This window comes from Watersipora subatra, chromosome 8 (genome assembly GCF_963576615.1).
Source record: "Watersipora subatra chromosome 8, tzWatSuba1.1, whole genome shotgun sequence".
NCBI classification, from domain to species: domain Eukaryota; kingdom Metazoa; phylum Bryozoa; class Gymnolaemata; order Cheilostomatida; family Watersiporidae; genus Watersipora; species Watersipora subatra.
Genome location: NC_088715.1, coordinates 33,887,359 through 33,959,447, shown reverse-complemented (window position 1 = coordinate 33,959,447; position 72,089 = coordinate 33,887,359). Strand labels below are relative to the sequence as shown.

The 72,089-nt window shown below is 33.4% G+C and overlaps 1 protein-coding gene across 1 annotated transcript; it reads right to left on the bottom strand.

Annotated features, from left to right (window-relative positions):
- Positions 1–21,284: 21,284 nt before the first annotated feature.
- LOC137401947 (uncharacterized) lies at positions 21,285–47,115 on the bottom strand. Its single transcript, XM_068088418.1, has 9 exons — positions 46,976–47,115; positions 42,131–42,444; positions 36,248–36,367; positions 32,447–32,537; positions 31,043–31,209; positions 27,572–27,679; positions 25,140–25,234; positions 23,561–23,712; positions 21,285–21,619 (listed from the first exon to the last, which is right to left on the bottom strand). Exons 1-9 carry the CDS (start codon positions 47,081–47,083, stop codon positions 21,380–21,382), a joined length of 1,395 nt encoding a protein of 464 aa, XP_067944519.1. The 5' UTR covers positions 47,084–47,115; the 3' UTR covers positions 21,285–21,379.
- Between the last annotated feature and the right edge of the window lie 24,974 nt (positions 47,116–72,089).

Here is a 72,089-nt window from a genome sequence, read left to right as displayed (position 1 = left end):
AACTTTTTCCTATCGATTTGCATGTAAATATTGAAGTAATTTCCGGCTTTCGCCGAACCAAATTCACTTCCTTGACCTGAAGGACCTGGTATTCAGTGAGCAAGAACAGGCTGAGATCCTGTTGCTGCTGGTTTATTTATCAGCTTCTCTAGATGCTGCCACTATGCATCTCTGGTGTAGCTTAGGGCTTTTAAAGATACTGCAAGAGTTCTGTAAGGGTGTTTAGTTCACCCTCCCTATTTGAATGAGGGCTTGGTGGTTTAGTTGCCGCCAGCCCGTACCATGCGGCAACTTTATAAGCATTATTTTAAACAAAACCTTATATAAAATTACTCATTCCAAGGATAAATTAAATCCAGTTGGCTTGATTCACTAAAGCATTGTATGTCATACTGTCTATCACTATTATCGGTGATAATTTTATTCAACATGTGTAAAATAAAACCACTTTTAGGAAAAGTCTATCAGCTTTCTCCCAGAACACCACTTCGTTATTGAAAATGGATAAATTACTTTCCAATGAGATTAACAGAAATGATTAAGTTGCCTGTTACGTACGCAAGCCTTCCACCAACAGAGAGACAAGATTCTACAGGTGGCATACTAGCAGATGCGCTGGCTTGGTTTCCACTAGTGCAGCCTGGACATCTATCAGCAGGTGTGTGACTAACTGATGTTGTACTTTTACTGCACTTCTTAGCGGCATCAACTGCAGATGCTTGTTGGAGCCTGCTAGAGCTACACCTTGATCTGGTAATAAAAATGTTTGTGGTTTTTCTCATTGCAAGATTTATATGTTTGACCGTAAGGGTGCTAACATACTAAAATCAGTAAAGGACTTGAAATTAATTTTTGAAATCATGAAATGCAGAATAAGAATAAAACCTTCAAGCATCGCGCAAACCACTAAGAAGTAATCAAAACAGTTATTTTAAAAGTAGAAGCCTTCAGGTAGTTAGTTAACAGATTTACTTGGAGCCAATTTTTCTGCTAATGAATAAGAAATTTAAATTATTAGAGCAAGAAATGCATACAAAAGCTCAAAAAATTACTGTCGTGGAGCATTGCATAACGACACATAAAAAAGTTGAAATTTAGTTTTTAATTTAACTTAATTTTACTTAAATCTATGATTCCAACTAGTCAATAAAAGACTTAGAAGTAGATCTGCAAAAAAAGCAAATGCAAGTTCATTTCATGCATTTCCCGTTTTCTTTTCAATATAAGGTCAGGGTTTTAGCGATTGGACAGTCCGTAAATCATGTAGAAACAACAAAAATTTTGAATCTTCAATGCGGCCATTTTATGTCAAAAAACTCATTCTTTTGTGAACATGGCAAAAGCACTCTTCCTTTTTACGTAAGATAAAATTAAAAAAAGTTACAAAACAAGGGTATTTAAAAAATTGGTTTACGAAAATGTAGATCAGATTAGTAGAAAGAAGGTCTGTAGAAAATTATGAAATGTGTAGAATGCTAGTTTTAACTCACGTTGTCATGGAAACAGAAGCTCTTTCTAGTGGCACCAGATGTCTGATAGGCTCGGGATCTCCTAATCTGACCTCTGAGAGCTGATTGCTAGCACAGTCGCCATAGTTTTTGACCTCTCTGTTTGCTTCATTTCCTGTAATACCATAGCATAGAGTATGAAGGTAATCATAGACGTAAGTAATACAAAGGGTTGGTTGGTACCAAAGAGATTTTTGTTAGTAACAGGCATTTAAAATAAACTTACACAGAATTTAGTAGAGTGTATTAAAAAGTATAAGTAATTTTTTATTATTTGCAATTGTTTTTGATGCTTGAAATGGTCTGTGTGCTTGAATATTTCAAAATTAAAATCAACAAAACTTTATTGCGATTAAAACACTTAACTCAAGCGAAAGTGCAATTATGATGCCTGTAGTTGTAAAGAGACCAACAGAACAGAGTCATGTAACACTGCAGCTGGAAAGAAATAGCCGATATCAACTATTATCACGATAACAATTAGTCACACCGATTTGCACATTTTTTTGAAGGGTTTCAACTATGATAAAGTTTTGTGAATTTTAACATTGAAACATCCTGGCAGCGAAATCACCTCAGACATAAAAAAGTCGCAAATGACCAAAAATTGCCGATAATATTTGATCAAATCTACTAAATATTTGTATTATAAATATAAATATTTATTATAAATATAAATATTATGTTTGCCATTAATGATATTATCAGATATCACAGGGTGGGAATTGATCAAAATTATAAGAGTACAGTAATGAATGCAGGTTGAATGGTTAAATTCTGCTGCAAAGGTTAAATTTAAAATGGCTGCACATTACTGCTCCATATAGCAGCATCGGAAGTAGCAAAGAACAGAGACAGCAACAGCGATACGAGGTCTTGTGACCAAATAATCAAATAGTCACTTATTAAAAGCCCTTTTATGTTAATCGAGTCTGAGTCAACCAGTAGAGTACTTGAGGCTAAGTCACTGTTTTCATTGCGCAGCTGATGTAGGTTTGGAGTTGTGCACACCTTGAGTTACCATGCAATAAGTATTAGAATGGAAATTCTCACTTTGTCGATTAATGTGGACGCTTTATTGCAAAAGATAATCATTTTCATGAGGTGCATTCGCAACTACTAAAGTTGAAATAGAAATGATTGGAGTGTGGAAAATGTTTAAAATGGAATAGCTTGATCAATATTTTTTAGCTAATCGTTCACCGAAGCCGTTTCCATCTTTCACACGCATGAAGCATTTGATAAAAATTTGCGAGTTGAGATGATGCAAATTTGCAAGTTGACCATGCCATGAAAACATTGTGATTGCTTAAAAAAGGTAGAACACTACATACCTATTTCTTTGTTGCATGACACTCGTGACTTGTCACTCCCAACAAATGGATTCAACTTGCTCGGATATCGAGAAACATCAAAGTTTGCTGGATTGGACTCTTCCTCTGTTACAAGATTTACTTGTGAGGGTGGATAACTCTCGGCATTAATTACTACTTCACGTTGTTCTTCATTACACAGCTGTTCGGTGCTTTCTGCTCGCTTATCGTCTTCTACTTCATTGCAGTCCTTTAATTGGTTGTTCTCCGATCTTTTAATTTCTAATTGGTTGGCATCCATTTCACTGCAGGCTTCTAATTTGCTGTCTTCTGGCTGAGCAGCTTGTAGCCGGTTACTTTCTATTTGTTCACAGTCTTCCAATTGGCTATCTTCTATTTGATTGTAGCCTTCCAATTGGTTGTCTTCTATTTGATTGCAGTCTTCTAATTGGTTGTCTTCTATTTGATTGCAGTCTTCCAATGGGTTGTGTTCTATTTGATCGCAGTCTTCCGATTGGCTGTCTTCTATTTGATTGCAGCCTTCCAATTGATTGTCTTCTATTTGATTGCAGTCTTCTAATTGGTTGTCATCTATTTGATTGCAGTCTTCCAATTGGTTGTGTTCTATTTGATCGCAGTCTTCCGATTGGTTGTCTTCTATTTGATTGCAGTCTTCCAATTGGTTGTCTTCTATTTGATCACAGTCTTCCAATTGGTTGTCTTCTATTTGATTACCGCTCTCTTTTGCTAGTTCTTTTTCTGCCAGGTTTACTTCTGATTGGAGGACCTCTCTCTCAACTGAACAATTTGGAATTGTGACATAGGAAGGTTGCACACTTGCGTCTTGGTTGGAATTCTTCGGGCAGACATCAAAAGTCATTTGAGATGGTTGAACGCTAGCATTTTTAACCTGTTGTGCTATAAACATATTAGATGGTTGAGTTCCAGAATCTTTCATCACACCTTTTTGATTGCTGTAGGATATTGACATTTGTGATGGCTGCACTTCAGCATCTTCTTTTGGTCTCTCTTCGCAAGAGTTAACTAGCATGCGGGAAGGTTGAATACCCATGTGAGACATTAGCATTTGTGACGGTTGTGCTGCCGCATCCTCCGTTGAAACTTTTTGGCAAACATTTCCTGAAATTCGAGAAGGTTGTGCATTGACATCTTGACCAGAAGGAGCGAGTGAAAGTTTTGACGGTTGTATTCCAGCATCTTCAGTTGTTGGTTCTCGGCAAACATTTATCATCATGCCAGATGGCTGTATAGCAGCCTCTTGCGTTGGAACATCTAAGCATTGGTTGAGATTTTGTTGGGAAGGCTGTGTTCCAGCTGTGGTGGTTTGTACATTCAATTTATTTATTTCTGTGGTAGATGGCTGTATGCTAGCATCTACTTTTGAGGGCAGTCTTATCATAGTCAGTGAAGGCTGTATACTTGCATCAATCGTATTTCTCCTCTGCATGCTGTTTATATCTAAAGCAAGTTCCTCAATCATTTCCTCTTCATAGCGGGATGGATTCCTTGCACTATCTGTTACTGGAATGTTTTCAACATTTCCCAGAGGCGCGCATGAACTGTTGAACACATCCTCTTCCGGAATACCAAAAGTTTGAAACTGAAAATCTCTAAGGTCTGCAAAAACCTAAAAATACATGATATTGGTTCACCTGTCCAATAGACTAAAAAAATGGACAATTCAATAGTCTAAAAGACCTAACAATTTTAATGAATTTCTCATGAAATAAAATATTATGCGAATCTCCCAGCAGCTCAATAACCTAAAATATTAGGTTAGTTTCTCAGTAGTTCAAGAACCTAAACGTATAGTCTCATCGCTCTGCAGTTAAGTATGAAAAATACTAGGTCAATATTTATCCAGTCCAAAGACCTAAATAAATGGATCAATTTATAAGCAGTTCAAAGAATTTAAATACAGCAGTTAAGACTTGAAATATGAAGCTGATACTTTCATCTTAATGCAATGTTTTATCAATTTTTCTGACTAAAATATTACCTTATGTATATTTTGATGATAATTTTTCAACTTTGGCATGCTAATCATGAGTCACTCTATAAAAATATTTATCTTATTTTATTCATAATTATATGAATGTTATCATCAACCAAAATATTAATACTTTTGCTATAAATTCAGAGGAGGTTCAAACCATAAAAATTAAATGTTACGTTTTAACGCCTGCCACATTTTTTCAGGCTGTAACAGAAATTTTCCGACAACTTGTATCACCACATATTATAGTCTAACTGATCTGTACTCTGATAATGTACTCCGGTTTATTGATAATTAATGTCTGTATAAAAGGTTTGCCTTTTGGACCTTTGAGCTAATAATTAGGTTGGTATTTCGGAGTTTTTTGAACATTAGAGAGCTTAAAATTGAACATAACCTGTGAATAGCTAGTTGTAAGGCAACTGGTGGTTCTATCACTGAACAGTTAAAAATCTTTATAACATTTTTAAATAACTATTCGACAAAAAAACTTTCATTTTTAAAATATTTAATTAGGAATCGGTTTTCCTAGCTAAGGCACAAGTAAAAATGGCCACTCTGCATCAAACCGTCACATATTTTCAATGTTTAGAAAATCAAAGCAAACAATTGTATGAATGCTAAATATTAAATTGGAGATGGTGAGCAAGTCACAAAAATATAAACAATCGACCACATTTAGTTACTTAACTGGGAGTTGTTTTCTTTTTATCTTTATTAGAAATTTAAACTGCTAACATATCACAGTCATATATCATTAAATTAATAAAATCTTCTAAATATGAAATTTAAAAAAAAAAAGTAAAAAAATGTATTTTCGTGTTTTGTAGGCAAATTGTATTTGCTAACCAAGGCTTCAGAATTTTGATTGCTTTTACAATTATTAGTCATTTATTTTATTAAATTTATTTAAAATAAAGAGAAAGAGCTAACGTTGCTTTCTTAGAACTGTACTGGATGACGCTAGTCGTACCCACCTGCTCTATCCTTAACCTTTCCTCATATATAAGGGCTCTGTTGAGATTTTTATTCATGTTAGTTTCACTTGCTGCCTCCTCTGGAGAGCAAACCTCTACACTTTCACCACCCACAGACTTGCCACCCACAGAATGTTTTTTTCTTGATCTTTCGATTGACTAAATGAAAACCATTCAGAACTTGTTGAATTTCTAAGGAGATAACTCACATCAGTTGACGCCTATATTACAGTTGAACCTACATGTATATTACAGTTGACACCTATATCATGATGAATTGACTGTGTAATGGTCTTTTTGTCCAAATTCAACATCACAATAGCAAAAAAAGTAGACAAGAAGTCAATATATGTTGCAGGTGCTAAAATATACAAATAGGAAGTTCATTTTTTAACCAAAATGCATTGTTTCGTTAAATTATTTTACTCACTAAAATGTTTCTTTGTAATTATTTCGGTAAAATTTGGTTACCAGGTATGTGGTATTCTCAAACCACTCTATTATCACTTATATTTTGCTTATTTGTTTAAAAAAATCCCTAAATAATAAATCAATGTTTTTGCTACCAGTTTATAAGTTTCTGGCAAAAAAGTTGAATGACCCTTTGTTAATGTATGCCAAATATTTTGCAGATTGAGCAAATTGCCAAATTTTACAGTCCGGATTTGGTTAAATTCGAAAAAATATCACTAACACAGATTTTAACATATTCAAACTGTAATTAATTTATTCATCATTTAACAATAAAATTCTGGAGAGAGGGAGAGAGAGAGGGAGAGAACATAAAGGTTAAAAACATGTCTGCCATCACCATAACGTTTTCTGAGAATCAAACAGCAACCTGTCTTTACAGGTAAAATGCTTTAGACTACTAGGCCATAATAATTGTTTAGATAAAACGTGATTCATGTTTCTTTGAACCTTTTGGTAAGAGGTGACAACTCCAAAGCACAACAAACTTTCTAAAATGTTTTTCATATTGCGGCCTATCTGTTTCGCTGCTCGTTGCTATTCAATTTTAAAACCCAGTAGCTATGTATCATACAAGATGCAAAATCAAACATTGCTATAATATGGCAAAAAGCAAAAACAATATTAAAAGAGAAAAACTAAATTTTTTTATAAACTCATCTTCATTGAAAGGTCTACATGAACTCACCAAAATTAATAACATCTAGAAAATTGTCACATTTGCTGTTACTCTTTTTGATAATTTATTGGTCAAAAAGCCAATTCACAGCAAAAAACATAAATCTTTTATTTTTTAAATTCCACTAGAGGCTGGTTGACTTATATAGCATAATCAGAAACATAATTATGTTGAAACTCCACCATTTTAAAAGAACTACATTGTCAACTTTACCCTTCTTGGAGAGCCGGGAGAAGTCTGACGTGGCAGTTGGTAAGCAGCCTGTCTTTCTCTGGCATCTTCGGCATTACTAGCTGAATGTCTTTGTAGCATCTGCAGTTTCTTCACTCTCTGATGATCTTCCAGCGTCCACTGCAACATCACTTTATTGTTTGCTTTAAATATTTATGAAAAACTATGAAATAGGTTATTTACCTTAAAAAGTTCCTCTAGGCCACTACATGAGCAATTTTTGAGTTATCTATTTTACAAATCTTCAGCATATTAACCAGTTCCAATGTGTCCTTGTATGTGTGCATGTTGGCTAATTTGCGTAAAGGCTGTGAAGTTTTTGCCCAATTTCATTCAGACCTCACCATACATATGCTGGATGCCTATTGGCAGGTTCTAAAATATTTGGTTTTAAAACTCTTTTTAGTTTTTTAAAACCAGCTTCTTAAGCACCCACCTGTGAGATATTGGATTAAAATGAAAGAACATTCAACATCGCTGGACCTAATGCCAGCATTATTAGCCTAATTCAAACAATCTTATCTAAACTGATTTTTGTTATTATGATTTATAATTAAGTGCGTTATTTATAAAATTCTGATATCTGCAAAACATATTTTTTGAACAGATTTTCTACATATTCTACATACTATACTCTAAATATTCTCTGGCTTTTAAGTAGCCAGTCAGCAGTTCTTAATCAATGAAAAAGTTTCACAAAACCACTAGTTGATTTTTTTGCCTTGACCAGCTACCAATTCTTTCAATAGATGTTGGCCAAAGGCAAGGAAACCGTTTTTACAAAAGAAGAATTTGCCTATCGATAACGTCTAAACTTTATGAAACTGTCATTTTATGAAAAAAATGAGTTAGGAAAACAACCTCTCTAGGGGGCTCTGTCACAGCTTCTCCTGAGTATGCTGCCATTCTGTTACCACGTCGCTTTGAGCTCCTTCTTCTCTTCCTCTTTACCAAGTTTTCTTGGGAATCCCACTACATAAAACCATTAGTTAGCAGAAATTGTGTTATTGAATACGAGACAAAAATTTTATTATTTTCAACTGCGTAAAACAATTTTTTTTATCTGACAGCAAAATCTATTTAAACTAAATTCACTTGCTAGTCTGTTAATCTTTAAGGGAAATATATAAAATTTTATCAATTCCAAAAAAGTTTACAACTATAGAATAGTATAAAATTTAGCTGCATTTAAATATTGGTATGAAATCAAAGCATTACGATGCGTTATAAAGAAGTTTCAACATTTTAAATGAAGAAAAATGGTACAAAATTCAACACTAGCTTCTGTTGGTTCTGGTAATGGTCAGCCAGCGACTAACATGTGCTGTCCTTTGTCTGAGTAGTACAGTCATAACTAAACAGAAAAACAAATCCTACAAAATTTTATATGCCTTGCTAGTTTAAATAAATTCCAATTGCTCGATTGCAAGTTTCATAAAAATAACTGAATATTTTTAGCAAGAGCATTAAACCTGACACTTTTAGCAGTATATAAAGTCATTCTATGCTTATTGAATGCTGAGAAACATTATAGTGGAGAAGCAGCCCAGAGCTATCTTTCACTCTTATTTATATAAATATGGAGAATAAAGTAAGATCAGATTCTTGGCCAGAATTTTATGCTGAGTTCAATGATACAGTTTCTACACCTATAACTGGTCACATTTTGAAGTTCTAGAACGATTTTTTTTGAGAGAGGACAACTCCTAAAATTTCGGAAATTCGTTATTTTTCCGTTTGAAATTACTGCTACGAGTCAGGTTTTCACATTTAAGAGTTAAAAAAGCATGGAGGATAAGGAGTGTGTCTTCCATTGTTTGGAAAAATTCTGGGGAAACCTTGGTTAGAGTCACAGCACAGCAGTGAAAAACTGCTCAGGGGTACACACAGAAGTGGACTGAGTTAGATGATGAACTTAACATAGTAATTGCAGCAAACATTCTTGAACATGAGTCACACGCAAACCTTGTCTGTCACTATGCATGCTACAAAAAATACTGCAATAAGTTACTCTTGGAAAGAGCTGATGCCAGACATACGAAGAGAAAATCAGCAAAGGATACTGTCAGCTCTGAAGAGGTGGGTACTGTGGTGTCCATCCATTTCACCACTGGGCACTGAATAATGTTGCTCCTCATTGTTTTTATTGCCATTGTGAGTTTGTGATACACATAAATTATATATTTATCATTAATAAATCTCTATGTTCATATTGTTTTACAAGTTTAGTAAGAGCAAAGCAATGTCATTTGTGCCCCATTTGTGTTAACTTATTTGAAAGTCTACATGGTGTTTGATGACCAGGCCTGCCAACCCAAGAGTGGGGCAGTGCGTGAGATTTGGTTTTGGGGCAATTGATGTGTCAATGATAGTATGTGTAAAATTGTGGAAATTGGGGCAAAAATCTCACGTATTTTCATTTTTTCTTTGGGGTGATTGCGTGAGTCTCACGCCCAATGCGTGAGAGTTGGCAGGTATGTTGGTGACTTCCGTCCATGTTATAGTCATGCACTGTTACAATGACTGATTATTTGTGTCATGGGTTTATTCTAGACAACCACAAAAAGAACAAGGTCATTTGGCACTGTTAGAGGAACTGGTCCTCTTTTACCTCAGTTGTACATCATATGTCAGAAGATAAATGGTTGAAGAAATCGGGAAAGAAAACTGTAAGAGATACGCTAGTCAAAGCACAAACCTTGACAGCAGGTGATGAATCAAGTCTTGTTACAAATAAGCTGCATAATTATGACGACCTACTCAGCCCTCTATTACTTCCAAAGTAACCAATCGACATAAATTTTTGGCATTCACTTTTTTATAGGATTGCTGATTGACTCCGCCAGAAGACGGCCAGATGGACAAAAGGTATTGGATTTAATTGGTCAGGACCCTGACTTAGTAGCTATGGAAGCGAGATACCACAGAGTATGTTTCAGGGAATTCACCCGCCAAGACACTAGGACAACACAGCCAGCCGTACAAAGGTAAGCCATTTTGTTTGTTTGCAATCAATCTAACTTGAACATATACTGTATATCTTATATTATCTTAGAATAAAGCTATCTAGCAATGGCACATTACCTTGCCAAATAGACTGATTACTCTGGGCTTTTTGTGGTCATTGGTGAAAGTTTTTCATTGCTTTTTATATTGATGCTTTCAGAGAATCAGATCCATACAATGAAACGTACCAAAAATACTTTATGCCATTCTTGAGTAAGGAGTGGAGCAGTGCACAGATCAAACAGGATCTTGATGTATACATAGCATTTTCTTCCAAGTGCAACAAGATCAGTTTTCAAATGGATGGGAAAACCAGTAACAAAAATATAGTGAGTCTAGCATCAGATCATGAGGAAGCTGACACAAGAATGATAGCACATATAATGTCCATCATGGAAGACAAAGGATCGAGCTGTACAGTGATGATAAAGTGTCAAGATACAGATGTGTTTATGATTTGTATATCTTTGGTACATGAGCTTCCATCAGATCAATTGTACTATTTCTGTGGGAAGAAAGAACGAATGCGATGCATACACATTGGAAATGTATCAGGTATTCTAACACCGCCCTACTGCCAGGCACTTCTAGGTCTACATACACTCAGCGGTTGTGATAGTATCAGCGCATTTCATTCAAAGAGAAAGAAATCCTTTCTGAATTTGCTCAATCAGAACCCTGAGTTCATCAACGTATTAAGCTCTTTGGGCTTAGAGTTTGAGGTATATGATGATACTCAGCACTCTATAGAGAAACTCATATGCAGAATTTATAATATTGACACAGCTGAAAAGGTCAAGGAAGCAAGATATTTGGTTTATTGCTCTCCCTCAAGGATTTCCCAAGCTAACCTTCCTCCAACCCAAGATGAATTGAGGCTGCATGTAATGAGAGCTGGTTACCAAGCAGCCATATGGCGTAGAGCTGTGCAGCCAACAATTGATCCTCTCCTACCCACTAATCATGGCTGGACTTTGTATAATGGAAATCTCAAAATCACATGGATGACACAGACCCAGCGCCTTCTGGTGTGATGAAAGACATGTTTTGTCGATGTAAGACAGGATATTCATCCAAATAAATGGTTATATAATATTGTATATATGTTAAACTCTATGCAACTTGGAAAGATATAAATATTAAATCTGAAATATGCTACAAATTCTGATCTTGATTGATGTATTGCAACCTCTTTGCTTTCCCCAAATGATAAACTGGCGAAATTTGAAATTATATCATTAAATTCCTGTATTACATAATACATTATGAAAATGTTGTGGCCAGTTGAGAGAATTGTCAATTACATCCTCGGAACAAGCTCCAAATTTTGGTCCAAAAACACATGGAATTGAGTGATATTCACAATTATATTTAATACATACTTCAAGTTATGCATATAACTTACATAATAATATTATGTAATATAAATTCAAATCCATGCGTTTTTGAAATCTCATTATATGATATTTGAAATCAGCTACAAATTTGGATCTAGTTTGATGTATCACAGTCCCGCTCTGTACTGGTCGAACTTGTAAATTATAAAAATTATATTATTAATTTATTGTATCACGTAATACATTATAATTAGTCTGGTGGCTAGTTTAGAAGTGTAGAAACTAGATATTCAGAATCAGCATAAAATTTTGGTCTAGAACATTATTTCAGCATATTGTCCATCCTAATATAAAATAAATCACTTTTTTTGAGCACTTTATGGTAGGCTGCTGCTCCACTATTAAACTTCATATAATTTCACATCTTTAGTAGCAAAAACAAGTTTTATGATTTAATAAGTGAAAACTGTAAAACTAGCTTTTAGGTATTAAAAAATTGTTTACGAAAATTGTTAAAACAAATAAAACCAATTGTAATGGGCCCACTGAAAAATAAACTAACCTCACAAAAAAGTTTTGCTTTATAAAAGTTTGTTACTTTAAAGGTTTGTTTCCATCGCAACTTATTTGAATAGTTTTTCTGTAGTATAAAGTTTGATCAAACCCAAAAAATTTAAAAGAAACTTTCGACATCAATAAGCAACTTTTGAATAAGCTAATTTGGGAAGTTGTTTACGAAAATTGTTAAAACAAATAAAACCAATTGTAATGGGCCCACTGAAAAATAAACTAACATCACAAAAAAGTTTTGCTTTATAAAAGTTTGTTACTTTAAAGGTTTGTTTCCATCGCAACTTATTTGAATAGTTTTTCTGTAGTATAAAGTTTGATCAAACCCAAAAAATTTAAAAGAAACTTTCGACATCAATAAGCAACTTTTGAATAAGCTAATTTGGGAAGTTGTTGCTACATTAAAACAAAAGGAGATAAATCTTAATTTAGCTTCTGCAAAATGTGTTATAATTTTGTATGCTCTGGTTTACTTACTGCTGACACTGGCTGAGCCTGGAGCTCATTCAAGTGTGTTTTGTTTTTATGAGCATTTTCTGCATCGTCTGATTTTACTGGTGACCATTTTATGTCTGGATTCGTGAGACTGTGGTGTCGAAGGTTCATCTGCAAAAATAATTTTGCTCCGAGCTTTGCAAGAATGTTAGTCAACATAAAAAACTAATACCCTATTGATATGGAACTTACTTTGTGATTCGCACACAGCCGATAGTTAAATTGTATATTCGTAGCTGTGAAAAGGTCAATTAAAGCCTCAAACAAGGAGGCATCGAATACAAGCATGGGATGTCTGGTTAAACAACATAGATAAACTAAGAAACTGATTGTTGGGCTTGTTTGACAAGCGAGCTGCCGCTGAAGCTACTTTTAGCTACAGGTGGCAGCATAGGCTAGCTTGTTGTTAGCCAGTTAGATGAGTGATAGGCTAACTTCTGAGTCAAATGGCAAGTTTTTAAGCAAGCGTGTAGGCATAGCTTTTTTGGAAAAAACTCATGTTTATATAAGAGAGTGACCAGTAGAGAATGTAATCACCTCTGAAGGGCTGAAAATTAAAGATGAGTTCAAGAATGAAAACAAGTCGGTAATTAGAATACTTAACAAAAACTACATACCTATCTATACGTATCTATACGTATCTATGCATCTATGCATCTATGCATCTATGCATAGATGCATCTATGCATCTATGTATCTACGTGTCTACGTATCTACGTGTCTTTGTATCTACGTATCTACGTATTTACGTATCTATGTATCTATGTATATATGTATCTATGCATCTATGCATCTATGTATCTATGTATCTATGTATCTATGTATCTATGTATCTATGTATCTATGTATTTATGCATCTATGCATCTAAGCATCTATGCATCTAAGCATCTTTGCCTCTATGCATCTATGTATCTATGTGTCTACGTATCTACGTATTTATGTATCTATGTATCTATGTATCTATGTATCTATGTATCTATGTATCTATGTATCTATGTATCTATGTATATATGTATCTATGTATCTATGTATCTATGTATCTATGTATCTATGTATTTATGCATCTTTGCATCTATGCATCTATGCATCTAAGCATCTATGCATCTATGCATCTAAGCATCTATGCATCTAAGCATCTATGCCTCTATGCATCTATGTATCTATGTATCTATGTATCTACGTATCTATGTATTTGCGTATCTATGTATCTATGCATCTATGTATCTATATATATATATATTTGAAAAATTATTGCGAAAAAAGTAAACTTTTAGTATTTGCGTTACAAATTTGTTTCATGCGAAGCACTCCTCAGACGCAATTTTACTAAAATGAAAAGCTTTACCGAATGTGCCAAAATATCAGAAATGGGCTCGCTGTGTTAATCATGTAATTTAGTGCTAAGTGTAACCGAGAAGATAACTCCTAGCATGTCTGCAATTAGAAATCAATTCATTTCTTTTATTTAATGTGCCTAAGTGTGGTTTGCATATTATGAAGTATTTTTCAAGTAAACATAATTTGCACCGTTTTGTTTTGTTTGTATATGGTTGTGCTTCGCACGAAACAAATTTGTAACGCAAATACTAAAAGTTTACTTTTTTCGCAATAATTTTTCAAATATTTCATACTCCACTAATAATCTCTTAGGTTTTTAGTGTAGAGTTCTCTTTTTATATGCTTTTGCACTTGCTTTTAGTTAATATATATATATATATATATATATATATATATATATATATATATATATATATATATATATATATATATATATATATATATATATATATATATATATATATATATATATATATATATATATATATATATATATATATATATATATATATATATATATATATATATGTATCTATATACATGTATCTACATCTCTCTATATCTGTCTATATACATGAACCTTAAAGTTTGGGAGTGTGCGTGTGCATGCGTGCTCATGCATGCGCGTTTGCGCGAATGTATGTGTTTGTGTGTGCAGGTGTGTGCATGTGTGTGTGTGTGCGTATGTACATACATGTGTATATCTGCAAATGCATGCGTGTGTGTACGTGCTTGTGCATGCGTGTGTGTGTGTGTGTGTGCGTGGTCGTGTGTGCGTGTGTGCGTGTGTGCGTGTGTGCGTGTGTGCGTGTGTGCGTGTATATATATATTATGACACAGTGTAGCAGAACAAAAAAGAAAGCATCATACTTTTTGGTTTCGCTTACAACCAGCCACACACACTGTGATCTAAACCTAATAATGACAATAGTCTTAATAATAAGAACAATGAAAACATTAATAATAAGAAAGATAGTATAATAATAATATAGATGAAAAGTGTAACGACGGTGGTAATAATAATAACTGCTATAATTTTTTGAGAAGTTTTGGTTTCAAACAAACTAACAATTTTTGTAAATAAGTAGGAAACCCAATAAAGCTAATAATATTAATAACAATAATAATAGCAACAAAAGACTTAATCTTTGTAAGAACAGCAGATTACCTCTGTTATAGGTAGTGGATGAACTGATCCATCAACAGGGTGCGGCACCGAAAGTCTGGTTGGTGTCACCGTGTTGGTATTGTGCAGACTCGGCCCAAAATCAAGTTCTGTTGGCATCGCCAAAGCTTGTATTGGCATCGCAGAGGATCTCCTCTTTTTTTCTGCCACTGTAATACCATGTTCTTTATCACTTCACATGTCCTCTTATTGCTTCAGCTCATGCCATTTACACCAAACTTTTTACGGCTCATGAAATATGAAAATATACCGAAAGCAAATAATGTTTTATTTTTCTTGTTTTTTGATAATGGAGTATAAGTATTTTGCTTACGGTATTAAAAACATAGTTTAAGTAGTTATTTAAAGTTAGTGACTGTCTATTGTGAGCTGTAAAGCTATAAATATTTTTGCTTGAGTACCGCTTGTATTACAGCTGCTTGAAATATTATTTCTTCAGAGTTTGAACCTTATTTGCTAATTTTAGCGGATCTTTTAAATTATCAGAAAACATTATAACGTTTAAGTTGAACGCATCTCATGATATAAAAACATTGATAATAGCCTTAGTTAGAGACGGCGTATCACAATAATTATTTTTGTAAGAAAATAATTATTGTTTTGTATTAATTCTTGTGTTGAAAACTGACAGCATAATCTAAACTTGAAATTTATTTAGAAACAACAATTTTGTTTTAATCAATGGAAACTGTCTAAATCAAAAAGTTAGTTGTTGCTAGTAATTTATCTAATCAAATATCACAATATTGACCAATTTTTTTCTGACTATGTAAAGTTAAGAATTGTCCTTTTCTTGAACCAGATCAGAATTTTAAAGTTAAATAAACATAATAGCTACTACTATTATCTGGAAATTTATTTATTAGTGAATTAAAACTTCAAATGTCAAATCAGCTACATTTATCGCACCTGATTGGTTGAAAAGTATTTCATAACAAACCATGTTTGAGTGCTTATTAATTATTTCATCTCATGCCCTCGTCTAAAACAAAAAAACGTCACCCTTTTTCCCTATTTGCGACTATAACTAGTAACATTTTTCTATGAAACTTGTATAAGTACATCTTTGCATAACACTGCATTCTTATTAATACTAAAAAAATAAAGAAATATGAATCAACCAAAAACAAAAAAATAAATTTATGAACTGTAATAAAAAAAGTTAAAGTTTATCTAAAAAGTTTATCTAAAGTCAAAAATACAATTAAACTTTAAACTTATCGATAAATATATTTTATAAGTAATGTTAAAGTTTAATTAAAACATAATATTTTATAGTTGAACCTTAAATTTATCTATAAAATACATCTACACAAAAATTTAAAGTTTAATTTTATTTTCAATTTTAGGTAAAAGTTTTAGATAACATATTATGTTAAATCATGAAATGAATGACCATGTCAAACCAAATGATATATAAACATAAATGAACTAAACTCAATTTTTACACCGCTCTTCAACATTAATTCAATAACGCTATACTAACAAAAAACTTTAGCCTGTTCTGTGCAAGCAAAAGCCCTACACAAGAGCAAATGTTCTTTGTCTACACTGTGACAAAGAGAGCACCACTCTCCTTAATTTAGTGGAGCTACAATTGCATTTATACTAGTACAATAAAAAAATTAAAATAAACTAAATACAAAGCATGTTCTCTGTGGTCAAACAAGGTCCTGGAAAGGGAGCTGCCCCCACTATTTGAGAAGCACTGCTATGCTTGGTCATGAAATTAGCTATGTAGGTTTCACCTTGACTATAGACTTAGAAATGATTGAGGCAGTTGGTAGAGCCTAAATTTACCAGGCAGAGGGTTTCAGGTTCAAATACTGCCCGATGTATCCCTTTTCCTCAGCCTACAGATGGGTCTTTAAACAAATGAATAAACATGGCTCTAATTCTAGTAAATATTGGCAGTTGTCTGTCTGTTTACTTTTTTATGGCCAAGCAATATTTGTTCTTTGATTGACACAATTATTCTGAGGTTTCAATAGGTAGCTGATTAGCTCAGTTGGGTGGAGTGTCTGTTTAAGAAGCTGAATGTCATGAGTTTGAGACTCATATTGACCACCATTTTAGTTGTCTTTTTAAATGCATGTACATAATATTTAGATCACAAAAAATTGGGCTCATTTCAAACAGCTGCTACTGTAACATACAAATGAATGAAAGCTTTGACATCTATTTGTCATGCTCTTTATAAATTCTAACAATTCAAAATTGGTTCAAGTCACGTTCTATTAAAGACAAGCCTGTGAGTCCTCTTAAACAAAATTCATATTAGAACAAATTTACTTTAAAAAGTGTAATCTGTCTGATGAGGACTACCTATATTAATAAATCAAATGTGTACAAATTATTAGACATGCTTACAGCGTTTTTTAAATTCTTAAACTTCAAATTTTATTCAAAAGTCACCTTTTATAATGATAATTCTTCAAGTAATCTTTAATGAATATCAAATGAAGCTAGTTTCAGATAGAAGGAATTATAATGGAATTACTCATCTGTACAACGAAAAACGCTTATTTCAGTAAATCAAATACATGTATATACCAGCTTGTATTAATATAATTTGTTTAAATTGCGCAAGTGTTTACAACAGATCTTTAACAAATAACTTAAAAAATTCTACAAAACATTAAAATGGGTTATATAAAACACATAAAGAATAAATTAACAATTGTTGATTATTGAAATAAAAATTAATAGGCATTAATATTGTTGCTGTACCTTCAAAGCCTGTGCATAGAAATATAGGCTTGACAACGACTAGATGCAGAGGGAGATAACTTACGCTAAATTAAACATGATAAAGATGACCTATAGGTAAATATGTTTAAAATTAATTTTAATATTCTTTCTTTTTTATTTTACCTGCAATGCATAACAATTTTACCTGCAATGCATAAAAATTTTTTGAATGCAATTTAGTAGACATTCCAAGGCCATTTGGGAGAACAATGGACAAAATTCCTATGCAACAAAGTTTTATTGTTTTACATACTGCCGCTGAAAAGCTTCTGGAAACTTTAGTATACAGCTTCAAGGGCTGGGTGGCATGTCAGGTGCTGAGGTTATATTAGAAGGGCTCAAATTCCAGCTAGCGTATAACTAAAACACCATCTGATGCAGCTTTTCAATGATGCACTGAAAACTTACTGCTTGCTCTGTGCTCATTCTGGTGTTTCAAGTATTCTGTATTGAAATCAGAACTTAGTCTTCTCAGAGACTTTCTAGGAATTATCTCCTCTTTTACAATATTTTGCTGCAGGGAAACAGGCTCTCTTGGTGCTGAACTGCATGCATTCCCTACCAACACAAAAATCATTAAAACCAACTGCACTACAGTATGAAGACAAGCAAATTGTCTCTTTGGATTGCGCCAGTGAAACTTCAATTACGACAAAAGTTTCCAATGAACATCTCACCATATTGTTAACAGGAACAGAAAATGCTACTCTAGAGATTAATGAAGCATGTTTCATTCTACTGGGTTGCTTTCGTATGTCATCAAAACACTTTCAATTGCTTAGTAAAGAAGCTATTACACATATGAATGTTATATGTGCATAAAGTCAAATGGTAAAATAAAAGTTGCTACGCGTAGATGCAAAATATGGAAAGTAAATTATATTGAAAAATAAAGGTCAGGCATTATACCTGGTAATAAGAACAAAGTGAGATAAACAGAGAATAAAAAGGAGAGGGAGAAAGAAAGAGGATGAAAAAGAGAGAAAAAGAGAGAGGTGATATGGAGAGAGAGAGAGATGCAGAGAGAGATAGAGAACAGAAAGAGAGAGAAAGAAAGATAAATAAAAGGAGAGAAAGAAAAGAACTAAGTAAATGTATTTAATAGATATTACCCATGGTTGAATCTTGTATTACTAACAAGTTGACTAAAACTCAGGAATGACAAATGAGAGCATTACATTCAACAATGGGAATGTCTACATGCAGTTTAGCAATGCCATCAATGTTTGACCTTTCAGGCCTGCACTGTTCTTACACTGACATTTTGCAGCTGTAAATATGCATTTCAATGCAACAATGAAAAGTTATGATGGAGAGATCGAGGAAAGCTATGAAATACAGATATGTATTTCATAGCTGTATAATGTAGAATAACACTTTGTGATAGTTGTGTGATGGTTTTATGCAAACTTCTGCCTTATCCACTGACAAATTTATTGCTAAATTTTAAAACATTTGTTTTAAACTAAGATATTTCAATAAAATGTTTTGTTCAATTTTATAGCTCACTTTTCAAAAGTCTTTTATAATCATCTGAAACTTGTATTTACAAAATGGTAGATTTAATTTATATTTGTACATTTTGAAATAAAGTTATTGCCAATAGAGTACATTTAATGTGTATATAATGTATATACTGCCAATTTATATTATATAAACTTTATATTATTATCAATAGATTTAAAAATATTATTACCAATATATATACACTATATAAAACAATAAATAATAATATACATATATATATTATCATTATTATCTATATATATAAATCTCAAAGTTTTGTGTATTTTCTGTTTTCTGTGATTCTGTACTTTGGTGTGTCCAAGATTTGAATAGTTATAGCAACTGAAATCTTATAACTAAAATCTCCCATCATGTTGGATTTGAACTCATGAAGATTGCAAATGCTGGTTTGCAATCCAATTCTCTAACCACGAGTCTACAGAGGCTCTTACAATTCACAACTCCTACTATATACTGTATACACCCTTTTCCTGATGCCAAACGCTAAATGACATATTAACTGATACTCTATGAACTCTATTAACTCAATGAAACCCGAGGCTTTTCCGTGTTTTCGTGAACTTTTATTTCTAGTTTTTTTTGTAAGGTTTTATCGCTAAATTGTTGCAAGGCTAATACTTTTTATGCGTACAGCTGTATTATTTCAATAGAAATATTTCTATTGAAATAAATAGCTATTATTTCAATAAAAATAATACTATTGCCACATGAGTAGGAAGAGCCTCTACATTCCCTCTCCATTTGGTCAGACAAAGACAGTACAATATCTCATTTTTACATTTGTATCAGTATCAAGAGGTACCAGTATCGTCGTATTCAAAATGTAGATGGATAGCTTCTGGTGGAACCGTAAATCTTTTTTATACACCCACTTCTATGCACAAATTGTTATTATTAATTCTCCATATTATCATTCCCAAATCATCTTTTATTGTAATCATAGCAAAACAGAACTAATTTAGCTATTGCTTGCATATATATATAAATTTATATGAATTTATATATATTTGTTTATATAATTATACGTATACATATATATAATTATATATATGTATGGATATCATATTTCATCCTATCATAGAGTTTCTGTTTTACAGCTAAAGTAAACCAAGAACCAAATTTGGTTTTTATTGTGCTTTTGGTACTTAATAAAACTTTCTTACACTTAACATAGGCAAGTATACAAAAATCCATAAGTTTAAGTTAAAATTTTGCTGGCATTAAAATATAATTTGGTTTACTCAACTATCCAAAAGGAAAACTGATTTTCAGTCGACTTCATTGATAACGAATATTTACATATTTGTACTCTGACATCCGCTACTAGCACGGCAGACCTAATTTTTAATATTACGATAGAAAAGTGGAGTGGGGAGCAGTTTGCCAAAAGCAGCTATTGCTTTGTGATCTAACATGCTGGTGCTGCCGACAAAAGGATGTGGTTGAATTTTCTGACAGGCATAAAATATTTCATTGCTTGCTCTACCACAGTAAAATGAACCTTGCGTAAAGTTTATTTAAAATCAGCATTGATTAAATAATCCTTTTATCCAAAAATCCTTTTATGGTGGTGTATTGCAAAATTATACGCAAGCTTATCCCATCGTCTGTTTCAGATCAAATAATCTAGAAAAACTTTCAGTTCCAAATACTTTGTATATGGAACTGGGTTGCAGGCAAACCGGTTGCTACAGCAACCGGGTTTGCCTGCATACCGTTTGCTATAGCTTAAATTTCCAAAGCATGGGCCACAAGCTGTTTTGTAATATTATACTACGTAATTTAATATTATATTATGTAATTTAGTATTATATTATGTTATTAAGTTATATTATTAAAATTGAGCAAAGCAAAATAAATGAAAAAAGTGACAGTGAACATTATGCAGTACTTCAAAATAAATAAATACAGTAATTACTAAAAGCTTTTGTAGTCATCTTCTCGTAGTAAAGACAACTCATAACAAAGCAGGTTAGGAGGCAGCCATATGCAGTGATACACTTTGGTTGTTATTTAATTCAGTTTTATTGAGTTTTATATAGCTTGGAATCTTCTGATCTGTCACAATCTTCACGGCTTTTTTTGCTCTCAGGCTTTTTGTGCTGAAGTTTCCTCTAAGGCTAGCACGTATTTGTTCGAGAGGTGGCAACCTCTCTGTTACCGACGATCGCCTAGATACATCTGAGATGTTTGAAACTGGCCGATGTGGGCTCTACAAAAAAGCAACAAGTGGTATGATAATACTAATAATACAGCGAATTAATAGCAATAAACGATAATAATACTTGTTTTGCAACGCTTGAAGATGTTCAGTATATGACAATAACCGCTGCTCGGTACGAGCCATATCATCTGCAGGGCATAAAAACTCTAAGCCATGCGGTGAGGGGACCAACTGCAGCCAAACACCACAAAATCTTCTCTTTGGCTGCATTTAGAAGCTACCATAATAATAATAATAATAATAACATCATGGGAGCTAATGTGCAAAACCATAAAAGATTTTGTAACAATCCTGTGGCAGTCCTCACAAAATCAGTTACGCTGTACCAATATGCGATTTAAAATGTTTTTTTATTTTTGAACGTTTCAGGTTTTCTGATCATTTTGTTTTACAACTGGAACACGTAAGTCTAATAATTTGTTTTTAAAACTAGACAGTAATTTAGTTGAAGCATCTCTTGTTTTCATTCTTTTGTCTAAATATATGTATACATAAGCTCATTAGTTGTGAGTCCTCCTTGTATTAGTTTTTTGTTTTTGCATGTTTTGTTTTTAGACACTGCATGAGATTATCTTTTATTGTTTATTTATTTTTGTGAACCATATTTGAAATTTTTTTTAATAAAAATAATTATAGACTCCTAATAAAAATATATACGTTATATATACAAGTATAGAAATTATATATTTGAAAGTACCATAATATGACAAGATATTAAATGTGAAAAACACTTGTCTGTTAGAGTAAATTGCTCGTTACAGCAAAATAAGTTTTAAAATCATGTTGTTTGTGTGTTATTCAACTTCTATGATGGTAAAATGTACTTTTTAATAATTTAAAGATAAGTTAAAGAATTAAAAAATAAGATTGAAAAATTAACTTATTTAGTATTCAATAAAACAAAACACTTGTAATAGTTGGTGTGAACAAAAATTTCTGCAAATAATTGGTGATTTTAAGAGTTGTCTTATTTTCATGGTTATTTTTAAAGACTAGCAGCTTAGAAAAGTTTTTTCTTACAAACTGAATATTTAAAATTGTATATAGTAAGGTTTACAGTATACAGTGCAATGTACATAAGCCTTATTACTGTGAACCTTTTTATATGAAAATGAACCCATATATAGTCACATCAGTTAAAGGTGTACTTACAAATTTGTAGATTGACCAAAAAGTAACGGTACTTTTCTATCATTTGCGATTGTTTCTTATGTTTGAGACGATTTAATGGCAAAAATGCTTCAAGATTAAAATTCATAAAATTTGATTGAGGTTAAAACACTTGGAAGAGAAATACCTGCAAAATGGCGCCACGAGTTGCTATCGTTGAGATGTTGATACCGACTATTGCAATCAAGTCGATACGTTACGCGTATCGACTTAAGGTATTACGTTACGCACTTTCAATATGTTTGAGCATTGTAGTTGCAAGACAGTTTTATCAATTTTAATCTTGAAACATTTTGACAGTTGGCTCACTTCAAACATAAAAAAGCTGCAAATGATAAAAATAATACCACCACCAAAATCCACTAAGATTTTGTGTAAATTCATTTTTAACCTTGACAATTGGCTAAACCAGATCACGCAACACCCCTATTTGTCTATTTCAATAAGGGTTAAAATTTGCTGTTAAAATTTGTTCTTTGCTGCAATTATGCTATAGAATTTACATTTTTTACAGGAGTGTGTTTGCTATTTTAACTTAGCCTGAGAAACTTGGTAGAAAAAATAAAGCATAATAAAAACAGTTTTTACTCAATTTTTTTCTGGGAACACAGTTAGAGTAAATATGCCTTTATAAACAAAGGTTTTGCATGAAATAACTTACTTAAAACTAAATTACCAGGATGCCATTCAGCTGCGCTCTGTAGTTTTGTCATCCGCTATCAAAAACATGCCAGTCACACACCTGGGACAATCACTCACCTGCGTGTATTGGGTACTTGATTTTAGTAGAGGACTCATGTATGATGGTGGTGTAAATTTATCCCCGGACACCGCAAACATCCGCCTGTTTGTGTCTTTCACTTGTTGGTCAGGACTAATTTTCTGTTTAGCCAGTTTATGAGCCACTGAACCTGAGGAGAGAAACAAATTTGTGGGAAACAAGTGTGAAGGGTAGCAGTCAATCCCCTAGCCGAGCAACTGCCAAGCCAATGGCTGGCAGAAAGACAGCTCAGCCCTGACAGACTGAAAGAAAGAAGGCCCGACCCTACCAAGCTGACCAGGGGGACTGACTTGCCAAAAGTGCAACTGGCTACCAGTCGACCGGCTACTGGCATCTCCGGTCACCGGAGAGGACCAGCCAGGCCCAAAGGTGGAAGGCGGGATAATGCCCGCCTTCTACTTCTACATCGCCCTGTTCAACCACGACAAGGTATTGTTGATTTTAAATTAAAAACATCCCGACAGTCAGATCATCTCAAACCTCAAAAACAGCCGTAAATGATAGAAAAATGCTGATTATTTCCAATAAAACTGTTTACAATTTTGTGAAATTTCATCTTCAAAATGCTTACCATAGAGCAAGGAGTTGTTTACTCATGTCAATAACCACCTAAACGCCTCTTCTCATTGCTTGTTCACGTCCTCACAAGAATTTTGCCAGATTCTTTAACCCTTTGACAGGGGAAACGACCAGAATGTCGTTTACCGGTTGCGTGGGGAAACGACATTTATGTCTATTTCGGTAGACGTTTATAAAGCTGTCGTCTAGTAACGTTAAACAAAGGATATGAACACTAGTAAGTTTTAAATATCATCAACAAGATATCAGTCGATGATTTACAATATGAAACGATTATCTGAGAGGCGTTGCTTTGTGCTAAAAGCTAAACAAATCGCGATTCCTTGGAAAAGATTAAAAGTTGGAAAAACCAGTCAACATCGGCTCGACTTTCAAAACGGTAAAATAAAAGATTATTTTATCCTGCGATCGTTAGTGATTTTTTGTCTGATCAGAATAAAATTAATTCAAATGATAGAAGTGATGTTAACTTTTTTGGACTTTTAATATACTTGGAATATTCAGAGAAAACGATCGTTATGGTGGCTCGCACGGCTACGTTATAGCGTTTGACTCTACCGAAAAAGATGCTTCCAAGCATTTCATACAGGGACAATTGCACATGGTTGTAATTTTTTTGAGTAGTAGATATGTGAATGAATGTATATGTACAAAAGATTTTGTTCGTTGAACTAAATTTAAGATTTGAGCTAGGCATGTTCATAAAATATCGATTTTTTTGAATTTTCGAAAATAAATTACACGAGTCTCGGTTGTTTTTGGGGGGGCTTATACCCGGTCAAAGGGTTAAAGAAACTTCAAACTTTGGTGGCAAAATATGCAGTTAAAAATGCTTTTTACTCTTTTCAAAATCTGCTGCTGTAAAATATGTAAAAATAAAAAATGGTTGTGATTCAACAATCATGTTAAAAACTAATCCCAAGTTTTTATAGCAATAATTTTTACTTTATACACATTGTAAATGTTATTTCAAAATACCTTTTTGAAGAGATCGTTGATCAAACCTCTTTTCTTTTGTACGACTGTCTCCAAGACCTCGCTCTATTTTTAAACTTCCAACATCTTCTGTGCTTCTGTAACAAAGGTTCTGCTTATTCGAATAAACTATTTTATCTTTCCTTATAAGGCAATATGTTAGATAGCTAAAGCGTTTATGGTGTGTACTAAGTCTTGTTTTTTAAAATCAATGATATATTCAGACTACTTCCATTGTTTGCTTTACCATCCTAACATTTTTTAGCATAAAAACTTATTTGTTTTAAGAAATTAAAAAATTTAATTAAAACATTTAAAAAATATTTTAATTAAATTATTAAATTAAAGGCTCATTAAAAAATTGCTTTTTGTTTTATTTTTACAATGTAGAACTTTAAAACAATTAATAAAGATTGATTATAAAAAGTTGCTAAAATTCTCATTTTGTTTCTTGTTTTTATCAAAAATTCAAAATTGTCACATTATACTGTTTATTTACTAGTTCGTAATAGATGAAAGCTTGTGAAAATATGCAGACAAATAGAAATATAAAACAAATAATAAAAACAGCCATAAAAACAAAAGAAATTGTATGTGTTGTATATATGGGCATCTCTCATGCGCCATACTGTCTTGTAGGATTATGGGCTAAGCACTGATCTGCTTTGAGAGGCCACACTTCAAATGGACCAAAATGATGCCACGTTTTTGCTTTTGGACACCACACACATATTGGAAAGCTTTCTTTTTCATTTATTGGGGAACTATAGTGCGTGTCTATATAACAATATGCATGTACATGTATGTACAGACTGTATATGCATGTACATGTATGTACAGACGGTATATGCAAACGAATTAAACATGTATGGACTTCTACAAAATGTATTAAATAAAAACCTCTTAGCACTTTGCATCTTTGAAAAACAAATCTGATTGTGACAGAAGCTTTCCCTAAAATGAAAAATATCATAAATGTCAGCAACAGCAGGTATCTGTCTAACAGGTATCTGTCATGCTATGATGAATCATTAGTTCAATGATAAGGCCCCGTAGCTCAAGCTTATTAGAGGTACAACAAGCTAACCAGTAGGAGGGTATTTTCCCATATTTTGACTTTTGAACTTATTTCGACCTCCTAATAGTTTTTTTAAAGGTTGACTTGCAACAAAATTCACATTACAGCTATTTGATATGAAAAGAATCACCATGTCTTACTCTGTTGTGTTGTAGGTGCAAAATATGTGGAAATGTGATTACACGCTCTTAAAAGCTCAAAAACGAACAGTTAATCGCAGCCACACGAGTCCGCCGTAGTTTGGATTCTCTTTCCAAAACGGCTCAAATGTGATGTAGCCGTGGTAGATGGTTTCTGTTTAAACTTTCCTGCAACCTTATTCGTCGAAATATTTTCAAAAATATACTTCACGCATTCAATAAAACCATGTCTATTTATCCATGTATTTTATCGTTATCGTAATGCTGTCACTTTCAGCAGTGATATCTTATAACTTACCGTAAAAATTTGTTTAATTCTTTCGCCTTAGCTTGAAGGAGTACATACCATTGTCTGATAATCATGACAAGCCTGTTGGTAACTTGTGATAATCAAAAAGCGCTGCAGAAATTATTTGCAAAGTATTAGATCACATGATCAGATTACGACTTGCCGATTAGACCAAACCGTAACAAAACTGAAAAGTAGCGAGCATCTATATTTGATATGGAATCTTCAGGAAAACCCGAATTGTTTGTCATAAATTAGTGCTACGATAAGTTTTATATTGAGCTTTTTATTGGCCTTTCAATTTACGTGAGAACATCACGTGACAAGACAATAAATAAATTCCATGATTACGTCAGAGAAATGAAGCGATTCCAATCTACGGCGGCTTTTCGTTTTTGAGCTTTTAAGAGCTTGTAATCACATTTCGCCATATTTGGCACCTACAACACAACAGAGTAAGACATGGTGAATCATTTGATAACCAATAATGTAATGTGAACTTTGTTGCAAGTCAACCTTTAAGAAGAAATGACCTCAAATTAACCATTTATGCTAAAACCTTTTTTAATCTGGGGAGTTGTCTGTTCGCTGTTTACTATTTAACAATATTTGTTTTACATTTATATGTAAGATTATTTATATTTATATAATCTTACAAGGACAAATTATATTTGCTATTTACATAAATTATTAAACTTCAAGTAATTTAAATAAGCTGCAACATTTCAAGAATGCCCTGATATGTTTATTTTAATATTCAGAAAGGTAATAAAAATAGATACCATATCAAATAAACTTTTATATTGACATCATTTGACGTCATTGTAATTTATTCTGGCACAATTCTTTAGCCACTACTTTTATAAAACCAAATTGATCTCATCTCACGCTCACTTGGTGTCTGTAGCATATTTGCAATTCTACCTACCTAATCCAGTACAAGTCATCTTGGATGTCTTTGTTTTGTTTGTCCATTACTATCTGTTTGTCCATGATGACTGCAGGCTTGGGTGGTAGATCACAGTGAGTCATTACACTAAAACAGTAATTTTAGAAACAAAGGTGAAAACATCACTAGTTGATTTAATTATGGAGCACATGCTACAGGGCAATCATATTTGTAAACAAAACTGAATAAAATTTAAAAATCAAATTTTGAAGGCAGCACTAAAGTTTAACAAAGGCTTTTTGAAAGTTCAATTTTGAAACAGCAAACAGTGCAGTTGTCTTCTCTTTACTTGAAAAACTGATGTATGATTTTTTATTGGCTTTACTAAATGGATGGTGATATAGTGTAGATGGTGGATAGTATATTAGCGTCAGGAATAGTCAACAATGTTTGTGGTATGTGTGAAAAGACATATGTCGACAATAAATTTTGCAAGTTTTCAAAGGCGCCGCTTGCAGCAGATAAAATTTATTTCACTCTTTTGTTTTATGGTTACTAGTACCGTGACAGTCCAGTAAACAAAAGAGATTGTTAGGTGTGATAATTACATGCACATTTATTCTGGAATGCTAAAGGGCTGTTGATTCATACAGTCGTTAGAGTGTCAATTTACCATGCCGAAAGTCGCGAGTTCAAGTCACACATGATGCAATTGTTTTTTAACCTTTACATTTTGCTTCAGACAGACGAACATAGATTTTATCATAGTAATGATTAGTACCCTAGCAGTCTTGCCTGCTGAAAAGGATCATCATGTGTAATAGCTATATGCGCAAGTATTTCATATCGCAACCAGGTGGCTGAGTGGTGCGGTTGGCTTCAAAGCCTAATAACCAAGTTTGATTCCACTGTACTACAGTATTTTTTCTTAATGTTCTTAGCGTGACTTTAGATAGACTGGCTAAAAACATACACAACTTTCATTATATTAAAAAGTTATTAAAATAATGACAAGTAAAATACAAAAATTGTCCAATTAGATTGAATAACTGTAAACTGGCCGCTAATTTGTGGCTGTGAGAAGTTGTGTAAAGCTTAAAGGAGCTAAATATACAATCAGCTCTAAAGAAAATAAATAGCGACACATGACAGATGCAAAACTTTATGACTGTCAAACTTTGATTGCCTCATCAATGGCTTTCGAAAACTCAAAGCTTTAGTTTCAAGAAAAAATATTTGCCTATGGAGTCAGACATACTACCAATTCTGCAGTAAAAGTTGCGCACCAACATCAAGTGATCACTGGAATAATTGCCTTAACTTGATGCAAGCGGTTTCTCACTGAGTAGTCCGAAGACCAAGTGCTGTGCATTCAAATCTGGAAGATTTTATTATGTTAATGTTCTGGCATACGCCACTGACTCTGGGAAGATGTGGGAAGATGGTGTTGATATGAACTATCAACTCTGGGAAGATGTGGGAAGGTAGTGTTGATATGAACTATCAACTCTGGGAAGATGTGGGAAGGTGGTGTTGATATGAATTATCAACTCTGGGAAGATGTGGGAAGATGGTGTTGATATGAGTTATCTACTCTAGGAAGATGTGGGAAGGTGGCGTTGATATGAATTATCAACTCTGGGAAGATGTGGGAAGGTGGTGTTGATATGAGTTATCTACTCTGGGAAGATGTGGGAAGGTGGTGTTGATATGAACTATCAACTCTGGGAAGATGTGGGAAGGTGGTGTTGATATGAACTATCAACTCTGGGAAGATGTGGGAAGATGGTGTTGATATGAGTTATCTACTCTAGGAAGATGTGGGAAGGTGGTGTTGATATGAATTATCAACTCTGGGAAGATGTGGGAAGGCGGTGTTGATATGAGTTATCTACTCTGGGAAGATGTGGGAAGGTGGTGTTGATATGAACTATCAACTCTGGGAAGATGTGGGAAGGTGGTGTTGATATGAACTATCAACTCTGGGAAGATGTGGGAAGGTGGTGTTGATATGAGTTATCTACTCTGGGAAGATGTGGGAAGGTGGTGTTGATATGAACTATCAACTCTGGGAAGATGTGGGAAGGTGGTGTTGATATGAGCTATTAACTCTGGGAAGATGTGGGAAGGTGGTGTTGATATGAATTATTTACTCTGCCATTAATCTTTACTATAATTGGTGGTGTGTCCGTTTGTCTGTCTGAAGCCTCACTAAGAACATTTAGACCACCACACAGCTATCAAACCCGGATATTCAGACCCCAAGCCAAACTTACAAGATAAACTGATTGTCTCTGATGCATGATCGACACCGGCTGCTCGGTTTTTTGCTTTTTTGCAATGATTCAAGTGTTGCTCTAGAGAAAGAGTTTATAAGAAATACACAAAACAATAAAAATAATACCATTTCCTTATCAGACCTTATTTTCTATTTTACGCTCTTTTGTATGAGATTTAGCGAGTTTACTATAACAATTATTTTATTCACTGCCGTCATTTCATTCATCGCGCTCACTTGTTTACTAAAGTCATTCATTCACCGTGGTCCTTTGTTCACCATTGTCACTTGTTTACTGCTGTCACTTGTTCACCATTGTCACTTGTTTACTGCGGTCACTTGTTGACCATTGACACTTGTTCACTGCTATTATTTAGACATTTAGTCAGCTACTATTTACAAATGCCTAATGATTTCACTAATCAAGCTCGAAAATCCTACTGGAAAACTTTGTTTTAGTCTTAAAAGTTGGGTTAAACTATTTTTCAAGCAACTATATTATAAAACTTGGCATATTATATTAAACCTTAAAACGCTCAATCAGTATGCTTCTATGCAATGATGCTAGAATGAAGATTCATATCAAAAGCACCTAGAGATGAACCGAAGTGTGCTACCAAACTAGGTTGGTCACTGAATTTTGTCTAATTTTGTCAATTAGAAAGGGTTTTGTGAACAGCAAAGAAAAACAAAGCAGTAAACGTTAATCTTATACTGCTAGTAGAAAGCAAAGCAATTATTGGGATGTCAGTGATTTCCAAGCAGGCAGCCTGTATGTGTTTAAAATGTAGGTTCCCAGAAAACAGGCAGGGAGGACATGTGGATAAAGTTTGGTTGAGAGAGGCTAAAGATTTTGTTTAATGCATAGACTTTACACAGCTTAACAGAAAGACAGACAAACATATGCCCTTATGTGCTCTCTCACACACACACACGCACACGCGCACCCACACGCACACGCACACGCACATGCACACACGCCTGTCTAGTTTACTGGCAAACTCCCATCAGCCTGAGGGACTAAAATGCCATCACCTGAGAATAGTGAAATGATTTACACCAGAATTTTTTTTCGAAAACTTTGACCTAGCTCATGGACACACCAACAAAACTGTTTTGCTAGCTTTTGTTAGTTTTTCTTCAACCACAGTTTTGTTGTTCTGCTCTACTTACTGTAGTTCAAAATGTCATCACCTCAAGGAAAACTAGGTGACTTGTGGCGTTTGTCTCACCTCAAGTCTGGTTTGGCTGTTTGAAGTCGTGTTTTCTTCACTTCATTATTGACAGCAACACTTTCCGCTTGTGACCTAGATACCGTCTCTATGGCCCCATTGGCGGAGCTCACTCGATTTATTTTTATTGGGTTGAAATATATGTTGCCACTGTAACCCTTCCATGCCTGCAAACAAAAGGTTTCAGTTTATTGAAGGTTTTCTGTGTCAAGAATTTTATTATATCTTAAAAATGAACTTACGCAAAATTTTAATATATTTTATCGAAAACTATCAGTTTTTCTCTTCCTTAATTTTTTTTAATATCTGAAGTAATCTGACTGCCAGAATGTTAAGCGATTAAAATCAACAAAACTAGATCACAATTAAAAGGTTTTGAATAAAAATGTATGCTAAAATGACATCACTAGTTTTTATTATTTTTATAATTGATATTGGCTGTTACGAATCATTTGCATCATTACATGACTCTATTTTGTCAGTATTTTGGCAACTATAGATGTCATAATTACACTTTCGTTTGAACTGAGCATTTTAACTGAAATCAAGTTTTTAGACATTAATATTGACACATCCTGACAGTCAAATCATTTCATACAGCAAAAACAATCGCCAATAATAGAACATATCTATACTTTCTAATAAACTCCAATACAATTTTTTGCAAACTCAACTTTAAGGGTCAGGATTACTAACTTATAGCGAGATGAAAAACAAGTATTTTATACCCCTTCAGCTTTTTAACTTAAACGATTTCAGAAGTACCATAACAGGAAGTGTCTTTAAACAAGTTCTACTCAATTATCGTAGTTCTGATTATTTCATTCTATTTTTTTCTGCCATTATGCGTAAGAACATAAAAGTTTCGATTGAAACAATTTAATTACTAACACTATGCCCCATGTTCACAAGCAACAAGCTTTATTGATAATATATTTTTTATTATATATACTATAATAATATATATCATTATATATGATATATAAAAATATTAAATTTAATAATATATACTATATATACATATAGAAACAAATATATTTATATATTTGTACACATGCATTTGTGTAGAACATATTCTTGTATGTTCATTGACACTGAATTGTCATTAAATCTACAATACTCTCGTTTACATGCCATTCTGTAGATATGCAACATCCGTATAGCGGTGCCTATTTGTCTGCACAGATACATGTTTAATTTTACAAATATTTGGTAACTGACTGATTATATATATAAATAGTATATATATGTATACATATATGCATATATGTATATATATATATATGTATGTATATTTTGATATTTAAATATTGAGTTTTAAACTATAACTTATATTTCTGTTGAGAATATTTATTTATATATTTCCACCAAAAATTTTGAGCAGCATCTACTCAAGCAACTAACCTTGAGAGGGGACATTGGAGAAGGTCTGGTTTGGTAAAGGTAGACATCTCTGGACTGCGCACTAGTCACAGCTTTCAGTGCAGGAGACTCTCTGAAACCCAACAATAATGCAGCTAAATAATTATTGCTCAATAAGGTTGTAAAGAAAGTAGTAGCTTTTTTAAAAAAACCTAGTAAACTCTCATAAACAATCATATTAAACTAGATATCAAAGTACTTTTAAAAATGTTTTGCATGAAGTTTTGTTCTAAAACATTGAAAATGAAGTACTTTTTGGAGTTGTCTTATTTGCTTAGATGAGCTGCATTTAGTGGCCGACTCATAGCAAGTGGCAGGCCACTACCTAACTCTTTACTGTTAATAAGCTGTTTTTTAAAGCCCGTGCAACGCTGGGAATTTATATAGTGTGCGTATTTAGATAGCCAGAAACTTTTTATTGTTACTCTACTGAATTAGTAATTGTGAATGAATGAGTAATTATCAATACGTAGTTATAATATTTTTGGCATTATGCCACACCCTCTGCTTTATGTAGCAATAACTTTGATTATCTTTGAAGTAAAGCAAAAAAATTCATTGACTTGTCTCAATTGATCTGTTACCTGCGCTATGAAATTCTAAATTTATGATAATGACACACATTAATTGCAGGGTATTCACTGCTCCTTTTATATATATAAAACGAAACGTTTAAAACAAACATATTAAAACAAATTTAGTCAAAACTAAACAAATGCGAAAGTAACACTAAAATTTACTGACTCAGTCTAATGTTATAAATGTAATGCTAAACCTAAGTGTTTTTTAGCTTTGCTTATAGAAAGAATAAGGGTGGCCTGTAAACTCGCCAATAATTAAACATGATATCAGGATTGTTTTTCTGACAAATATTAGGCTATTTAGAGCAAAGCTCTTTAAAGTTACAAAGTCTTAAAACAAAGTTTAAAGCAACAACAAATTTTCCTAATGGATTTTAGTTCACTAAATAAATAGTCATCTACCCAACCACAATGAGAAGACTTCATGTTTGTCATTTACCTGCAGTAGGTACGAGTTTTCCAAGAGAAGACTACTCTTGGCAAAAAGAAAGTCTTTCGCTTGGTGTTGATTTTTGTTAAATGTTTGACCCTAAATGCTGTTGCCAGATCATTAAAGATTAACTTACACAAAATTTTAGTAGAGTTTATCTGAAAGTATCGGAATTTTTTTGTCATCGGCACTTGTTTTTAACGTTTGAGGTGATTTGACTGCCAGGATATTTCAAAATTAAAATCGACAAAACTTGATCAGTTTAAACGTTCAGAAGAAAAATACGTACAAAATGATGTCACTAGTTGTTATCGTTGCGATAGTTAATTTGGTCTCTTGCACTGAAACTGCAGCGTTACGCTTTTCTATCGGCCTTTTCTATCGCTTTTCTATCTTTGCAACTATAGATGCCATAATCATACTTTTGCATCATCGGAGCATTTTAAACCACAATCAAGTTTTTCAACTTCAAACTCGAAACACTGGCAGTCAGATAGCCTAATTGATAAAAAAATATTGATACTTTTTAATACAATTTTTAAAGTTTTGTGCAAGCTCATCTTTAAAATGTTACAGAAATCTAAAAACTGTTTTATCAGTACACAACCTTTCACCAAGTCATCAAGATACCCAATAAGTATTATGGCATTGTTCAATCACACCAACGCCACATTTACATCTACAGGTAAGCTGATGAGTCAGTATTGAGTTCATGAAATTGATTCTATTTAGACTAGCTTAACTATTCTAGAAACTTCTTTAATATTTTTTATAATGTATTTATTAATAATGATTTTTTGCAACTATTAGGGTGAATCTGTAACTTCGAATCATATAAAAAAACAAAGAATTCATTTTTTGTCACAATCCCAAGCACTTTTGTTGCTGCCAGTGACTGGTGTTACTTTTTTGCTGCAACTAATTTCCACAGCTTTTAGCATGTTAATTTTTCTACACCTTGTTCAGCATTTTAAATGGCATTTTTCTTCCAAACCAGAATACAAGCAAAACAGATATTTTGAACTGTAACTTTTGCTCTTAATCTCATTTTTTTTAGAAAAAACAATTTCGAAATCTAATATTGACTGACCCTAACACACCTACAAGATAGGGAGCAGTAATTTTGCTGATGGCTGACTTGCAGGTTCAAATGAGCCACATTAGATAAAGGATGACATATAATTTATGGAGTTATCTACTCATTTCAATAGAGTTCACATTTTTAGACAAGAGATGGTTTCCAGTATTACTTTCTATTTACAATTTTATGAAACTTTTGATGAAATAGACAAAAAAACTTGGTTCAATATTAGTAAATTCTCCATGTCATTTTATGCTGCTATATTTAGCATTTTAGAAATTGGGAGAAAGCTTTCAGAGGTACTACGCAAGGCGTAAATGACTCTATAGCCTCTTCAATTGATAGCCATGTCTCAGTCATTTATATAAATTATATGAAACAGAAGTAAACAGATTTCAAGATAATTTCCCATTTTGTTGACATAAATGCTATTTAACATGACCATGTTCTTTGTATCAAAAAGTAAAGAATTTATATAAATAAAAAATATTATTACTAAATAAAATTAATTTTTATTTTTATTATTTTACATAATGAGCAACCTTTTAAAACATAGGTAATAATAATATTGATAGTTTTACACACCTATGTTATTTACTAATATCAAACAATAGTAAAAACCAACTGTCACCAGAAAACCTAGTGGTTGAGTGGGTATTTTAACCTACCCTTCCCTGAAGATGAACACTGCTAACTTGCAAAGAATCTATGAAGTTAATAAATGAGCTCTTGCATACCCAATAAATTGGCTAATAGCCAGCTTTATTAATAACGCTCTGGCTATGTTTGAGCTTCAAACTTTGATAGCACAGAAAGCTACTAGAAGACTGGTAAATATGCTGGCTAGTTTCGTTTCAAAGATGCTTGGCACAGCCAATTGAGAGCGAGGATACAAAAGTGTAAAAAAGAATAACAGCAAAAGAGTCAACAAAACAAAAAATAAACTCCTTACGTACAACTAGCCGTGTAATTCGGGTCAGTACAGCATTTGCTTAAAAGCAAAAGCTATTTGGTGTGGTTTTAGTAGGCTTTGTACAAAAACGCTTTTGATTAGCGAGTAGTTAATCGATATGTACTTAAACAAAAAGTAACTGTTGTCTGAATGCTCTGAGCTAATAGAAAATATTATTTGAACCCCTCCTGAGCTTAGTTTCGCTTTGCAAAAACTACATTTTTGATCAAAATTTCAACCATCATAAACCAATTGGCTCCTGATGACTGTCTTGTTGAACAATATCACTAGTGAGAGTGATTATTTTATTTTTAGCAGTAATATTATTGCACAAAACTATAACAATATTGATAACTCCTACGACTTGGAGATGTCCACTGTCGTAGAGACAATGGTAAAAAAAAATGTCGGAGCTCATTCTGCAACATATTTGTGGCATTTTTTTTATGACATCACCTGATGTAAAAGTTTGTGCTAATTATTTTTGTACAAAAATATTTTTTTTACAGACAGATTTGCAGTTCAAAAGTTATCAGAAATTAGATGTGCCCTTTTCAAGTGTTAGGTTTACCAAATATGTAATTACATACACGTTAAAAATTTATTTTGATAGCAAAAGTGTTGAAAGCCCTTAACAATTAAAGCAATAAATTTGCAAGCAAAGCAAATGAATCAAGGTCATATATAAAACAAAGAGATAGTATCCTCAAAGTGATTAAAGAAATCAAACCAAACATACCTGAAATGATAACTGCTCATTCTTCTCCTAGTATCTGTTCCAACGCATTTCTTTTCAATATAGTCAATATCTCGGACAGCTGACAGGAGCTCTTTGCTGGCAGACGGCGATGGTCCAGTGCTGTCGGTGAAATGTGAGAACTTTAACACCAAATAATAGTATAACCTTCTGCATAAACTAAACTAGAGAACGGTAAATACATGCCGACTCTGAGAGGAAGACATATTATTGACTGATGTTCGTGGTTGGTAAGATTGGACAACGATGTTTTGCTCATGCTTAGAGCCTCAGCTAAACAGGTAGCTGAGGCTTTGCTACGGCTTTACCATAATTGGAACCATGTCTGTCTGTTTGTCTGCAGCCAAGTTGAAAGTGTTAGAAAAAACGATTACCTCCCACAAGAATTGAACTTTCATATTTGATTTTGAAGGCAGACATTCTACCGACTCCACCACTCAGCCAACCACTTTGCCAAAACTGAGAATAATTGTCCATATACATGTAGTTATTACACCTGAAGATCTCTCATAGCGCACTAGGTTTAATTAATTTTAACTGGTTGTACGATTGGCCCACTTAAGCCTAGTTCTAAATACTTTTTCTCTACTTATCAGCTGGAACACCCATTTATCCAAGATAAAATGTTGATTGTTTTAAACACTGCTTGAAAATGTGAAAGTTGTGTTCACTGCAGACTAAACTATGACGTGAGGCCATATTGCTACAAACATTACGACAAAAAGTTCACCGATAAACCAAGTAGTTCACTTGACGCTAGACTCGTAACTTTCCGCAATTTTAACAAATAAAAAAAGTGTATGTGCTGTTACCAGAAGTAGTGCGCAAGGTGAATGTAGTCACACAAGTCTTTGTTCAATAAAAAAACTGGACTCAGTGCGGTTGCAATCATTTGCCTGCACTAAACACAGAGATGCCTCAATCGGTGCTCAAGTTAATGAAACATCAACCTGTCTAGCCTGCCACTTAAAACTAGTTCACATTGTATCGCTTATACGTTTTCCTCTTGGTAATTTTTAGTCGAGTATACGCACAGTAAACTGATGGCATTGCGGGACAACGCAAATATGTCAGGAAACATTACAGCTATCAAACTTTCCCAATATTTTACCAACTAACTACGACAACCTGTGCAATGTATACCTCTTCAACGAATGCGATTGGCTGTCACCAATTGATTAATCTATATTTCTCTTGATGATAGTCGCTGCGAGACTAGTATTCCATCGTTTCACTGGCCACAGTGAATATTGGGAACAGTATGTCACAAACCTTTTGCTGATGCACAAGTAGATGGGTTTGTGATAGTGTGAGCATTGCTATCACAGGCAATCATTGATGTACTGTATAGTTAATGCTGACATATTGCGATATACTGTGTATCAGCGAGGAACTAATACACACAGTCCAATTTTTATTGTATGACAGATTATATGTTTGCATTAAAAGGCTATTTATATAATATTTGTTATATTTTATATTAACGATTGAGTAATTGTTTAGGGTGATTGATCGAGGCCCAATCAGCGGGCTGGGAAAACTTGACCAATCAGGGAACAAAAAATGAGGTCACATAACCTATACAAAACATAATTATTTTTAGCAAAGGAGAGAAAGATGAGAATTCGCCTGGTAACTATTTGCATCCAACCAACAATTTCCTTGAAATATTCCACCAGTTTATTTGTTTGATTAACCAGCTTTTTTGGGCTGAGGGTTTTAACATTACATTTGGTCTTTTGGCAATCTATCGTCAAATAGCTAAAGAAGAATATTAGAAACCATCGACTCGACCTTACTAACTATAACTGCAAAACCGAAATTAAATTCATTTATATTATCCATTAATGTTGTAACTCAAATCCTAAACCAATCGATATTGTTATTTAAATTGATGTAACAAATATGTTGACTCGTGCTTAACAAACTTTTTTACATGACCTCATAGTAATGAGAGGGTAAAAGGAAGGCTCCAATACAAAATTGGAGCCTTCCTTCTCACAAATTCAGACGTAGACGTCTTTATATTCAGCTATTAGGTGTCAAGATTACCCAAATCTTTTCTTCAATTTCAATTAAATTCAGTAACTAGTTTTTTTTTATAATAAAAACTATAGAATACATTGAAGGAGTTTGCTTAGTACATGACCACTAACTACTGTTGTACACTTACTACCTGGAAGAATACGTAACAGCAGTATAGCGGTGTATCTCTGCCGTTTACATAATTCTCTGACACTTTCACTACAAGTAAACATTTTCTGCTTTCTGGCAAGAATCTTCCGGTTGAAAAATCTATCAGAACTTTTTGTAATAGATACACATTTCAGTTCTGTCATTGATGAACAATCACAATGACCTAAACAAGAAAAAATATGTGAAATCTAAAATTTTTTTGGTTGAAACACAAAACTAGTCCAAAATGTCAAAGCGCGAGTCAACTTTGAAACCACATCTCACAGCTAACTCAAATATTGTTAAATTTAATGTTACTGTTAAGTAAGCTTTGAGTACAGCTCTCACTTCACTGTGAACAGCCAGCGGTGTGCCTGTTGTCATCGGCGGTACACGGGCAGGCTGTATGTTTTTAGTACCTACGGTACCAGTAGTGATCAGGCCATGAAGGATATGTCTGCTTTTAGACAACAGTATCTATTATGCATGGAGTTAAGATATAATTTATGTTTTCAGGTCAATGTAGTATTTTTACATAATATTTGTAAATTTCTGCGCCAACCCGTCGTGGAAATTGTATGCACAATGCAGTCTGAGTGTGCGAGTTATCGGAGCACAGTTTTCACTACTGGTGAAATCCTGCAGCCTATGTCGGGGACCGTAGAATAATTTAACTGGATTATATCTGCCGGGGAATGCCGCTGGCAAAAAAACTGCTACCGGCATTCGCCGGCCTGCTGGTTCTCAACAACTGCCCCAGCCACCTTGAAAACCGGGCTTCAAATGACTGAAGGAGCCATGGTGATGTGGTTAGTTTCCTGCTAAATTAGTAGTTAGTTAGTTGCTAACGGATATAAAACATGACAGAGATAAATTATGGAAGCTTCAAGACACTATGCTTGGTAGTTTTGTGTAAAATAATTAGTTCCTGAACCCTGATGATAAGTTTTGTGGTCCAGCTGGTAAACATTGACAAATCACTCTGACCTTATCAACAAAGTAGCGACAGATATTTCGCTGCAAGCAAATGCTCCAAAAAATTAAACAGTAATCAGTGAGCGCATAAAGATAGTTGATTTTACCTGACTAAGTCAGCATAGTTAATCCCAGAAAACATAGTCGAGCTTTTAAGTTAATTCAACCTGGTCGTTTATGTCAACAAGTGAATCCCATCCAACTAAACAGTAGGAGTCAACTATGGTGGAGGTGAGTATATACCAACTACTAACAGAAAACTGTAATAACGCCTCAGTAAACAAAATAATTTGATGAAAAGGCATTTTTCCACACAAAAGCTTTAGAACAAAGCTAAAAACCTGAATGGAAATATATTTTACTACACAACAGCAACTTCAGCATTCATCATTGCCTCCCTACATTATCAAACAATAGCTGCTTAGTATCAAACTACGGTATGTCTTATTTTTAATTTTTTAATTTATTACTTTTTCTTAATATTACTTTACTTTTATTACTTTTTTAATTTATTAATTTTAATTTTTTTTTATTACTTATACTTAATCAATTTAATTTTTTAGTTACGAATATGCAGTTATTTTGATGAATTGTCATTCTGATAATACAAAATGTTTATTTTGAAATATACATTTAATTGGGCAAGTTTTTAAAACAATACATCAAATGAAATGTTACGATACTCAAACATTGAATAAAATATTTAATGTTTTGCTCTTTCATTTCTGATAAAAAATGTTAATTCTGCTGTTAATAAACAAGATACTATAATCAAGCAATTTTGACTGTTTTTTCGAAGAATATTGTAAACTATGTTTTAGTTTCAGTTAGTAGGATCTATCGCGCCTCTTCCTATAGACTAAACCACAAAGGTTTGTTATGGATTAATTTACATGATGAAGTGGGAGTCATTGTCTTCTGACAGGGAATGAACAATACCGTCACTGTCAGGATCAATATATCTTTTGTCTTCAACGAGATGTTGCTAGACAGTATTTATTTACCACTTGTTTGCTCGGCGACCAAATCAAACACTTTTATCTGAGCTGTATTAGAATGCTTTAAAGATAGAATAGACAAACCTATCTTTCAAAAGTCAGACGGTTGACTTCAAGAGAAAATGCACTAAAATTGAAATACAGTTTTTGCGATTCCTGATTCGATTCGAAAATGAGCCCATGGACCAATCTAAATTTCAGAGTGATGTAAAGCATAAAAATGTTTTCGCAACTCTTATTGGTTATTAATCAGCACATGGAAGCTTGCTGTGAGTCAGAAAATGAAACCTCACTCGATGTGCTTTGATTGGTTGGTGCAACCAGACTGTTTAAACAAATGAACATACTCCAATTGCCACTTGCCCTAGCTTTAAAAAAGTTTAGCTCACCAAAAAAACAGATTTAAAAAAAGGTTTATCTAACGATTAAGATTTGAACTAAATTTTCCAATTATTGTGTAGCGCGAGACGCAGCTTTGGCTTCGCAGGTAAAACTGCAGTTTTCCATGCGATGTTTTATACTCATTTGCCATATTTTCAAAAACGACGACCCGGCTTACATGTCAGTGGTCTATTATGCTATGCCCTATGAGTCATTTAACACTATCCCATTTTATTTCAAGTTATCTACAAAAAAAACACATGCAATAGTGTGCCTATTGAAACAAAAAATACTTGAATTGCTTACAGCTTTAGCCAATGAGATGTACAGGACATCAAACCAAACATCTGGTAGGTCTAATGTGAACACAAATACATATACCAGAACTATATCTTTGCTTCCAACAGCGCTCAAAATCCATGATAGTGAACTCATCAATTTGAGTTTGTTACTATTTAAGGGACTGTCAAGGGTAAATCAAATGCTTCTTCTTTTAAAAGATGGACTTACACAAATTATTTGTAAACTTTATCAGAAAGAATCAGTTGTTTTTTATCCTGTGCAATTTGTTTTGATGTTTGAGATGGTCTAATTGCCAGGATGTTTCTAGATTAATATTGATAAAAACTTCTTTCGATTGACACTCTAAAAAAGTACCTGCAAAAGACATCACTAGCTGTTATCAGTTATAATTTGATAACAGCTAGTGACGTGATATCAACTAACAACAATATAGTTGATATAAGATATTATGTTCAAATTGAAGCATTAAATGTCTCTATTTTGTCAGTCTTTATTGTTTAGCTCTCAAGAACAATAGAAATATGAAAATTAACTAAGTGAAAGGAACACAGCAACTTCAAGTAGTTGAACTTATACGGTTAGGAGTTGCTTTCCTTTGGCTAATCCAATCAACATGGTATGAGAATGATTGACTGACGTTTCAGCATTAAATAATAGCCGTGATGACCAATGGCATGGCTCATATTCTTATTCACCTTTGAACTCTTCATGAAATCTGAGCCCCAGGCTGAAGTTAAAAAGTGGAACTGATTGGTTTGTGGGAGGCCTTACATGCAAGGAAGGTTCAATACCTGCTTGTTTGTAAAGTTTCTAAAGGCTTGAAGGAGTCAAAAGATCGTTGAATAAATATGGCCAAGAATAGAACGTATTTCTATCAAAAGAAAGTATGCCATAGCAACAGAAGCTGTTATGCTCCAAAAAGGTTTGTGAAAAGGTCAAAGCAACAGGATTTGAATGCGGGTAAAGCAGTATAGAAACAAAAACAGGGCACGTTTTTGTAGGCGCTATTCATCATTGTAAAATAAATTCTTACATTCGAATAGCCGGAGTGTTTGGTGCTGAGGTATTTAGTCTAGAAGGGGAGGGTCCTGTGGCATCTCGTGACATGGGTGTTTTCAAAATACCTCGAATCTCTAGTGCAGGGTCTACGCTGTTTGCATTTGCGAATGATTCATTTTCTTTCTCAGCAGCCTCTACAGTAGAGCTAGCAGCGTCTATGCTTATCTCTTTCTGCTCTGTTATACTAGCGTGCAAGGGCTCTACTTTCACTCCATCTTCTATGTCTATGTCCGCTCTTGGTGTATGTGTAGTATTGGCTGATGATCCATCTCTGCTTAGCTGTCTATTCTATAAACGCAAAATTAACAAATACCGTAAAACCTCTAATAGAACGCCACCTTTATTTGAAAGCGACCATAGGAAAAGGGTTTAAAAATAGAGCGCCACTCTTTAATTAAACACCGCCTCTATTTAACCATCATATTGACATATTTTGATCTTTACGAACTCATAATTGCAAAACATCAGCCTAGAAGTGTTTACAAAATGGTGCTAATAAAGAGTCGGTTGCATCAATAATAATTAATTCTTTTGTGGTTGCTACTGGTATCAAAGTCCGATTTTTATCTCCAAAGCTTAGTTTATTCATTAGAACTTTGAAAGCAACACCATAGAAATAATTAATTGCTCTATCAGGCTTATGGTAGTTTCTTGTTTGAGGCCGGCTTGACACTTTGACGTATATAAAATAGTTTACAATAATGATGAAATCTGTACTACTAATTTTGAGCTATAAGTTGTGCTTAGTGTGCATGGGCTAAAATTTTATCACTGTTTTCCCGAAAAGTTTTTCAAATAGTAATGCGCAAGATTCATACTCTGCTAAATACTGTTTGGGCACTAATATTAGCTAGTTCAGGAGTGTAGATGAAGAATTGAAAGCAGCAGACGCTGTGGAAGGTATGGAGCTACCAGAAGAACATGAAATGGTTCTAAACTGATGCAATTGGCTAAACAAATGATGCAAATATGTTTCAACAATGTAAATTTAAGTTTTTGCATGTATATTGTATCTATGGGCTGTTTCTGTCACTTGCTTTTGAATGTACATTTGTAGCATTACTTATAAATTTGCAGATTTACCGTATATTATTTTATAGCATCACTGCTGTTATCTAAACTCAGTTTACAATGGCTCGACGCTAGAGGCTCCTCTTCTATTGCACATAAAAAAGCCAGTTCTGGCTGCAAACTATCCCAAAATTCAATAAATGCAATGAGCATATATGCACCATTGTTAAATAAAATTTTAAAATAAAAATATACTTTGAAATGAAAAAACTATAAAACTTTGAAAAAAAACTTGAAATGAGATAAAAGATTAAAACCATCAACAAGTTGCAATGCGGGTGAAATCATTGTAGGTTAATTGCAAGCAATAGATATTAACTGGCAGAGCTATTTCTTTGTTTTTCTATGCATATTTGTTTGAAAATCCTCGGCAAGTTCGATGTAATGTAAATTATCAGATATTTTGCATCCAAAAAGGTTAATGTCGCTCTGCTCATAAGAAAGTACAAAATATAGGCAACATTTGCTATGCCAAAAAATCTGATAAGCTATACGAGAAATCCATTTCCACCCTCTATTTGCCCATCAAATTTTATAAAACACTACTAAAGGTAAAGGGTTGATAAAAAAGACCACAATGACGTTCAAACATTCAAATACAGGGTTTCACAATAACTATATTTTTATAGAGTTGTTTGAAAGTATTGGATACTCAGTGATATTATCTAATAGAGCTGCCCTAGTAGAGTTACCCTTCCAGTATATATCTTTCTGATAGCACTACCTGGTCAGTATCACTCTCTATTCTATATAATTTCTGTTACCATCTAGTAGAACTACCGTTTTAGCACTACCTTCAATAGAATTACCCAATAGAGTGAGCATTTAATGGAGCTATCTAGATATTTAATAGAGCTGTCTATTTAGTTTGGCCATCTAATAAAATGATATATGAAGTGTTGCCATCTAATGAAGCTATTTATTTTGGTATGGCCATCTAATGAAGCTATCTATTTGGCGTTACCATCTAATGAAGCTATATATTTACTGTTACCATCTAATGAAGCTATCTATTTAGTGTTATCATCTAATGAAGCTGTCTATTTAGTTTGGCCATCTAATAAAATGATATATGAAGTGTTGCCATCTAATGAAGCTATTTATTTTGGTATGGCCATCTAAAGAAACTATCTATTTGGCGTTACCATCTAATGAAGCTATATATTTAATGTTACCATCTAATGAAGCTATCTATTTAGTGTTATCGTCTAATGAAGCTATCTATTTAGTGTTATCATCTAATGAAGCTATCTATTTAGTGTTATTGTCTAATGAAGCTATCTATTTAGTGTTATCATCTAATGAAGCTTTGTATTTAATGTTACCATCTAATGAAGCTATCTATTTAGTGTTATCGTCTAATGAAGCTATCTATTTAGTGTTATCATCTAAAGAAGCTGTCTATTTAGTTTGGCCATCTAATAAAATGATATATGAAGTGTTGCCATCTAATGAAGCTATCTATTTAGTGTTATCGTCTAATGAAGCTATCTATTTAGTGTTATCGTCTAAAGAAGCTATCTATTTAGTGTAATCATCTAATGAAGATATCTATTTGGTGTTACCATCTAATGAAGCTGTCTATTTAGTTTGGCCATCTAATAAAATGATATATGAAGTGTTGCCATCTAATGAAGCTATCTATTTAGTGTTATCGTCTAATGAAGCTATCTATTTAGTGTTATCATCTAATGAAGATATCTATTTGGTGTTACCATCTAATGAAGCTGTCTACTTAGTTTGGCCATCTAATAAAATGATATATGAAGTGTTGCCATCTAATGAAGCTATCTATTTAGTGTTATCGTCTAATGAAGCTATCTATTTAGTGTTATCATCTAATGAAGATATCTATTTGGTGTTACCATCTAATGAAGCTGTCTATTCAGTTTGGCCATCTAATAAAATGATATATGAAGTGTTGCCATCTAATGAAGCTATCTATTTAGTGTTATCGTCTAATGAAGCTATCTATTTAGTGTTATCATCTAATGAAGACATCTATTTGGTGTTACCATCTAATGAAGCTGTCTATTCAGTTTGGCCATTTAATAAAATGATATATGAAGTGTTACCATCTAATGAAGCTATATATTTAATGTTACCATCTAATGAAGCTATCTATTTAGTGTTATCGTCTAATGAAGCTATCTATTTAGTGTTATCATCTAATGAAGCTATCTATTTAGTGTGACCATCTAATGAAACTATCTATTTAGTGTTATCATCTAATGAAGCTATCTATTTAGTGTAGCCATCTAATGAAGATATCTTTATAAACCGATGATTACATAAAACTAGAAAACTTCAAAAGCGCCCATGTTTTGGTACTAACCTTCTAAGAGTTCTATTAATGACTGTTCTATCATTGTAGTGGAGCAGCTTCTATTTTCTGTGCAATTTACTATATGGCGCCTGACTTTTTAGCGCTGCTCTTTTTACACCAAATAATGTATTTATGCTTATATGCAGTAAATAAAAAAATACAGCAACAATGACTAGAAAATGAAAAAACTTTTTGTTCATAAAACATCACACACAATACGTTATTGAAAGATGTTGCTGAAGGTTTCTTAATTTTGCACTTTTCCTTTTTACATGCATAAGATCCTTCAGCAATAATTTTACCCGGTTACAACGAGTAGAAAATATTATATTAGAAAAACCTTTGTAAGACCATAATGATTAACAGGTTCAAAGGCTGTCATTAGTTAGGCAGCCTTACCACTTATTTTCATGTCTTTGTAAATAGGGATTTTAGTGTTGTACTCAGAACTTCACCAATAAATGAACTTACAAAGTTTTAGTATATTTTATCAGGAATTATCAGTATTTTTCTATCATTTGCAATAATTTTTGGTGTTTGAGGAAATATGACTGCCAGAGTGTTTCCAGATAAAAACTTGATCACAGTTAAAATTTTCAGCTCACAGTTGAAATGTTCAAGCAAAAGTGTGATTAGGACATTTATAGTTGCAAAGAGACAGAAAGAATCAATTTGAATCAAAGACAATTTGAACGCAATAGCTGGTATCAACTATAACAATGAGAGTAATTACTAAGTTACTAAGATAGTGCAGTACTAATTTTTCTTCTGAGCGTTTTAATTGCAATAAAGTTTTGTTGATTTTGACCTTGAAATATCCTGGCAGCAAGATTGCCTCAAACATCAAAACATTCAAAGATGTTAAAAAAATTCTGATACATTCTTATAAAATCTACAAAGATTTTGTGCAAGTTTTTGTACTGGATATACCATGGCTTAAGGACTTATAGGTTTCTGCATATGGGACTAACCAGCACCCTTAGTTCGATGAACAGTAGAACTGTTGACTCAAATTCCAGCAGATAACAAAGAAACCTTCATAATACAGTCTCTCTGATCCGGCTTGTAAAGACCACCTGTCACATGCTTTTTGATTAGCACTGAGCAGTGCATGTCACATGCAAGTTGAACTAGCGCCTAGCAGTACATGTGTCACCCACCCTCTGACTAGCACCTAGCAATCTCTGTCACATTTTCCTTGGACTAGCACCTGGCAACGTACTTGATTTTCAAATGCTCTTTTGAGGAGCACCTAGCAACACCTGTCACACGCTCCTTTGAATAGCATCTCACACCAACTATCGACTATCGCATGCTTCTTTGACTAGAACCTAGTCACACAATCCTTTGATTAGCACCTAGCACTACCTGTCATATGCTCGTTTGACTAGAGTGCATGGCAAAGCTACTAAGTATACTTGCCTGAGATACTGAAGGTTCCTCACTGTCACTCAAGTCAGTGCCACTTCCTTTATCTTCATAAATTCCCAACTCAACTTCTTCTAAGTCTTTTATCAAATCTGTGGCCATGCCAAAGTTATTATTCCCAACTTAATTTGCAGCCGATCCACAGCAACAAACTTCAAAATCACCATAAATATTCATCACAAAAATATGGTAACTTATTTAAAATACATTTGCTGTGATACGCTGGGGTCACGATCTGACATTAACGGCTAAATCCATGCAAACGCCTTGTATCTAATAACGCATGAAGGTCAACATTGAGCTAAACTACTACTGCTGGTTGCGATGCTCAGTTCAATGCTCACCTTGTGAGAGTAAGTTTTGATAAAACAGAACAAAAACATTTTATAATCACTAAGTTTATTTAACAAAAGGGTTTGCATTGACAAACAATAAAAGGAAATCAATAGAGACAGGTTTATTGAGCATGAATAGAGATGTTCATACCTGAGTGCTTCTGTCAACTCCTTTCACTGTTTCTAGTCCTTGCTAACGCCTCAGATGCCTGTCTAATTGAATTTTGTTACAGCTCACTTGAGATAGATCTACCCACTCATTAATAAGCATATTATAATGGTTTGTTAGCCGTACTATTCAAAACAAAAGTGAGTTGTCTAATAGAGCTATCCATATAAAGTTGCAGTCTAATAGAACTATCTTTATAAACTGGCAGTTTCATAGAGTTATCTTTACAAATTGGCAGTCTAACAGAACTATCCTTATAAAGTGGCAATCTCATAGAGTTATCCTCACAAAGTAGTAGTCTACTTGAGCTAACCTTATAAAGTGGCAGTCTAATAGAGCTGTCATATAAAGTGACAGTCTAATACAATTACCCTTATAAAGTGGCAGTTTCATAGAGTTATCCTTATAAAGTGGCAGTCTCACAAAGCTATCCTTATAAAATGGCAGAATCATAGAGCTATCCTTATAAAGTGGTAGTCTAATAGAGCTATCCTCATAAAGTGGCTGTCTAATAGAGCTATTCTTATAAAGTGGCAGATTAATAGAGCTATCCTTATAAAGTGGCAGTTTAATAGAGTTATTCTCATAAAGTGAAAGTTTAATCTAGCGCTCTTATTTCTGTTCTACTGTACAGATATCTGGTGGCATTTCCCAACATTTTGGGAAGCACGCTTCTGCTATGTACCTGAATAAAACCTTGAATTTAAATGTAGAACTTTTTAATTATATAGCTAGTTGTTGAAAGTTTTCTAATCAAATACCTTCCATTTTACAAGTACAATAGAGCTACTATTATACTTGTAAACTATTATCTTCAGCCAAACCAAAAATGGTTCATAATGTAACACAAACATTAGAAAAGATATCAATTACTGTACGGCTAGAAGCTGCATAGGGTAGGTACAAAGTACATAGAGAAGTTAAAAGCTACATAGCTAGATTTTCTAATATGAGAGAATATCATTGTCTATGCTTGTTTTACTATTACATATACCCATTCCAAAGTTGCATACAAATTGACGCTCTGAGTTTGATGTTACTTTAGGGTTTTACTTATGTGTGATATTGATTAGGCTAGCAATACCCAAACCTTTCTAAAACAATGAGAAAGCAGTAAATGGCTAATTGATAATTCATCGCTAAAGTCTGATTAAAAAGAAACATGCTACAGTTACGGACGTTAATAACTCTTGCAGCGTTTTATCCAACAAGCGAGCGCAACATCCCAACTAACCGCGACATACCTGGGACATTCCGTAAGGTTATGCAGGAAATAACGCTCCAAGCAAGCAATTTTATAACCTTCTATAAACTTTATCTGATGATCATTATTATAGTATATCATAACAATGTTGTGTGAGTATATTATAGTATATCATAACAATGTTGTGTGACTATTTTGCAGAATGTTGTGCAAAAGTATTATCATAGTATTTTATAAAATGTTGCAGAAATAAAACTTGCAAACATTATTGTAACTTTGTTAAAGAACGTTGCTGTTAAACTTACCATCAATTTTTCATGAAGATTATTTTGAAATGTTTGAGCATAAATATTTATAAGATATGTTATATATTACAGTATATATATATATATATATATATATATATATATATATATATATTTATAAGCATATAACATTGACATGCCATGTAACTGGAATGCTAAAGTATAACATAATTTTTACTGTCAAATGAATGTCCAAGTAATATTACAGGAAAGTTACTTTGGAATGTTGCAGTGTAAACAACCAATTTACGATGGCTTGCAATTCAGTTGGAACATTATGATGTGACATCATTTTGACCTTCAAATAAATGTCCTAGCAAAGTCACAAGAAATTTACTTTGGAATAATAGAGTCTAAACATCTATATAACATTTGCTTGCAAGGTAGTTGAACAATTATGGTGTGACATCATGTTTGCCTTGAAATGAATGTACTAATAATGTTACAAGAAAGTTATTTTTTTCAAGTTTGAGAAAAATTATTGATGTTATATGGATGGAAATTACGGTGCAACGGCATTTCTACTCTAAAATGACTGCTACAACAATGTTATGGCAATGTTTCTTTTTTATTTTATTTAATAATGCTTTCATTGTAACGTTTTACTCTTGCTAGCTATTTGGATCTTATGGAACTTTTATCGATAGTTTAATAAATACACTAGCAACCAATTTTTAAAACATAAGTTATTTTTAGTTTTACTTCTTTGCCAGAAACGCATGATTTTTTTTAAAAAGGTTGCTACCATTTGATAATAAAAAAATATTAAAAATCAGTTGAAACAAAGAAAAAAATCAAAAAACTTTCAATCGTTTTTTATTACAAATATATAAACATCTATAACATATATAACATACATTGTAGACAAATTATGTTAAGTTTGAATGGCTTATAGGAAAAAAGGTTGTCGCAAAATTCAATTTTTGCCCTTCTTTACAAATACCTGTATCTACCTGTATCTTGCAAAAATGATGGGCATCAGTGTATGTGTATTTACAGCGTACTATCGTAATAAAAACTTTAAAAGTTGTTTTTATAGCTGTATGTTGATTGTGCTTTATATTAAATAATGTGACTATGTAATGCTACCAAAATATTTAAACAAGCTACAGAGGTTTACTTATAGAATAGCCTAAAGAAGAAATGTTGTAGAAAAGTCATGCTTGGTACACTATAGCAATGTTGTAGACAATTCATTAGAGGAACATTTTGTGAAGCTTTATTGAAATCTTTGAGAGTGTCTACACATTTACATATATGTCCCACTAATTTCTGCGCGCAATATTTTTGAGATGTTAGCTAGTGACATTGATGCAAGTTTTGAGATACATAGATGTTGATATAATATACATATTATATATAATATATATATATGTAAAATATATATATATATATATATATATATATATACTAGCTGCTAGACTTGAAATAACTTCATAAAACATTGCCAACAACTGTTGCACTTCCACGAGACAATGTCCCTAGGACAATGTTTGTGAAATGCTGTCTATGAAACCAAGTCTCTTGCCCTTGACCTTTAAAAACCAAGTCTGTAAATGTATTTCTGTAAAATGATATCTGTGAGACAATATCAAGGAGGTAATTTGAAGACCAATTAAAGAAAATAGTCCTTTACTATAGGACAATAATAGCAAACAATGCGACATGACACCGACTATAAAGGCTGCCGTAACACAATGACTGCTTACGTAAACTAAGTATCAGATTTAGTATAGGCAATTACAGTCTTGTTTGTATATGATCCGCCGTGTTTTTCTGACACGTTAGTAGCCTAAAGAAGGTGTTGAATATCAAAAAAATTAAATGTTTGCTGAACAAAGCTATTATTAATTAAAAATGTGCTGAATAGAGCACGGATTGATAAAAGGGGATAAATTATAATACTGTCTTGTGACTACCTGAGGAATCATTGCATTTCAGTACTTTCCTTAACAACATAACAGGTGTGACACAGGCATGAGTCAGTTTGACAGTAGGGATTTATTAGAGAGAAAAAATCAGAAGATAAACATCTGTCAACGACAGTCTTTCTAGTATGAATTGTTGTGTTGAACCTTCACTAGGAATATCTCATTAAATCAAACAGATTCTGCATACAGGTAATCTATATATTCTTTCTAATTCAAATCAATTCTTCTTAAATAAAATACTATGACTAATGTTGGTAGAAATTTTATAAAAATAATATTCGTGCATTTTCATCTGCTATTAAAGTTGCTTATCATTTGCTATCATTTGCTATTAAAGTCAATTCGGTGTCTGTAAAAAGAGGTCAAGAGAAATATTTATATATGTATATACAAATAGATATATATATATATATATATATATATATATATATATAAAATTGTTTCACCACCCCAGATACCCCATATGGGTGGTAATTTCTGCTCGAACTCGGGTCTCCTACCAAAGACCTGAGAGTTATAGCACTCGCCTCAAGATCTTAGCTGTTCCCAATAGCGCACTGTTCTGCAACTCAGCTGAGTTGATTGGTTGGTATTTGGGCAAGCCACATTTTATGCGCCAGTGTTATTGCGCCCAGTGCCCCAATGACTACTGGGATTACAGTTGTTCTTACATTCCAGCATTTTTCAATCTCTTCTCCAAGTGGGAGATATTTCTCTATCTTTTCTTTTTCTTTGCTGGCTATATTGTAGTCATTGGGTACTGCTATATCTATTATAGTAGTTCTCTTGTTCTCCTTGTCCACCACCACTATATCTGGTTGGTTTGCTAGAGCATGCTTGTCAGACCGGATGTAGAAGTCCCAGAGGATCTTAGCGTGGTCATTTTCATTGACATTACCAGGAGCTTCCCACCAGTGTTGTGGTTTATTAAGGCCATACTCATCACATAGACTTCTATACACAACACCTGCGACATGATTATGCCGCTCAGTGTATGCATTCCCTGCTAGCTGCCTGCATCCACTGATGATGTGTTGGATGGTCTCAGGTGCATCTTTACACAGTCTGCATCTAGGATCGTCTCTAGTGTGATAGAGTTTTGTTTGGAGTTGCCTTGTTGGGAGCACTTGCTCCTGGGCTGCCATGATTAGGGACTCTGTATTGGCCGTTAGGTTTCCTTTGTTCAGCCACATATATGTCTGGTGAAGATCGCCAATCTTAGATATTTGTTGGTGGTAAGCCGACAAAGTATCTATGGTATATATCTATATATGTATATATACACATATATATATATTTATCTAGAAAAAAAGTTCCAGTCTTGCGCAAGACAACATCCTTTTGGCAATACCGTTACAGAGGCTTGGAACAGAAAAATTATCACAGGTCTTATTATAGTAAAGATTGGAATATACTAAGAAACATAAATACAGATATTGCTTTAGAAATGACATAGAAATGAGTCGACAGAAACTCGCATGTTGGAATGTGTGCATGAAAGGGAAAACTAAGATAATCTCAGGATATAAGACATAAGGTAAAATAGAAAAACTATGTTTATTTGAACCAGTGTTAAATGTTAGAGCAAAACTTATGATAACAGGAGCAGTGTTTGAGATAAGAATTGCAGGAAAGAAAAAAACATACAATCTTTACTATAATAAGAGCCGTGTCATCCATATGAAATCACACTGAATTCTTTATAAGATAATTGCCTTGAGCTAGAATCAAACTCATATAAGACATTTCATAGCTAATCATGCTAACATTTGCATCACTAAACCGATTTTCTGCAACATGGAATAATTATACACATACTTATTACACATGATGATCTCTCACAACACACAGAACTGCCGGTGTACTAGTTACTCATAATATGAGAAGGATTGCATTTCAAGGACACAACTATTTCCTTGCAGAGTTGGCAGCCTGATAAAAGTTTTAACCCTACGCGTAGTTATCCTGTACTAATAATTTGATTGAGATAAATCGTTGTTTTCAAACTGATATAGACATAAATATGATATAGAGATACATGTATAAATACACTTATATAATCTAACTAGCTGTGCCTTCCAGCGCTGCCCGAGTCTTAAAATCAGCGTATAAGCTAAGTAAGCTAGTAAGCTTACTGATTCTAAGCTAGTAAGCTAGTAATTTTAGTAAGCTAGTTTATAGGCGCTAGGCTTTCAATGGTGGTAGGCCATGACGTTGCATCAGCATTGTTGTCTAGCTACCGCTATTCTAATAACAGCTATAGCCGGAATCACAGACAGAAGACAGACATACTTTGAGAAATATATATATATATATATATATAGAATATGTTTTATCAACTTAAAAAGAAACCCTGCATCTGAAGCTATGAAAATATGTTCTTATTGCCATGAAAGCAGCCATTTGACCTATAATTTTAGAGCTGCTGTGGAGAAACAAGTGTGAAAGCCTTTATCAAACTACATAATCGTTATGCTTCATGGACTAGAATTTTGAGTGGGTAAAACTGATTCACCCCTTTCGCTCTAAATAAAGCCATTCAACGCCAATTGGAACAAAAACTGAATATGATTGTTTTAATCTTATATACTGTTGCCAGAATTATTTTTGGCCAATTTTTTTTTACCCTGGTTTGTGCCAGCCTCTAGAACAAAAATTATGTTTTAAAAATGTTGAAAAAAACATAAAATAATTGAAATTAAATGAAACGACTTTAAAGCACTGACTAACTAGACGAATAAAGTTCCTTATAACAACCAATCAATGCATAGTCTATTTTGTTTTGGGTTTATTTGTTTAATTTAAGCTATTCTTATTACTTTTTATTCTGACAATGAACTGGTTTCTTTGCTATGATTGTGCTGTCATTGTGACATAAAAATAGCGGTGTACTGATTATTAGATATCAGAGAATCTTTTGGACTGAAGGAACAAATCTCATAAACTATATGCAATAAGATAACATACAAAATTCTAAAGATAAATCACTTATCATGTTGTTGTAAGGATAGGTGTTATTTAGAAAAAATAAACTAGCTAATTATTTTGCTTGCAGAAAAAAAGGAGGAGAACAAGATGAACGATGACACAGAATTTGACAAACTCTGCAATGATGACTGTGACCGATTTGTTAATCTTTTCATGAATGATTCCAACTTGTACCGAGTCTGGCCCAAACAAAACTCTAACCACGCTATTTTAGATACAATTGATAGATATCGCAGAAATGGTGAAGGATTTGCTGGGCTTTATAGAAAATGGGAGATTTTAAGTAAACAACCTTCTGAAGATACTAAAACTGGTAACGATACCGTTTACAAGTTTTTTTCTGAAAACATGGCTGCGATGACAGAAGGAAAAAATAATTCTATCTTACGAACTGACTTTATTTCACCTCCTTCGCAATTCTTTGAGGATTTTTATTTTTTGATCAGATTATGTGCTGAGATTTTGTGTATCAGTTTAGCTCGCGGGTATCGAAACAAGCAAGTTCAGACATGGGCCAAAAAAAGAAGTGCTAAGCTTTTTCATAAAGTGTTCAAAATTACAGAAAATGCTCTGTTTCCAAAAATAGGTCAATTGAATGCTTGCGACCTAATAGAAGGAATGCTAAAGTTGGAGGGATTTCGTGAATTAGTCAAAGAGCACTTCAAAGGCTATGACAATGTACGTGAAGTCGCACAGAATATTTTCAGCTATCGCATGTGGAGAATCCTTGAAGAAATATCAACAAAATTTGTCATAGTCATTAGAATACACAGCCATCCAAGATTTTTTGCAATTCACTTGCCATACTGGGACATTCCTGAAGGTAAGTCTTAACTTTTGTTAAAAATACACATGAAACTTTGACGTCTGCGTTTATATTGACTCAATTTGTTCAAACAATACTGCTAGAAATCAACTTACCATGCATAGCTTTATTAGATCATGAGATGAGAATTTTGCAAAGTTATAACGATAATCCCACGACCAAACAAGAGAATTACGATAAATGCACATGTGCACACAACTCCCAAAAAATTATCCATTAACGGCTGTCACCAAACCCTTGCAACGAAATCCTATCAACAAATTTAACTATTTTTCAGTAAAGTCGTTCAAGTATAATAATGATACAAAACGCATATAAACCTATTTAAATATGTTACCAAGCCTTTGAAAGGTTACCGCAAATTCCTAAAACTAACCCATCTGATCGGATTATACACAAATAGACAGATTTTTTTGGACGAAAGTCGCCACAAAACGCTTGAAAAGCTTGGACTAATAAAAGTTAAGACCGGAAATTGAAACGCCGGGCGACAGAGAATAGAACTATAAAGTCTTGCGCATTTCACGAAAAAAAAAATGTGCACTTTTCACCAGTCTATAGCATTGTCGAAGGTTTCGGCAATTAACATAGGAGTATAGAAATCGTTTCATTCTTGCCGATTTCAATTTTTTCATTTTCAATTTTATTTGCCGACATATTTGAATACTTTCGCATTCTAACTGATGTCCAACGCAGTGTCAGTAAAGCAAATGACGATGATATTTTTTTAACGTTTCTTATGAGATTATTACAATAATTAATTATAAGTTTGGATGACTATGGAACAATGACTATGTAGTACAGATTTTCTAAAAATCTGTACTACATACTATAAATATCACAACTTCGTGATATTGTTAGCTATGCCGTTTTGAAATGTAAAAAAAAAGTGCTTTGTTTTATCTTATTACTATACAAATAATATTGGTTATTCTAATAATATCAGTGCATTTTACTTCTAATATTGGCCAATATTGCATTTCTCTTTTTGCAGGAGGAAAGATATATAAATGTAATCTTTTCCTTTCATTTTGGCTATTTGTTGTATATAATAACACCCACACCCAGTAAATTACAGCTACCATTGCAGTTATCCTATTTGACTGCTAATATTGCATTTATCAACCCTTTTCTTTTTTCCAATATCACTTTGGTCGTGGGCTGTATGACAGTGGAATTTCTAGTTTATCCTTTGTATCTTGAACTAAATCAAAATTAAAACTAGGCTTACTTCTACTGGTATCAAAATGACATGCTTAGACGCTATCACTACATAAGGCTATATATATATATATATATATATATATATATATATATATATATATATATATATATATATATATATATATAAGAAATGCTAACAAACTAAGCTCTTTCCATATTTTTACTGCCGCTAAAATGTGTGCCTTTTATTTTAATTTAATAATTAAAATAAATTATTAAATCTATAAAATTTAATAATATTTAAATTTGTTACATATATTTAGTAATTAACGAATATATAATTTAGTTTATAAAAAACATTAGACTGTAACATAATATGGCTTATAGTGATCGAGTGTGACTCATGATAAGTTAGAGTTCCTTACCAATATATATTGGTAAGGAACTCTAACTCTTCTATACCATGTACATATACGTATGCCTGTGCCTGGTATAGAAGCATGACACTAGATTTATACCGGTAATAAGAAGTTGTTTATCTGGCTAATATTAGGATATGTCAAACAAAGGTCTACATTAATTTTGATTTAATAATAATGAAATAGACACCGAGTTTTATTATATTGTTGCTGTATTTTACAGCTGATGGAAAGGGTGGAATAACTAAAGGTAGGTTATGTAAAAGACAGTTTTTTATCACTTTATTTAACTATATAGGCATAATTAACGTTAGTGTTAAGGCCTTTAAAAGCTGGTCTTTTTTAAATAATATAGATTATTTGTAAAATAGTATTAAATTTATAACTGTTACCTCTAAGTTAAACTTAAAGGTATACAATAACAAGGGGCAAAGTTGAAACTTTTTTCTCTTTACAAGTCGGAACTCATTAGAACTGCACGGTAGGTTTGTGCAAATGCTACAAATTTACCGCAACTGAAGGTGCCAAACAAGTGTTTGAATGTCTACAATCTTGACCAATAACGATGATGAACTAGTGAAAAATTTGAGAATTGCTAGCTATTAACATTTTAAAGATGATCATTGTGATCTGTTAAATACATTTTAACTAAATATCGACACAGTGATAAATCAGAGGGTGACATTAGAATGTCCCCATCAACATCAATGAGCTATTAGATCTTTGCAGAGGGTTAACAGAGGTTTAGCAATAATTTATCTTTATATCTAAAGCTAAACATTTGTTTGGTTGTCTGTCGTTTGGTCAGCTAATAGCCTTGGTTTAACGTTGACTTGCAACAAAATCTACATTACAGTTATTTGGTATCATAAGATTCACCATGTCTTACTCTGCTGTGTTGTAGGTGCAAAATATGTGGAATGTGATTACAAACTTTTAAAAGCTCAAAATGAACAGTTAATCGCCGCCATCACAAAACCGCCGTAGATTGAAAGAAGTTTATATCTCTGATGTAGTCATTACATTTGGTTATTGGTTTGTAACGTGATGTTCTCACATATATTGAAAGGCCAATAAAATGCTCAACATAAAACGTCTTACTCTGTTGTGTTGTAGAATCAAAATATGCAGAAATGTGATTACAAACTCTTAAAAGCTCAAAAACGAGCAGTGAAAACCTGCTGTAGGTTTAAATCCCTTTATTTTGATGATGTATTCAACCCGACGTAGTTATTGGTTTGACAAAATGGTTATTGTTTTGACTCAATATAAAAATTCTCATAGCACTAGTTTATAACTAAAAATTGTATCCTATAGGAAATTTATTATTAAATATACATGTAGATACTTGCTACTTTATAGTTTCATTTCAGCTTGGTCTAATCATCTAATCATAATCTGATCATGTGACCCATACTTCCCACTAAATGGCGCGAACAATTTTTGTAGCATTTTTTGACCATCACAGGTGACTAACAGGCACTTCATATTTATTAGAGGATAATATACACCCCCTCGAGCTAAGGTTAAATAATTAACTGATTTTTAGGATACCCTACAAGATGAAAATATCTGATGGATATAAAAATTCGCGATTTCGCGGGCAGACAGTTCTGCGAATTATTAAATTTCGTGAATAATTAGTTCTATTTTTAAACATAAGAGAGAACAACTACTGCCTCAAATTAAAAAATAGCCGTTAGGCAGAAGTACTAAACGTAGCCGAGTTCCAAAATTTTTTTTTAAAGTATCGCCGGGGCTTCGAGTTAACCCCATTGCTAATGCATCACACTTCTTTACAAAACTATTCAATGTTGTCACATGTTATGCAGAATGGCTTCGCAAAAATCTATATTACAGTTTTTTACATTAAAATCGACTTCATCAACTTCTAAAACTGAAGTTAATGACTCTAGTGATTCTGATCTGGATATCATGGTAAGTATTTGATTTTTAAAATCGTTTTTTCCATAATTACCTAACTGCGTTAGTTCATTATCTTGTTTAAAACCGATCGCTTTTATTCGATACTTCAGCTATTGTTTCTGTACTTCTTGTACACTTGTTAATATTTTTATTTTTTGTGTTTACTGCAGATTAAGAAAAAAACAGCATCTCTTCGTGTCACAAAAATTACAGATAAATATTCCAACTACACCGATAGTGAACGCCTTACCGTTTGCCAACATGCGTATACCTAAGGCACAGCATCTACTTTGCGAAGAATTCCAAATATTAAAAACGAATCGACTGTACGAACGTGGCTGAAAATCTACAAGGAGAAAGTTGATACATTAAAAAACAAATTCAAGGAAGAATATGATCTCAAAATCCATGTGGTGTCATGTTTATATGACAAGTTTGATGATAAGCCCTAAGAAATTAGGAAACAAAATGGACAATCTTGTTATTAAAAAACTTGAACAAATTCGCACAGCTGATGGCATGATTAATCGGCGGATTGCTCAGTGCGTAGCAAGAGCAGTTATTAGCAAAGGAAACCCAGGTCTTCTTACAGAAAATGGAGTTAGCATTGAGCTGACTGAGGGCTGGGCGAAGTCGCTGTTTAAGAAAATGGGACACACACAAAGGAAGGCCACTACTGGAAAACTTAAGCTCCGTACTGACTACATAGAAGAAATGTCCGCTAACTTTTATGCGTGAGATTTCCCAGCATGTGATGACAAAAACGTTCCTTTGTGTCTGATCCTTAATTGGGACCAAACACCACGCAAGTATGTGCCAGTCTCAGGTAAAACCAAGGCCTCAAGGGCTCAACAAAGGTAGCCATTAACGACCTTAGCGACCAAAGAGGGATTGCTGTTGTATTAGCAGTGTCTATGGACGGTACGATGCTTCCCTATCAAGTTATTTACCCAGGTAAAACTGCTAAAAGTTTGCCACAGCACAAAATGCCTGTAGGCTTTGATTTACAAGCAAAGCCTAGCCACTGGGCCACCGAGGAGACAATGATCCAATATGTGGAGAATGTCATTCAACCATACTTAGATGAAACGAGGACTCAACATGGCAAACCAGATACGACAGCTTTTCTTTATGACGCTTTTCGAGCACACAATACTGATATTTTCTAAAGCAAAGTCCGCTCCATGAATGTGATCTGCGTGCAGGTAAGCCTAGATTTTAAATTGATACTTTCCTAAATTTGTGTATCAGTTTTATAACATAGCCAAATCCTGTTCTTCGTTTCATTGTTTGCGGGGCATAGTTATACATGTATATATATATATGTATATATATATATGTATATATATATATATATATATATATATATATATATATATATATATATGTGTATATATATATATAGTACTTTATTGGCAAGAATTTCATTTCACAAATAGAAATGTTGTTCAAATTAGGCCATACAATATAGTTCAGGCCAATCAATATTTAACTGCAATTTGTTTTATAGACTCCGAAGAACATGACTGAAATCCTGCAGCCGTTAGACCTCTCCGTCAATAAACCGTTTAAAGACTTCATCAAGTCACAATTATCCCAATGGTAAGCATATAAATTTAAAATGAGCCTGACTGCGAAGCCATAAAAATTGTGTAAACGAAGACATTGTAAAGCCTCTGCAAACGCTCTTTGCAATGTTGAAGCGTTGGATGCAAAAATAATTTGCTTGGAAAACCTGTTTTGCATCAATTGTAACTGTTTATAAAATGGCAGAATGTTTGATCTAAGCATAATTTTTTGATTCACAGGTACACAGAACAAATCATGGAGGTTGGCCATCAGTATGAGAAGGTTGCGTCACTGATGAAAAACGTAACCAAACTCAAAGAGATGCATGCCAAATGGTTGTGTGAATCATACAGGCACTTTTTGTTACCATCGCAGAGGGTGACCATACGGAATGGATTCATCAAGGCAGGGATATTGGAACCATGATTACATTATATATGTATATATTCAGAGATGTGTAGAATGTAGAGATATTTAAAATGTATAGATACATATTTTACTGCCCTAACTATAGTGTTGGAATAGGTTAATGTTACTTATCTTTTTTCCAGATTGATGTTTTACTCTGGGGTCACGACAGGTCTGTTTCGTGCTAGTGCTCTCTTAAGGTAAAATGTGTTAAAATCCAGAAATTAACACAAGTCACCTGAAGAGTGCACCAGCATGAAGCAGACCTGTTGTGAACCCAGAGTAAAACATCAATCTGGAAAAAAGATAAGTAACATTAACTTATTCCAACACTGTAGTTAGTTATATCACTCCGCACTTTTTAGAGTGTAGAGTGCTGTTAGCAGTAGGCCTCACCACTCACTATAACTACATATTTTATAGAACATTAGATATATTATATATATTTGAAATAAATCCATATATATAGATATTTCTCAAGGATTTTTAGAGATATTTCTATGTATAAATATATTATAATTAATTAAAAACTTGAGTGTACAAATAATGTATTTCAAATACAAATAAAATTTTAAAAACAATGAATGGAATAAATAAAAGGTTTTGCCCATATAGTGGTTGTCTCACAATAAAATTAAACTGATACATTTGATAAGTAAATACTGGCATGGAATGGTGCTCTCTGACTAGTTATTTTGGTAATAGCAGGCTAGCAGCGGTAAATCGCTGTCACTGTCTTGGGTAGACATTAAAGGCAATTATCTCACTATTATGTGGCTGGTAAGTCAGTTATCATCAGAAATCTCCTCGTGGCTTACTATTGCAATGTTCTGCTGGTTGTGCAAAAGTTTGTGATCGTAAAGGCGTTCTTGTTCTTTTTTTAAAACAGATATATTTTCCTCGTTAGCAGCTGCAGTCACTTCAATTTCAAAACATCCCTGAATGATTGGTGATCTTCTAGAAATAACATCCACCACCCTTGCAGTCATTGTACCTCCGGATATGATGAAAAAGCTGCTTACTATACTTATTTCACGGGGTAGATGACCAACCGTTGCACAGTCTGCGTTTATTAGCTTTACTGCCAATGGTTCGTGTAGATTATTGGGCTCTTTCTCACACTGAACGAATAAAAAAGCGGAAGGGATGGAAAAAATAAATATTGTGTTTTACTAAAGTAAAATTCAATTATTAATTTAGTAAATAGTTAAAAAAAAACTCATTACTTACCACAATTTGTTGGCTTATCAAAGGCCTCCAAAGTGATGAACGTTCGTGAAAACCTCTGGACGCAGCAAAAATTGTTTACTGTAGCTTAGCATGATCACCTCGCAGTTGTAAGCTAAATATAAACTGGAACACGTGGTGTGCGCATGCGTAGGAATAACTCTATTACTAGCCGCAATAGAGTTAACTTTTCCTATAGAGAGTAGTAGTTTTCAGCCGCGAATAAATTCATCCATGAATATGCATGAAAAAACAATTTTCGCGAAATATAACTCTGTGAATAATCTCATCCTGTACGGTAGGTTTTGAAATATCAGTGCTCAAATTGACAGCATCATAATGATAATGAAATAGACGCATAAGGACAATAGACATGGTTTTATTGAATGCGTGAAGTATCTTTGTAAAAATATTTTGACGAATGAGGTTGCATGAAAGTGTAAACAGAAGCTCATCGTGTTCAACTACGTCCCATTTGAGCCGTTTTGAGACGAATTCCAGCCTACAACATTTTTATGAAGGCTGCGATTAACTTTTTTCTTTTGAGCCTTTAAGAGCTTGCAATCACATTTTCACATATTCCAAACCTACAACACAGCAGAGCAAGACGCAGTGAACCTTTCGATACCAATTACCTGTAATGTAAGTTCTGTTGAGAGTCAACCTTTACAATACAGACTCTTACAGAGCTTGCTAGCTCGTGTGAACTACTAAAAGAAAAATTCATGCACAGATTTCCTAAGCAATTGTTCCCAAAAAATTCTTTATGCTGTTTGATGCACTGTTAGAGATTGTTGTGTAATACTTATAGGCGCAATTATTCAAAACCCTGGCAAAATTCAAGCATTCAAAATCCTGGCTGTTCTGCTGCTTGGCTGCTCTGCTATCCGGCTCCGCGGCTGTGTGGTAGTTTGTTTGGCTTAATATGCATGTTTTCAGGCCCGTATTCCCTAGGGTGGCTGGCCGGCTGAGCCGCCCCAACTTTTTAAGAAATTTCTGCAGCCAAGTACAGTCAAACTCGGATAACTCGCCTTCGGATAAAATGTAACATTTCATTTCGAACACGAGGTTAACTCGAACGGATTTGTTTGGTTCGTTCCCACGCCATGAAAAATTGCTTCAGATAACTCGACCTCAACATCATTTACTCGAACATTTATTTGCCCAACGGCTTTGGAGATGGTTTTTATCGCAGTAGAATATCACTTTAGGTCATCACTTTATTCCAAGCCATAGAGACAAACATGAACTTTTAGTAGTTCTTAGGCATCATTTTCATCATCAGCGGCAAAACATTCTTGTTAACGACTTTTATAAAGGTTTGCTGAAAGTCAAGTTTTACTAAACATCCGCTTGGCCATGTCCTATAGAAAGCGTAGAAACCTCCGGATGAACTTAAAATGAAATTAGCAAAATTGATCTCAAAAGAAAAATATGTCTTTTTTCTGAGCGTTTTAACTGCGGTCAAGTTGTCCAATTTTAATCTAAAAATGTCCAGGCAGTCACATCACCTAAAACAAAACAAATCTCAAAAAATAGAAAAATGTTGATACTTTGCGATAAAATTTTTTAAAACTTTGCATGAGAGGCCTGTCTGAGGACCTACATGAGAAAAACCTGTTCGAGGGCTTACACAGCCCCCCTCCACACCCCCAAGTGTTCATAACTAGTCGCCTAACATTAGCCGCCCCAACTTGCAACCAGTGAATACAGGCCTGAATGAATTCAAGAGTACGGATAGAAGGATGGACATAGCTCTTATTATAGTAAAAACTTAAAATAGTTGAAGCTACTGAAACTCACTTGGTAAAGAAACTTAGCCATTGACAATTATATTACCTGCTACATTATATAAGCTGTTTTATATCTCAAACAAATGTTTAGCATGAAAATAAAGGAATGTTTTTTAATAATCTGTTTAGCTATGCGTTGTGCTTTTAAATACTTGAATTAGGCATTGACTTGACACACAGAGATAATCAAGCACTTTTACTTAAAATAGTAAATTTTATATGCGTTGATTCAAAAGAAACTTTCTGCCCAAAAGGATTTTATATCAACTAGTTTTTTGGTAAAAGTATTTTTGGATGTTCAAAATTGATAAGACAATTTGGTTAAATCTTTGTTAATTATACTTAAAGCTAAAGCATATTTTTTAACTTTGTATTCGTATTTTACTTTACTTTTACTTTGTATTTTAAGGTGCTCATAATTAAAGATGAAAATGTATTTAACTTCTACACTGTGCTCAGTTTTGATTAGGAGTCAAATTGTGTTCATACCTGGTCTCACTAGCCAATCTTATAGCTAAATAGCTATAAATTTTTGCATCTGTGATTATCTTAAATGTTTGTAATTGGAGTGATTTATCCACTCCATTGCATAGAAGTGTTTTTAGTTTAATCACAATTTTGACAATCGATATGAATTTTAGAACACGCTCAGACGGAAATGGACATTCTGACAGTTGGCTTGAAACGCTGTGGGTTTTTTGTGTGTAATCTTCATGAAGGGTATGATGGGAATAAACTAGAGTTTAGCATCACAGCACCATGGTTAGATGAGAAACTTGAAGAGATTTCCAGTAGCTGCGGCTTTTTCTTTCTCAGTGTCAGTATGCACGGATTTCAAGGTCATCTCCAGGATTCAGTTAGACCTGAGAAGATTCAAGAGTTTGTGAAACTGATTAACAAGCGCCTCAAATTGACACCAAAGGTAATTTCTTGTTTCCTGCTGCGTGATAAACCATGTTTGAGTGTTTTAGCTTGTCTACTTACATTGTCTCACTTTTTCTAAAGTACTTTAGATGTGAAGTCACTGACAAGATTCAACTTTAACAGTTGATCTTTAGTGTATCTGTATGCCATAAAGTTTGTGGCATGCTAATAATAGCTATGTAGATTTTGCCCTAAAAAGTGATTATTCAGTAATAAAAATTGATCAGTTTGTATTAACGGTGCCATTCCATCCAACAGAAACAGTTACCTTTTAATAATTGCCACAAATATAGCACTGCTTGAGTCAAAGACATGACTGCCTGCTCCAGCCAATCACTCTCTCTCTCTCCATCTCTCTCTTTATGAATATCATGTTCTGTGAAGACGTAGACGATTATGATTTTCACCCATTACCTATTACCAAGATGGTTCTTGGTAGGTTCCAACAGTGGTTTGCATTTCCCTTTTGTTAGGTGCTGATATTGAGACACCATCTCTAGCTAGTGAACCAATGGCTAGCAGATGAGCACCTCCGCTCTTTGTCAGGTTTCGGTTTTAGTCCTGCCAGGCAACTAGCTGCCCTTTTCATTTATGCAGGAGTGTAGAAGCCAATCACTTCTTTTTTATTTATGCAGTCCATACAGTTTATTAATTAGAATCAACAGCACAGATTCAATATAATTGGGAATAAAATTAGTTTTTTCCTTATCGATCTTTTTGTTAAAAACTACCAGCTATATTTTTGCAATCACCTTCACATTCAATTTGCTAAAAGTACGGCTTACAATTTAAGAAAATATTGCTTTCAATATATAAAGTAACTTTAACAAAAAAATGTCTAAAATTTCAAAAAATTGCAATTTATTTTAGAAAAACCTGGCAAAAATAACAATTAAAACATAAAAGTAATACAATATACACAAATTAGGTAGATTTATACATATCTAGTGTAAGTCATAGTAAGTTATACAATCTGTTTTATCACTTACTCTAAGTTCAAACCTACACATTGCTGAGCCCACACTACAGTTCAGGTTTTTTGGAAATCGGCACAAATCACTTTATTTCATTTTTATTTCACCAACTATGTTCTTACAAATACTTAATTTTATACATTCAGACTGTGAACAGTTTTATAGCATTTATAGATATGCGTGTACTCTGAGTGTTTACTGCTGTTTATTTGGCTTTGTATTCATTGCTGTTTTAATTAAATTGATTTAAGTGGTTTAATAAAATCAGTTCTGAATTAATTCGAAAAATTTACATTTTTACTCTTTTTCACTCCGACATAAAAAATAAGTATGGAAAATTGAAATTGTATGCCAAAGTTTAACGATATTATGTAAAAGGGAAACATGAACTAATGCAATTTCTGCAAGGGTATTTAGTTGTATTTGAATTGACATCTCAAAAATATTAAGCTAGCCACTCAGCGTCTAAAGCTTTGTGCTTCAAACCCAGCTTATCTATGACCTTGTATATTAGCATGTATGCAAGCTTATAAATTTGGATCACTCTATTCTGATTAAATTTTTTTGTAGATTCTAGCCTTCGAAGTGCTTAAAGGTTGACTTGCAACAAAATTCACATTACAGGTATTTAGTGTCAGAAGATTCACCATGTCTTATTCTGTTGTGTCGTAGGTGCCAAATATGTGGAAATGTGATTACAAACTCTTAAAAGCTCAAAAACAAAAATCTGCCATAGATTGGAAAGCTTTTTTTTCTCTGACGTAGTCGTTACAGTTTGGTTTTTGTGTTGTCACGTGATGTTCTTACGGGAATTGAAAGGCCAATAAAAAGCTCAATATTAAACTTATTGTAGCGCAATTTTATGATAAACACTTCAGGTTTTACCGAAGACCCCATATCAAATATAGACGCTCGCTACTTTACAGTTTTATTTCGGCTTGATCAAATCGTCAAGTCGTAATCTGATCATGTGACCGAATACTTCGCAAATAATTTTTGCCGCACTTTTCGATTATCACAGGTGACCATCAGGCTCGTCTTGATTATCAGACAATGATCTGCACTCCTTCGAGGTAGGGTTAAAAGATTAAATGAATTTTAACGGTAAGTTATAAGATATCACTGCTAACAGAAACAGCATTACAATGACGATAAAATAGACGCATAAAAACAATAGAAATGATTCTATTGAATGCGTGAAGTACATTTGTAAAAATATTTCGTCGAATAAGGTTACATAAAAGTGTAAACAGAAACCATCTACCGCAACTACATCACATTTGAGCCGTTTTGGAAAGAGAATCCAAACTACGGCGGTTTCGTGTGGCTGCGATTAACTGTTCGTTTTTGAGCTTTTAAGATCTTGTAATCACATTCCCACATGACTTGCACCTACAACACAACAGAGTAAGACATGGTGAATCTTTTGATATCAAATAACTGTAATGTGAATTTTGTTGCAAGTCAACCTTTAAAACATAACTATAAAATTTTACAGCTCAGATAAAGACAGCAACTTGATGAACTAGACTTTATATTGTTAGTTGGTACTACTTTACAGGTGATGGCAATACAGACCTGCCAACATGTTCCTGAAAGCTATAGCAATGTTTATGGCAGACAATTGCTGAACAATATTAGCGGCGAGCTGGTAAACGCTATAATTGACAATACTAAAAACATGATGGTAATGATGGCGGAAGAGGTAGGAAAGACGTACACTGCTCCTACAGCTGAGAAAAGCTATTTAAGTAAGTTAGGAAAAGCAATGCAAGGTGCAGAACAGTTACCCCAACCAACTATGTACGGATTTCATCTTGAAGCTCATGACTGGAACAAAGAAAAAGCAAAAAAAACGGTTTACTATTCTCGTCGAGGCCGGGATATTCCTGTGATGCTAGAAAATCAAAACAATCCACAAGAAAACTAAATTTTTATACTTTGTTATCAATTATTCTCATTTGCCAACTATCGTAAAATATTTTTTGTAATGTATGAACTCATGTTTATATACTCTTTTTATAATCTTACAAACTAAAACTCTGCCTTAGTTTAGAAGTGTTTGCTAGTCTTTGATAGCCATGATATTATCTACAGCTCACAACATTACAAATAGCGATGATGACCTTCCTTTAATTACGAGAGCATTTATTTATTCGTTATATCAGCAATTGGTGTCAGTCAATTACTAACTTGTATGATATGAGTACAGTTGTTGTACTTCACCAAATAATCCTTGACTCTCAGTTTTGCAGCTGACCACTTCGACAGCGTCTGTCTAACGGTTTAGACTTCATCATTGATTTCCATGTACTGTAGCTCTTTTATCAGCTAATGCTATCTGTTTGTGTCTAGTTTCACCAACTTCATGTTATGTTTTGCTAGATCTTGGTATCTCAGTCTGGGTCCGCCTTGATTGCTCTTTCTCTCATAGAGTTGTGATTATAATAATAATATTCTGATAAATTGACTTTATAATATGATGTCAGAATGGAGCTGGTGAGAAATTTTAAAGCCGACTACATTATGAATAACGAAACAAAACCAAAAGATGACAGATTAAAGTTTAAAACTGATATCATAGTTTAGTTATTAGACACACACAACGCCAATGCAATGAATGGTAATTTAGAGGCTTCGCTAAAACAACTCGAGCCTAACTTGGCAGCCAATAGACAGTCCAGAACAATTTTTTGTTCTATGATCCGGACAGAAAAGGTCAATAGTGCACCCGAACATTGAGTGAATGAGACCAAAGCGCTTTGCAAAGGTGAAGTGTTTATAGCGTGATTCAACTCTCAAGACCAGGAATTTGAATTTCCTTAAAGTACATAAATTACATAAATTTTCTATTATATGTTTAAATACATCAGAGTCTTGGATTTTGAATGAGACTATCTTCAATACACAAAGAGTAATAGAACTATGAAAAATAGGGTGTCAAAAGTATGTCCTGCAAATTAAAAATACTTGGTTCAGGTTCTCAAAATGTGATGTCACAATTATTATTTAGCTTTAGGTAGTCGATCTCTTTCGCTGCGATTGAGGCTGCGCTTTTCTGTGAAAATTGGTGCTGTTGAACTCAGAGAGCGCTAATAATAAACTAGGGTTCTAGATAATCAACAATGCCCAGGATCGTGCTAATGCCCGACCAATACAAACACATGTTCTGGGTTAATTAATTATGCTTCAATAAATGTACTGTCATTGATAAAGGTAATGAAATCACATTGATTAAATTGTGACCTGCAGTTGCGTGGCCCTAGGACTACATGTCGATCTCACTTTCAGGAGATCACACAATGCTTGAAACTAATTAGTCTCAGTCACGACCCTCAACATCACAATAAAATGAGAGGGCTAGTGCATAATATCATCGGAAAAGTATAGTATGGTGCTTGAAATCTGAGATAATTATCATAGAAATAATCTGTACATGGAGAACTAATGACACTGATTCCTTTGTCATCTTCATTAGTTCTCTGGAGTTGTCCTATCTTTGCCTGACACTAACATCATTATCGTAGTTGATAAATATAAGCGAGAAGCAATAAAATAGGCAGTAAGAGCACACAACACCACATATGCAAATTGTGACGTCTCAATTTCCTAGCCTATACCAGTGAACATTTCTGCGGTAAAGCTCTGGGGAAATCTTATAAACACCAACCAATATCTGTATCACCATGGCAAACAATAGCTCATTCAAAAGCCAAGACTCTGATGTATTGAAATATACAATAAAAATTATGTAATTTATGTGCTTTAAAAGAGTAATAGAGTAAATCCTCAAACAAAAGAGTGAACCATATAAAAATAAAAAGAACCACTTAAAAATAGAATGAAAATGTTAAAAACAGAGTGAAATACATGGTTCAAAAATACCATGAAGCATTTGAAATCTTCAGAGGAAACATATAAGTGCTTCAAATTGACAAAAGAGACTAACTAGTACAGGCAAGGATTGTAGTGAGTCCATTACATATGCAAGCTTTCCATACAGAAACAATCAATAAATCCTGTCTGCATCATGACTAGAATAGTGGGAACTTACGATTCATAAAATTATGCAAATATATACAGTATAAAAGTTGAATCAAGCAAACTGAGTTTTTAATGTTTTTTATAGACTTACAGTTTGACTAATCATACAATATTTAATAAAATTACAAAATACTGGCTGAATGCTGAATTGCAAATCCATAAGCTTTCTCTATGTTATTAACCTGTAAATTTATGACACTCCTTTCTCTCTAGGGTGATATTAAACGGGGAATTTGTAAAAATAATATTGTTTATGGTGTATCTAGCTGTGGCTATTTGCCTTTTAATTTTTTTGTAGGTTTGAGTTATGCTAGCTCTGAGAAAATAATATAAGGCAGCTTCAAACACACCAACAAGTCGGTATTTTGTTTTACTACCCAACTGCTTATCTATGACTATGATGCAGTCAATTATATACAAAGTAAACACTGTACAGTGAACCAAAAAAACATACAGATTGAAAAAAATCATATCACATGTAAATGTAAGAAAGCTCAGAAGAGGCATCAAAACTCAGTAAGCTGTTTAGGTAGGGTGCAGGCTATAATATGTTACAAATCTTTGTAACACAGGCTTGAATGTATTCTCTGTTTCTTCAGTCATAAAAATCTTTTAAATAAGAGGTAATATTGAAACAATAGTGATAATGGTAAACATAATATTTGAGTTTTTACAATCCACTCAGTTGCACTGTAAGTTATGCTCTATATAATAAAGTAAGGGAAGGCAACTTCAACTACATCAATCTACAGCAGTTGTATCCATGTAAGACTGAGTTCATTGGCTAAAATTTTAAAATAGAATATATGCATTGTATTAGCTTCTACTCTAGACGCAATAAAACCTCAGTAACTTTGCTGGTAGACTAGAGATTACATAACTTTATAAAGCATTACCATAATTGTTGTACTTTTATGAGACAAAGTTTTTTGGACAATGTCTGTGAAATGACGTCTGTAAAATGAGATTTGTAAAACGATGTCAAATAATTAGTTTCAGAAAAAAAGAAAAAGATTATAGTTTTTGCTAAAGGTTGATTTTCACTACATCTGTGTATCTTGGCGTTGATGCAAAAATCTTTCAGTGGTCATCGGGGATAACAATGTTCAGACTATCATAAATACACATCGTTGTTTGCTTTCATTTTAACTCTTTTATAATTTTTTTCTAAAGAAGCTTTTTGTTGTGTGATCAAATCAAATAATAGTCTTGCAGCAACTAGCACAAATGAAAATATATAGTTGAAGCTTTCCGTGACAGCGAATTGTCATTGCCGGAATGGAGCCTATTGTACAGGCTGGCGTCGATTCTCTTCGAACTATCAGAAAAGTTTGACGACTTTAAACTTTCTTGACATATCCTTGTTTCTTTGCCATTTCCATTAGTTCACTGTGTACATAGTCAATGTTGAATGCCAAAAGAACATTCGCAATATAGCGTGGAGCAGCCTTGAGTGACAAATATATCAAGTAATTCAACATTACTCCAGCTACAAAGGCTGCTGTAACACATGAACTGATAGAAGTATGAATATATGATCATAGGTGAGAATGATCAAAGAGCCCAAATTACTCAAATTGATAATTCCATCAAAAAATGCTTTAACCTGACTAGATGTCAATTCATTGCGTTTTGCTACTTTTCTTGACAATCTTAAAAGATGCTACAAAGGGTGGTAACAGCTGATTAGAAAGAAAACATCAGAAAATAAACATTTGTCAAAGAGAGTCCGTTAAATGTGAATTGTTGTGTTGAAGGTTCACTAGCATAACCTTATAAAGTCAAACAGATTCTGCATACATGTAATTTGTATATCCTTTCTACATCAATTAATGTATTTCCAACAAAATATCATGACTTTTGTAGATACAAGTTTTACAAAAGCATTTTTATGTACAACATACAAACAGTTATTAGACAAAAATCAAATTTGACAAGCTCTAACGTGCTTCAAGTTTTTAATGTGCCAGCAATAGCAAAATCAAAAACAATCATGCGAAATGAGATTCTTGTTTAATGTTTGGATTATTATTGTATGATAAATTTGAGTAATGGACTTGAATGACAGTTGCTAGTAGAGTCAATTTGGTGGCTGTAACACAAATAAAAATTGAATATGTTAGTTTATTCTCATATACTGTTGGCAGAAAGGTTTTTGTCCAATTCCGTGTCTTCCGAGTTCTTAGTAGCTTCTATCAAAATTTTTTTTTGAAAACGTGTAGAAAACACCAACCAATGAAACTTTTTTAAAATTACTCAAAGCATTGCATTGTGTAACTAAAGCAAGAGAGCTGCTTACAACACCCACTCAATGTAAAGTCAATTCCTGGTGAGCTCATTTATTTTCACTTACATTACAACAAATGATCGAAAGTCTATAATCTGACAATGTACGAGATAAATTGATATGTACACTGTGTTAGCAACAGAAAGTCTTAAATATTTAGCAAAAACAATAACTTTTGATGTATCAGCTCTATAAATTCTGCGCATGACACTTATTTCCTTTCTAGATTGTCATTTTTACCACTAAAGTTGTAGATAAATAAGAGTGTGATGGTTCGGTTAAACATCCAGAATATATGAGGTGTAGTACAAAAGTAGGAGAGCCTTGTTATTGAGACACTCAATAACAAGTCTGGTTTGATTTTACTCTAAAACGCAAACAAAATATTAGTTGACAAAATATACAGTTAAATTACAATATGAAAAAGCTCTATCATTCTGTCTATATTGAATTGCAGACAAGACTGTTAGTATGAACAGTCTTTGTTTGGACATCTACAGCTACATGAAGCTTCTGGTTCTGAAAATTGACAAAGGATATTTTAGACACTTTGAAATCCAATATAGTAGTGGTCAACAGTAGCTACCTTTTGTCAAAAAACCAACTTCATGTTAC

What these genes read in the sequence shown, in the direction of transcription:
- LOC137401947 (XM_068088418.1), bottom strand. Translation starts at nt 47,083, where the DNA reads ATGGCCACAGATTTGATAAAAGACTTAGAAGAAGTTGAGTTGGGAATT. An exon ending in ACAGCCAAACCAGACTTGAG is followed by an intron (nt 27,680 to 31,042) that starts GTGAGACAAACG and finishes TTACTGTTTTAG; the next exon opens with TGTAATGACTCACTGTGATC. An exon ending in GATGACTTGTACTGGATTAG is followed by an intron (nt 25,235 to 27,571) that starts GTAGGTAGAATT and finishes CCTTTGTTACAG; the next exon opens with AAGCACAGAAGATGTTGGAA.